General features: G+C 42.9%; 1 protein-coding gene across 2 annotated transcripts; it reads right to left on the bottom strand.

The window, feature by feature from the left end:
• Nucleotides 1-5,151: 5,151 nt before the first annotated feature.
• On the bottom strand, nucleotides 5,152-54,872 carry LOC145507498 (uncharacterized). 2 transcript variants are annotated; one of them, XM_081494066.1, is made up of 10 exons: nucleotides 54,786-54,872; nucleotides 52,274-52,465; nucleotides 50,639-51,016; nucleotides 47,836-48,132; nucleotides 45,847-45,981; nucleotides 45,552-45,643; nucleotides 11,201-11,501; nucleotides 8,869-9,135; nucleotides 6,923-7,045; nucleotides 5,152-6,398 (listed from the first exon to the last, which is right to left on the bottom strand). In XM_081494066.1, the coding sequence occupies exons 3-9, from the start codon at nucleotides 50,940-50,942 to the stop codon at nucleotides 6,963-6,965; spliced, it is 1,479 nt and encodes a 492-aa protein (XP_081350192.1). In that variant the 5' UTR covers nucleotides 50,943-51,016; nucleotides 52,274-52,465; nucleotides 54,786-54,872; the 3' UTR covers nucleotides 5,152-6,398; nucleotides 6,923-6,962. The 2 variants fall into 2 exon arrangements, with proteins under 2 accessions (XP_081350192.1, XP_081350191.1); XM_081494065.1 differs by lacking the exon at nucleotides 52,274-52,465.
• Nucleotides 54,873-72,089: the final 17,217 nt, after the last annotated feature.

Here is a 72,089-nt window from a genome sequence, read left to right on the forward strand (position 1 = left end):
GAGGCAGGTCAGGTGGTCTGGTATGCCCATCTCTTTCAGAATTTTCCACAATTTATTGTGATCCACACAGTCAAAGACTTTGGCATAGTTAATAAAGCAGAAATAGATGTTTTTCTGGAACTCGCTTGCTTTTTTGATGATCCAGCGGATATTGGCAATTTGATCTCTGGTTCCTCCGCCTTTTGTAAAACCAGCTTGAACATCTGGAATTTCACGGTTTACATATTGCTGAAGCCTAGCTTGGAGAATTTTGAGCATTACTTTACTAGCGTGTGAGATGAGTGCAATTGTGCTGTAGTTTGAGCATTCTTTGGCACTGCCTTTCTTTGGGATTGGAATGAAAACTGACCTTTTCCAGTCCTGTGGCCACTGCTGCGTTTTCCAAATCTGCTGACATATTGAGTGCAGCACTTTGACAGCATCTTCTACCAAACAAAAGAAAATTCAGGCCATAAAAATTCACAAAGGTGGACATTCTATAATGATAAAGGGAACAACTTATCAAGAAAACATACAGTTATTACTATATATACACTGAACATAGAAAGACAAAATATATAAAACAATTATTAACAGACCTAAAGGGAGAAATTGACAGCAACACAATAGTAGTAGGGGACTGTAACGACCATTCACATCAAAGGATAAGTCATCAGACAGCTTATTTAACTTACATGCAGAGTACATCATGTGAAATGCCAGGCTGGAAAAACCACAAGCTGGAATCAAGATTGCCAGGAGAAATATCAACAACCTCCAATATGCAGACAATACAATCCTAATGGCAGAAAGTGAAAAGAAAATAAAGAGCCTCTTGATGAAAGTGAAAGAGAAGAGAGGAAAAGCTGGCTTAAAACTCAACATTCAAAAAACTAAGATCATGGCATCCAGTCCCATCACTTCATGGCAATTAGATGGGGTAAAAATGGAAACAGTAACAGACTTTATTTTCTTGGGCTCCAAAATCAAAGTGGACAATGACTGTAGCCATGAAATTATAAGACACTTGCTCTTTGGAAGGAAAGCTGTGACTAACATAGACAGCATATTAAAAAGCAGAGACATTACTTTGCTGACAAAAGTCTATATAGTCAAAGCTACGGTTTTTCCAGTAGTCATGTGTGGATGTGACAGTTGGGCCATAAAGAAGACTGAGAGCCAAAGAATTGATGCTTTCAAGCTGTGGTGTTGAAGAAGAGTCTTGAGAGTCCCATGGACTGCAGCAAAATCAAACCAGTCAATCCTAAAGGAAATCAACCCTGAGTATTCATTAGAAGGGCTGATATTGAAGCTGAAGCTTCAATATTTTGGCCACTGTGGTGTTGGAGAAGACTCTTGAGAGTCCCTTGGACTGCAAGGAGATCCAGCCAGTCCATCCTAAAGGAGATCAGTCCTGGGTGCTCATTGGAAGGACTGATGTTGAAGCTGAAACTCCAATACTTTGGCCACCTGATGCAAAGAGGTGACTCATTGGAAAAGACCCTGATGCTGGGAAAGATTGAGGGCAGGAGGAGAAGGGGACGACAGAAGATGAGATGGCTGGATGGCATCAACAACTCGATGGACATGGGTTTGGGTAGACTCAGGGGGTTGGTGATGGACAGGGAGGCCTGGTGTGCTGCGGTTCATGGGGTCACAAAGAGTCAGACACAACTGAGTGACTGAACTGAACTGAACGGATGCAAACAGCAACTCACTGGAAAAGATCCTGATGCTGGGAAAGATTAAGGGCAGGAGGAGAAGAGGGCAACAGAGGATGAGATGGTTGGATGGCATCACCAACTCAATGGACATAAGTTTGAGCAAACTGCAGGAGATAGCAAAAGACAGGGATGTCTGGCATGCTGCAGTCCATGGGGTCGCAAAGAGTTGGACAGGACTTAGTGACTGAACAATAACAACAAAGGGAGAAACTGGCAGCAACACAATAATAGTAGAGGACTGTAACACTCCATTCACATCAACGGATAGATCATCAGACAGAAAGTCAACAAGGAGCAGCAACCTTAAATGAAACATTAGATCAGATGGACTTCATAGGTTTATATAGAACATTCCATTCAAATACAGCAGGATACACATTCTTTTCAAGTGCAAATTAAACATTCTAAAGGGTAGACCATATTTTGGAACATAAAACAATTCTCAATAAATTTAAGAATATTGAATTCATATCAAACTTCTTTTCTGATCACAATGGTAAGAAACTAGAGGTCAACTATAAGAAGAAAGATGGAAAATCACAAATATGTGAATAAAAACAACATACTACTGAATAACTATTGAATCAAAAAGGAAATAAAAATGAAAATATAATATGCACATGAAATAATGTTGTATTTTCATTTTTAATTTCCTTTTTGATTTCTTTATTGATTCACCAAAATCTGATTTTTGATTCACCAAAATCTGTGTGATTCAGCAAAAAAATAGCACTAAAAGAGAAGTCTATAGCAATACAGACCTACCTCAAGAAAAAGAAGAATCTTAAACAATTTAAACTTACACCTAAAAAGAATTAGAAAAAGAACAAATGAATCCCAAAGTTAATAGAAGGAAGATCAGAGAGGATAAATGAAATAAAGACCAAAAAGACAATAAAAAAAGATCAGTGAAACTAAAAGCTGGTTCTTTGAAAAGATAAACAAAATTTGCAAATTGTTAGCTGACTCACTAAGAAGAATAGAAGGCTCTATTGAATAAAATCAGAATATTGCAATAATCTTGCAATAACTTTATATGATGTCAGATGTTTACTAGACTTATCGGGTGATCAATTTCATAATGTAAAAACACAAAATCACTATGTTGCACACTTGAAATTAATATAAACTTATGTCAACTACATTTCAATTTAAAAATTAAAAGAAAAAATGTATTTTCACAATACTAAAAATTGATTAGTGGTTAATGCAAAGTGAAAATAGTGGTTTAAACAAGGATAGGCCAATTGCTGCTGAGATTCAAGGGCAATAACAACTAAGAATTTGTCATTGGATTTAACAACATGGAGTTCCCTAGTGATGTGGACATGAGCAGTTTCAATGAATGGTGAGGACAATTTATGGTGACAGAGAATTAGAGAAATCCATTAATCCATATAAGATATGTAAATATTCAGTATGCCCATGAAATAATGTTCAACCTCATTACTCATTAGGGAAATGCAACCCAAAACCACAATATAATACAACTCTACAAGTAAAGTACTAGGATGGCTCTAATGAAAAAGTGAACAGTACAAGAGTGGGAGGATGTGGAGGTATATACATTGCTAGGGGGAATGTAACATCAGCTTAGGTGGAGCTGGAAAACAGGAATAAAAATAAATGAGAAAAGGATGGAATACAAGAAGCTTTATGAAGAATAACCCAGTGGACCATGGTAGCTAGTTGGGTGTCTTGCATGAGGGAGAAGAAGGAGTCAAAATGAGTGAAATTATGATCCCTGTAGATCCAAATCATGCTTCTACCACTTGTATTTGGGAGACATTGCATGACATATTTAACATCTCTGAATTTTATGTCTCCACCTGTATAATGTAGATTTCTACCTCAGAGTATTCTTAAAAATCTAAGTGAAAGGCTTCTATAAAGCCTATTAAATAAATTTATGAATAGTAATATAAAGAGGGAACTAATCTGATGGCAGGATGCTGGTACTTACACATTCCTTTCATAAGAGTAATGAACTCAAATAAGACCCAAGAGAGAGAAGCATCTCATCTCTGAATATCTTGTCTGCACCAGAACACAAGGTTCCTCATTCCCCATCTCCTGACCACCAAGCCCCCATTGTCCACTTAAGAGAAAATTCCTCTTTCAACCACCAGATGCTCAAGCTATCATTTTCAGTCAGAGCACCTGAGTCAGAAAACCAGGATCCTTGGCGGAGAAACAAACCAAAGGTTTCTAAATATTCCAGAAATCCAAGGTCTTCAGTGACCATGTGCTGTGATGTGCTCAGTCATGTCCGACTCTTTGTGACCCCGTGGACTGTAGAACACCAGACTTCTCTGTCCATTGAATTTTCCAGGCAAGAACACTGGAGTGGATTGCCATTTTCTGTCTCAGGGTTCTTTCCAGCCCAGGGATCGAACCCACGTCTCCTGCATCTCTTGCATTGGCAGATGGATTCTTTATCACAGAGCCACCTGGGAAGCCCTTTAATGACTATGGTGAAGGGATAAATGTGAATATGGAATTATCCAGTGTTGGATTTAAGGCTTTGCTCTGTCACCAATTAGTTTGGGATGCCAATTACCTGTCCTGCAAAAATGGGGATAATAATACCTACCCTAGAGGATTCATGTAAGAATTAGAAGAAAATATTTTTAAAGTGCCCAGGACAAAACCTGGTCCAATAGGCTTGGAAGCCAAGTTTCCTTCCCTTTTTTTTTTTTTGGTTTTTGGGTTTTGTTTTTTGTTTCCTGCTTCAGGTGAAATGAGGAGAGACACTGGGTGGTAGAATCTTACCCTGCCCCTGGGCTTATGGGCATTGATGTCCAGCCATGACCAATCACCGAGGAAGCCAGTGTGAGGATGACATCTCTTACGCTCTCTGCTTTATGCTCAGCCAGTGGGGGAGGATATCATCCCTCCTGTTCCTCTGTCACCCAACCAGCCACCCAACAGTCTCCTGGCACTGATTCATAATGCTCAATCCTCACAGGGACTCTGTCCAGCCCTTTACTATCTGAGATCAGAAGTAAGGTGGCTTAACTGAGCTGTGAAGGGAACCAAGACCCAGGAAAAAAGCCACAGCACCTCATGTCCACCTCTGACACAAAATCTGAGACCTAAGGCTCGAGGCAGGGGCTTCCAGAAGGTAAGGACCCACAAGGAAGGGAAAAGCTCCCATACACCACAGTGCAGGCTGCCTTAGGACCTCAGACAATGTGAGGCCTCTGAACCAGGCAAGGTCATGGGAGGTCATCTCATCCACCCTTCCTTCTATGTGGACTCACCACCAGAAACCTTCAGCAGCCTCGGTCCTCTGAGTCTTCAGTCTGTTGAACCCCCAAAGGAGTGGGAGGAGAGTGGTTCATATACTGGGTGCTTATCTCCTTGTCCCTGGCTCCCACAGCCCATCCGCCTCCTAAGGGACCCCCAGGTAACTCCAGCAGGAAAGACTCATGACCAAACCAGGGCAGACTGTGGCAGGGGATTTAGTTAGGTCCAAGATGTTTGATAAAGTCAGATGTGGGAGAGACCATTTCCAAACATTTGGGATCCAGACATACTTTGTGAACAAGTAGTAGGATTTCAACAAGCAGGGTTGGAGGCAAGTGACAAGGAGAGGAAGCCATCATTCCAGGCAGAGGGGTGTGAGTGAGTAAAGAGGAGGCTGACCTAGGAACTGGGCCAGCAGGACTGATGGGTCAATGCAAGAGGCAGGTTCAGACCATCCCATAAGCTCCATCTCTCACACCCCTCACACACCCCACAATAGGAGGGTGAGAGGACATCACACTTCATTCTAACCTCCAGTGCTCCTGTCCCAGATGGGAAGGCTAAGGCTTCTTTTCTAAGACAGTTCGCAACTTTGCCCAACCAAGGCCATTCTCTGGCCTGAAGTAATATCAATTCCTCTACCATTCTGCAGGAAGGTGGTTTTGGGGCCCATAGGCTGAGACTAAAGCTGGGGTCCAGGTTATCACAGGTGGCCTGGAATAAAGGCCCCTACCCAGTGTACAATGTGCAATAAACTCTCACACACACAGGCACCCACACATAAACACACAAACACACACACACTCACACACACTGCCCAACACCTGCTAGAAAGCCCTACACAAGGTACAATGGAAGCCTCAGCCTAGTCCTTTACGGGTTCCCACCTACCCATGCTTCCTCCATGGACTCCCAACTCTGCATCCAGGCCCTATCTCCCTTCGCTGGGGTGTAGTCAACACCTCTACACAGTCCCCATACCTGGGCTCGTGTGCTCAGAAAGGCACACATCAGTCACACAGCAGATGCTGTGGGGATTAACACAGTCAGGAAGGTCCCCTTTGGGAAGCTTCAGGAAAAGAAGGGTCAGGAGTTGAGTCAATGGCAGAAGAAGAGTGCTCAGCCCTCAAGTGTGAGGTTCCTGAGTAGGAGGGCAGCATAGGGGAACTTCCTCTGACTCGGCCACGTGTGTCCAGCGAGTTGAGGGCATGTGGGTCAGAGGAACACAGACCAGGGGCAGCTGGAGCTGGACTAGAGCTGGGTGGGGCAGAGCCAGAAGAGCTGGACCAGAGCTGCAGGCGTCAGGAGCAGAAGAGAGATATCCTAGGAGTGCTAACTCTTCTGCTTCTTCCAGTGATGTTATCTTCATGGCCTGCGTGGCTTATGGACCTCACTGTAGATAGGAGTCAGATGCCCCTTTTCTTTCAGATGTTGCTCACTGATACCCTGGGAATGCAAGACAAAGGGTTCGTGGAACAGTTGAGGGACAGAAGGGCCCAGAGGAGCCAGCATAGACCCAGTGCTGCTGAATACAATGCGCTCAGCATTACATTGATCCCAGTTTTAACCTTTCCACTGTATTGTCCAGAAAGAGAGGCAGTGGGGCCGGAGTTTGACAAACCCAAGCCCGGACAGTGAGGGACCCAGGAAACCACAGGCTGGACATGGCTCCCAGCTCTCACCTGTGTGTCCTTTCGAGACTCTGGCTGGCTCGGCCACGCACAGTGGACCCCACAGTCATGGTCCCTGTTGTCCTCCTGCAGCCCTGTTCCTGAGTCATTCACAGAGTGGACCCTGAATCTCAGCCTTGAAAACCTATACCCTCCCCCACTGCTAGGAACTCCAATGATATGATGGCACCTATCACCCCCTCTGCAGAGAAATTCATTGAGCAGCAAAATGCAGAAAGAAGGGAAGGGTTCAGTGGGGAAGGGAAGGGATCTGGGCCATGAGCGAGAAGTGCAACCTACCTCTTCCAGTCTCCATTTTTTCCTTCTTCTCACATGTCTTTCAAACATACAGTCCACTTGTGAGGATAAACAGCATAACCATGACAGCACCTAGGATGCCTCCCACTGGAGTGATGTACGAACCTGTTTCCATCACACAGAGGGAGTGAAGAATGTTAAGGTAAGAGAAAACATGAGATACCAACTGCCAAGGGGAGACAGAGAGCAGGTGGAGGGATCTGCAGGGTCCTAGTTCAAAAACTAAAGAGGAAGAAGCCTAGCAGTATCATTCATTCAACCAGGTCCCAAACTCAAACTCCTGCCTCGTGCAAGGGATACTGAGATGAACAAGACAGGGGGAAGACTAAAAAACACCAAAGTCTGCCAGCCAGAGGGACTACAGTGCAATGGAGGTTTACACCTTGGACACAGGTCTTCATGAAGGACATCCCAGAGGAGGTGATGCACAAACTGAGTCTTGAGGGAGGAGTAGGAGTTTGTTAGTTATTCAGGGTGGGCACAGCATTCCAGGAAGGAGGAGCATCATGTTCTGGAAATGTCTGTCAGATCATCAGCCCTGAGGGGTTGCCATCACCCCACTGCTGCAGGCAAGAGAGGGACAGGGCAGGGAGGAGGCAAGCAAGGAGGGTCAGAAGGAGAAAGAGTCTCTTTCCAGAGGGTCTTGTGGGTCATGCTGAGTTGAACTTTATCTGACTCCAGGAGGGGCTGAGTGTAGGCTAACAGGGTGTTTTACGTGATGCTGACACATCACCTCCCCCTCCCAGCAGCTCATGGAGGATAGGTTAGAGGGGCAAGACTGCACACAGGATACCAGGTCATTCATTCATTCAGTGAAATACTGTGAACCAATTTGTCACATGCTCTTCTTGGGATAGGGATTCAAAAGAAAACTATGCATGGCCTATGCGTAGTTCCAGGCTACGGAGGAGACAAATCTATAAACAGAGCACTGCTACTCAGTGTGGGGTGGCCATGGAACATTCTTTTTAAAAAAGGTAATGCCTGAGAGCAGAGGGGCTTCCCTGGTGGCTTAAACAGTAAAGACTCTGCCCGCAATGCAGGAGACCCAAGTACAATCCCTGGGTCGGGAAGGTGACCAGGAGAAGGGAATGGCAACCCACTCAGTATTCTTGCCTGGAAAATTCTATGGACAGAGGAGCCTGGAGGGCTACAGTCCATGGGGTCGCTAAGAGTCAGACAGGGCTGAGTGACTAATACTTTCACTTTCTGAGAGCAGAATGGTCCCACCACCTGCAGGCTCTTGTGAAAATGAAAATGAGGGGCCTCTGCCTTAAAAATTACTTAAAATTCTATGATGACAACTGCATAGCTTTAAACCAAAGAGGGACCCTTCTAAGTCCAAGATTTAAGGTGACAACACAGGTCACATGCCCAGGAAGTAGCAGTGCCTAAGGAGGATCCTTCAATAGGAATAAGTTAAGAGGTGAAGGACAAGGGTAGAAGAGCTAATGGAAGAGAAGCAGCATGTCCAGAGCTCAGAAGCTTGCAATAGCAGGACACGTTCCAGAACTCCAAGCAAGCCGCTCAGTGTGAAGTGTGTAAGTGAGGCCAGAAACATGGGTAGAGGAGCTTCTGAGCCCTGAATCCTTCAGGCAGGCACTGGGTCAGATCACACAGACAACACAGAACAATGACACAGTCTGATTTCTTTTCCAAAAGATCACTCCAGGCACACAGTAGACGATGCACAGGGGTGAGGAAAAGTACTGGAAGGCTGCTGCCTGGACCAACAGGGGTAAGGGGCAGAGAGCATGGGTGTGAGGGACATTTAAAAGCAGAAGCAAATTGGTTGTGTTTCCCAGGATCCTGTATGGGGTGACCCACTGGAAGTGGTGCTAATAACACAGTGGGGAGAAAAGCACAGAGCCCTCACCCCAGTACACCTGAGTTCTCAGGTGTCCTTCCCCTCTGGGAGGTGCACTCACCATGGGAACAGACTTCCCCCAGGTCTAAGGTGGCAGTTTTCTGGTCCACCTGGTTGCTGACCACACAGGTGAGGCTGGCACCGGGCTGGCTCAGGGACAAGTTCACAGTCAGGGTCCAGGAGTTGGGGGCTGGTCCTGGTGTCCCACTCCACTCCAGCTCCCTGGGAAGACCTTCACTCTCCCAGGTCACCTTCAGGTCCTCTCTGTTCCCTGGGCCCCTGCACTCCAGAGTGACATTGTACCAGCTTGGTGTGATATATGGTGACTCTAGCAGAATGTGGGGAAAGGGCACAGGTTCTGAGACAGGAGGAACGAAACAATGGAGCTCACATGAATGGAAAATATTCCAGCTCTCTCTTTCTCACCCATTATTTCATTGAAACTCTGCAATCGTCCATGCAAAAATGATGAGTGCATTTTCCAGATAAAACACAGTTTGTTCACACCCCAAATATATAGCAATGACCATAGGAAGGGAACCACTGAGGTATGCCCTATGTGACCTCACTGGACTAAAGAAATCTTAAAATTCTTCCATAAGAAAACTAAATGCTGGACCTCACCTTCCAGAACCCGTTATTTATAGAAACTGGGATGTTTCCTAGAAAGGAAAGGTTTGGGACCAAAGGGTCTGTCCTAGTCCAGGACCATCGCCCTGCTTCTCCTGCTCAGATGATGCCTGGGACTGCACAACCCTTGTGGAGGACTGACATCTGTGCTGGGATGCCAGAAGTAGAGACATTTCTGAGAGATGAAGTGGTAGTGACCACGAATGACAACTCCAAATGTGGTCAGAACATGCCATTAAATTTGAGGTCCACACAGGCCTAGAAGTCACTGATTGACAAGTCAGCCTTAGAAATCAAATGAGGGGACCTTCCTGGGGGTCCAGTGGCTAAGTCTCCATGCTCTTAGTGCAAGGGGCCCGGGTTCCATCCCTGGTCAGGAAACTAGACCCCATATGCAGCAACTAAGAGTTCACATACTACAACTAAAGATCTTGCATGCTGCAATGAAGATCAAAGATCCTGCACAAGTATGACCCACCACAGCCAAATAAATAAATATTAAAACAAAAAAAAATTACATGATGAGCTACAGCTGCAAAAGGCACTTTCATAACAGATATTTTCCTATGCAATAGGAACTTTATGGAAAGAAAGTCTTGATCAACTGAATTTAAGTAAACTTAAACAAGCTTTCTCCTCTATCTATTAAGGCTTTTAGAGCTGGATTTGTGATGTCTTTGTGGGTGAAGCTGGCCTCAGGCTGGTGCTCAGTAAGAGAGAGGGCAGGAAGCTCTAGGTACACATGAATTTCCAAACTGTGGTCAACAAAATAGTGTCCTCGCCCTTCCATCATACATCTCAAAATCTGTGAGGATGGCAGAAAGGGAATGAGATAACAGTATTTAGGTTGTTAATCAGCTGACCTTCAAACAGAGATTATTCTGAATTATCTGGATGGGCCCAATGCAATTACAAAAATCCTTAAAAATGGAAGATGGAAAGAGAGTAGTTCAGAGCGATACAATGTGAGAAGAATTGGTCCCACTATTGCCAGCTTTGAAGGTGGAGGAAGGTTTTCTCGAACCAAGGAATGTAGGCAACCACTAGAAAGAGGAAAAAACAGGAAAATATTTCTGCCCTGAAGCCTCCAAGAAGGAACACAGATGTACTAACACCTTGTCTTTAAATCTCTGTGAGACTGTGTCCAACTTCTGACCTACAGCCAGGTAAGATAAAATATTTTTGTTGTTTTATGCCATTGAAACTGTTAGTCTCTCAGTCATGGCCAACTCTTTGAGACCCCATGAGCTGTAGCCTTCCAGGCTCCTCTGTCTATGGGATTTCCCAGGCAAGAATACTGGAGTGGGTTGCCGTTTCCTTCTCCAGGGAATCTTCCCAACCCAGAGATTGAACGGGGTCTCCTCCTTTGCAGACAGATTCTTTACCATTTGAGCCACCAGAAAAGCCCTACATTTGTGTTATTTTATGCCACTAGTTTATAGTAATTTAGCAGCAATAGAGAGCAGCAATAGAAAATTAACATACAAATCAAGTAAACTAAGTCCTAACAAAGAACGATAATTGTTATGAAAAATACATTTCCCCCAAATTTTCATTCTCCTTTCCCAAAACACTGAAGTGATTTTATCGCTGGTATGAATCTCAGCTCTGCTCACCATTTGTGGTGAACCTACTTACCCTAATTCTGAAGAGAAAATAGGATATGAAAGCTGGTGACTGGAAGGGAATCTGAAAAATAGGGCCTATGTGACCCTCCTAGGACAAAAGAAGGAGGGAAGCCATGGTGAGGAGGTGTCACTTACCATAGACAGTGAGGTGGAAAACCTGGGCAAGTTCTAATCCTCCAGTGAAGCTGGCTCGAGCCTGGTAGTGCCCACTGTCTTCAGAGGTCAGGTTCTCAATCCTCAGGGACATTACACTGGGCACATGGACCCTCTGCTGGTACTTGTCCCAGAGGCTGACCCAGGTGGGAGTGTCTGCCCCACGGTGGACTCGCAGCAGGACACTGTAGTTTGACTCAGGACCAAAGCCCCATGTGACCTCCTCTGGGTCAGCTTCTTGCTTCTTGGTCACATGAATCAACACAGAACCTCCTTGGATCCCCTGCAGGGGAACAAATCCAGAATCCTGAACTCCAGAACCACATGATCCAGAACTCTTTGCCACAGTGCTGAAGACACCTAGGGCATTTGGAACAGGAAACATGAGTATTTTCAAATCAAGAACAAATGAGAAAGCCATAGAAAGCCATCTTCTAATGAAATCTACCAAATATTCTCTCTTGACTCTTGGAAATCAATTAGTAAAATGAATTTAAAGCAATTCTGGAATCAAGTCCTGATTCTAGAGAATTGTAACAATGAACATGTTACTTAAACTTACTAACCTTCTGTTTCCTTATCTGCCTCATCATAATGGTATGAATTAAATAACAGATCAAATATCACGCAGCACATTTCCAAGCTCATACAGTGTATAACCATAAGAGGCAGCTTCTAAAGTTCCTCCTTCCTCGTGTGTACATCCTTGTGTAACCCCCTCCCCTGGACTGCGGGCTGCACCTAGTGACTGGCTTCTAAGGAATAGAACTCAGCAGATGTGATGATGTCACTGAGTGATACTACTGCTGCTGCTGCTGCTGCTGCTAAGTCGCTTCAGTTGTGTCCGACTCTGTGCAACCCCATAGATGGCAGCCTACCGGGCTCCGCCGTCCCTGGGATTCTCCAGGCAAGAACACTGGAGTGGGTTGCCATTTCCTTCTCCAATGCATGCAAGTGAAAAGTGAAAGTGAAATCATTCAGTCGTGTCCGACTCTTCGCGACCCCATGGACTGCAGCCCACCAGGCTCCTCCATCCATAGGTTGTATAAAACTGTGACTTCCATCGCAAGAGTGATAGTATCCGTGAAGAGTTGGTCTTGAGGGTGGCAGTCGAAGTTGTAGAGAAGAAGTCATCCTTAGAAAAACCAAAGTGACTATAGAAGAAACCCCCCTTTCTCTTCACACCTGGCCTCTTCCTTGGGCATCACATCACAGACCCTGAACCTTGGACCAGCCCATCTTCCTCAACAACAAACTCCTAAACTGCTCCCCAAGGCTCAGCACAGGCATCATCCACAGTTGTACTCACCAAGAAGGCACACTTCTGTGTCTCTACACACTAAAAATCTGTTTCTCTTTCTTCTCCTAAAAAATGGAAACTACTCACACAACATCTTTGTGACTAAGGGAGAACTCACAAGGAAATCTTTTTTTTGATGACCTCTTTCACAGGTGATTCACAGTGATTTGTGCTAGTTTATTTAAAGATATATCTGAAAACATTTATTAATTTAAAAAGAAGAAGAAAACACAAATGTTGTATTAATTTAAAAAGAAGAAGAAAGCACAAATGTTGTCTCTAGCAGGGCACCCTAGCTATAAGGGGGTGAGTTTACAGACATATTAACTAGAATCTAGTGTCCCTCAGTCAGGAGGGCAACGTTCATGGGACAAATGGGAGAAACTTTTATGCATCGAATTCTGTCCCTCAGAAATGATATATTTAGGTCCTAACCTCCAGAACCACAGAATGTGATCTTATTTAGAAATAGGGTATTTGTACATAAGGGCTTCCCCGGTGGCTCAGTGATAAAGAATCCATCTGCTATGCAGAAGATGTGGGTTCATCTCTAGGGTCAGGAAGATCCCCTGGAAGGAAATGGCAACCCATTCCAGTATTCTTGCCTGGGAAATCCCATGGACAGAGGAGTCTGGCAGGCTATAGTCCATAGGGTCACAAAAGGGTCAGACATGATTTACCAATTAAATAACAACAACAACCTGTACATGTACTCAAGTTCAGATGAAGTCATTACTGTGGGCCCTTATCTAATATAACTGGCGTCCTTATTTTAAAAAAAAGAAAAAGAAAAAAGGAAATCTGGACGCAGATACAGTTTTAGAAGGAAGACAATGTGAAGAGACTTGGGGGAAATGCCACGTGAAGATGGACAATTGCTGTGATGTGTCTACAAACCAAGGAATGTCCAAGATTGCCAGCAAACACTAGAAGCTAGAGGCAGCCAAAAAAAACAGTTCCCTTTGTTATGAACTAAATGTTTGTGTGCCCTCCAAATTCATATGTTGAAGCCCTAACCACCAGTGTAGCTGTATTTGGAGCTGGAACCTCTGAGGAAGTAATTAAGGTTAAATTTGGTCGTAAGAGTGGGGCCCGGATCTGATAGGAAAAGTGCATTTATCTGAAGAGACACCAAAGGGCTGTCTCCCTCTCTCTCTCTCTCTCTCTCTCTCTCTCTCTGTATGTATGTGTGTGTGTGTGTGTCATTACAGTTTGTGTGTATGTGCGTGTGTGTATGTGTGTGTGTCTCTCCACTCTAAGCAAAGGTCACGTCAGCACATAGCAAAAAGGCATCTATCTTCAAGCTGAAAAGATAGCTCTCATCATAAATCAAACTGGCCAAAAACTTGCTCAAGGACATCTTAGCCTTCAGAACTGTGAGAAAATATGTTTCTGTTGTTTGTCACCCAGTGTTTGATATTTTGTTATTGCAGCCCCCCTGGAAAGGTGGCACCCAGGAACTACATGTTGACACTATGAGGGCTTCCTGGGAGCCAGGGCTGGGCTCTTGACCAGCAAATCAGAAGTGAAACAGGCCTGGGTTCAAGTCCCAGACCCACCCATTACTGCTGAGTGATTTTGGCAATTTCCTAAACTATCTAAGCCTTGAGTTCCTACCTCTGAACGGTGGGGTGAGAATCAGTATTCTTGGAGTTCCTGGGAGGTTAAATAAGATGGTACATAAAAAATACCCAGGAGTAAGTATTTAGTTGTTACCTCTGAACGGTGGGGTGAGAATCAGTATTCTTGGAGTTCCTGGGAGGTTAAATAAGATGGTACATAAAAAATACCCAGGAGTAAGTATTTAGTTGTTGTTATCATTACATCAGGATTACTGTTAGATGGATTTTGATGCTTTCACTGCTTGCAACAGAAGGTAGCCCATTCCCGCATGAACATGATTCCAGTCCCTACATTTCAGGAGCCCTGTCAGGTACTAAGTATCTAGTTATCCACAAGACAACCGTCAAAACTGGCAGTTACAGATGATTATTCCCATTTGAAGGATACGGAAATTTCATTTCAGATACACTGAGTGGTTCTTTAATTTTCTTTTATTTTAAACAGATCATAACGTCATATGTTTAGAAAAGGAGAAGATGTAGAAATTAAAAATGAAGTTTCTCCCCCATCTCTGATTCTTACTACCCCGTTCTCTTTCCCATAGTTTGGCACTATTGCCTATTTTTTGTGTACCATCCAAAGACAGTCTATGCATTTACAAACACATATGTGTATCTGCACATACATGAACACACTCAGCACATGCTGTTCTGCTCCACACCTTTTCTCATAATAGCACGTGCAAGAGCCCACTCTGGGCCTCTACACTTAGAAGCAACTCATATAATGGCTGCAGATGTTCTGGACTGCTTCTCATGGATAAAGTTGTTTCTTTCCACTACAAACAGTGCTGCAGTGAACAGCCTCATCTTTGAGGCTTTGCACACATGGTGTATGTTATTTTGGTGTTACTAATCTTTGAGTTGTTACTAAAAGGTTTTGGTGTTACTGATAGGTTGAAGCACGTACATCTGAACTGTTGGTGGATACTGTTAAATCACCCTCCAAAGAGTGTTCCTACCTACACTTCTACCAATAATGTTTAGGTTTCCCACCAACAGACAACATATAATGATGAAACATGTTGCTATTTGCCATTAATAGGGAAAGTTATATGTCATTACAGTTTTAATGAGCATTTCTTATATAAATGGTATAGTTCATTATTTCAGATGTTTAAGTCATTTTATGCCCTTTTCTGTGAACTGTAAACAGTCTGCTAATGTCCTTTAACCACACTTATTTTTCTATTAGTTTGTAGAAATCAGATATATTTTAAGAAAATTAGTTCATTGCTAACATAAATGGCACAATCTTTTTTTCCAGTTTGTTTTTCAGCTTTTCTAAGGCTATTTGTCATGTGAATTGTTATTTTCATAAAATCAAATATATCAATCTTTTATGGCTTATTGTTTTAATATCTTGCATAAAAGCATTGCAAAAATTTGTTCTTAATTCTCTCTTCTTTTCTTCTAGTACTTTTATGATTCTATATTTATGTTTACATCTTTGATCCACTGGAAATTTACGTGGGTGTAAGACTAGGTGACTAGGATATCAGAGCAGCCAAAACTTGGACATTAAAGTCATCAAGGCTTGAGTCAAGACCATCCTGTGAGGACTTGAACAGAAATATAACCTATCTGCCTTCAGCTTTCTCATCTCTCAAATGGGAATAGTAAGAGCACTTCCATCACAGAATTATTATTAGAATTTAAAAGAGGAAAGTTTTTTAATTATGGTTTTGTCCAAGATACATGAACCCCTATATTCATAATAGCACTATTCACAATAGCCAAAACCTGGAAACCACCCAAATGTCCATCAATAGAGGAATGGATAGAGAATCTGTGGTACATATATAAAATGGAATACTACTCAGCCATAAAAAGAATGAAATAATGCCATTTGCAGCTACATAGATGGACATAGAGATTATGTTACTAATTACTTAATTACTAATTAATTAAGTTAGAAAGAGAAAGACGAATACCATATGATATCACTTTTAAGTGGAATCTAAAATATGACACAAGTGAACTTATCTACAAACAGAAACAGACACACAGAGAACAGACCTGTGGTTGCTCAGGGGGAGAATGAGGAGAGACAAAGTGGGAGTTTGGCATTAGCAGATGCAAGCTATTATACTGAATGGATATATATACAGAATTGATGTCTATAGAATGGATAAACAGCAAGGTCCTATTGTGTAACACAGGGAACCATATTCAATATCCTGTGATAAACCATAATGGAAAAATATACAAAAAAGAATGTATATGTGTGTATATATATGTATGTGAAGTGAAAGTCGCTCAGTCATGTCCAACTCTTTGAGACCCCATGGAATTCTCCAGGCCATAATCCTGGAGTGGTAGCCTTTTCCTTGTCCAGGGGATCTTCCCAACCCAGGGATGGAAACCAGGTCTCCTGCATTGCAGGCGGATTCTTTACCAGCTGAGCCACAAGGGATAAGTATTTATAAAACTTAATCACTTTGCTGTACACCAGAAATTAACACAATGTAAATCAACTGTACTTCAATTTAAAAAGAAAAGAAAAAACACAAGGAAAGCTAACACCATAGTGTTTGATAATTGCTCCGTACATGTGAGCTGCTCCCATTATTCTGACGAAGACTCCTGAGCAAGCACACCTGGGGTCAGAACCAGAGGTTCCCACTTCCCAGGGTGAAGCCCTTCCCTCTACACCAGCTGACCCTCTCAGGGGTCTCCTCCTGGGTACAAGGATGGGCTCCACAGAGTCAGACACCCATGGGTGAGTCCCATTGGAAGCCATAGGGAGACAGAGTCCAGCCAGGGACTCCTTCTTTACCAAAGCCCAGAGACTGAAAGGAAATTCATTCTGAGTCCACAGCAGCTGGAATCCACAGTCGCTGTCAACTCCCATGTCACCAAGTACCTCAGTATATCCACTGCCAGGGACAGTGGGAAAGAAGGAGGGAAGGACAGGCTACATGCACTCCAAGCTTGGGCTGAAAATTTTTATATTATTGACTCTATTTGGTTTGGGCATTATCCCTTCCTTTCCTTTGCAAATATAAAAACTTCATGTGTTCATAAAAACCTATTACATGGAACATGGAGTTGAGTAAAAGTTCTAAGTGTGCCTCTTTCCAAAAGTAAGCACTGTTAATGATATGTATCCTTCCAGCCCTTTATGTTGCCATGAATACTGTAAACCTGTGTGAACACAGGATATCTGTTTTTAAATTTATTTCAGCATTCCTGATGTGACTTTTGATTCTACTCTTCTTTAATAAGAGAAATAGAAGTATTCTTTAATAACACAATCAGTCAGACATTTAGAATTAATCTCCCATTTAAAGTACACAATTTTGGTACAACAATCGGCTCTAACCATAAATATTCATTTAATCTGGAGCCCAAAGAAACAGTCCTTGTTCCATAAGCATATGTGCATTAGGACTTGGATATAGCATTTCTGTCTCCAGTGTGCCTCCTTCCTAAGGGATTTTCACCAGTATTCTCACCAAGCAATGTTTGTCTTACTTCCCCTCAAGCATTAGTAAGTGGGAGTCAGCACCAGGGAAACAAGGAGAAAAAGTTGGTATTTTCTGCTGAACAGACGGGAACGGAAACAGTCTGACCAAGGCTGTTGATTAGCGGTTTCTAAACAGCACAGCTGTAGCTTGTTTCCCTGAGGGTGGTTTGTAGAGGAAGTTTTCACACACTGTCAAGAAGGAGATGATGTCCTTCAGCAGGTGGTCTGAGCGCACTGCGTCCTGAGACACCTGCCAGGAGCAGAGGCAGAGAAAACAGAGGGCCAGGCTGGATTCCCCAGAGGGGCTTGAAGAGGAGCACCCCTCACTCCTTGAAAGGCTGAGAAGTGACCACAGGACAGCTGGGGGTCTTCTCTTTGAAGGTGCCCTAAACAGGTTCACCAGTTCTCAGTCCCTGTCAGGACACAGGAATAGGACAGGACAGGGTGAAGAGACAGAGCAGAGGCCTTGAATTCCCCACAGGAGAGGCCTGTCGAGGGGAGGCACTGAATCCCAGAACATCACCGTTAGAGGGAACTTAGAAAGGATTTGTCCAGGCCCCTCCTGTCACAGAGCAGGAGACTCCCCAGGAGGTGAGCCTGTCCTGGGTCACACAGGGCAGAGCCACACCTGGCATGAGGGCTCCCCTCTCCCAGCCCAGTGCTTCTCCCCTGCAGGAGCTCCCACCAGCTCCCCACCCTGTCCCTGTCCTCCCCATGGGCTCCCCTCCTGGCACTGCTGTCTCATCACCAGGATCTGAGCAGCTCCTGGAGGCTCATCCTCCAACTTTCCTTTCCTGAGAAAGGGGAAGCAAGAACTTAGAAGCGGTTAGCAGAGCAGGGACTTCTGGCCAGTGGAAGATTAAACAGCAGTCCAGCCAGAAAAGAAGGGAACCAGGGAAAGAGGAGGCTCAGCCCTCAGGCTACAGAAAGGAGCCACCTAGAAGCTGATTCTGAGCACCCGTTGTGGTAAAGATGGAAGAAGACTTAGAAAGAGAAGGAAGGCAGCAAGATCTCTGTCATTTACAAAAGATCTAATCCTGCAGAAGGAAATAAAGCCAGAGAGGGTGTGCTTGTAAGTAAGGTGAGTTTAAAAATATACTTCAATAATATAAAATTTAAAACTCAACAATCAACATAAAATTGTGTACATTTTCTGACTCTTCCCTCATCATGACACTAAGAAACAAACAATGGTTCCCTCTCAACTAGTGATCAAATCCAACTGCATTTCTGTACCGTCTACTCTGTCTCCGTGTCTCTGTCTAGAGCACATGATGGCACGGGCCATTTGTTCTCCAGGTCCTGTCAGCAGACACAGGAACGCATTGAGTAAATGCTCCAATTGCTATGATGAGCAGGTCCTGTACCACAAGGACTGTCCTAAGCAGGAGCTTCAGTATCTCTGGGAAATTACAGTGTGAATTGAACCCACATTCAAGCTTCCTTTCCCATTTCTCCTCCCAAACCTCTGCCCAGGAAAGGGTTACAGATTTTAAGAATGATAAAGACAAATACTTCACCCACAGAATCACTCCCTCCCCACCCATCCCAACTGGTGTAGAAATGGAACAGAACCCTATGGTCCTTGACCCCCTGCCCCCACCATGTCCTCTGCCTGCCTTTTGTCTGTGGGTAACTTTAGCCAAAGAAAGTTTAATCAGAGAAATGAGAAATGCAGAAACAAAGGGAAAAAGTCAAACGAGACCAAGTAATAATAATGTAGTCATTAAGCATAGTCAAGGATCTTTAGTTCCTTCTCAAGGACTATAAATAATATTTTAAGCCATATCCTGTGAGCGGTCTTATAGATACTGAAACCCCAGGTGGAGAATTAACTACATGATGATCAGACTGTACCCATGGCATGAGCTGCCACAGTTCGGAGAACTGGCCTCAAAGAAATGTAAACAAACCAACCCGGAAACTGAAGATTAACTGTACCTAAAACCACCGAGATGATGGCTGGTCAGACCACTGATGACTGATTTGAAGACAACTGTCAGACCTCACTGTGCTGTTTCTGCATGTAGCTCCCTCCTTCTGTCTATAAAAGCTCTTGCCCCACTGGTTGCCAGGCAGGGTGGGGAGTCAGCCTTTGGACAGATGTCCGCCCCCACCCCAGTTGCCGGTATCTGAAGTAAAGCAAACCTTCCTTTCCACCAACCTGGTCTGTTTTGTTGGCTTTGGGGCAGCAAGTGAGCCACCAATCCCCACACACCTTTTGGTAATAATGTGTAAAGCAATTCAGCAAGGACATTCCTTCCAGTGATGCCTCTTCCAGTCCACCCAGGCTGCCCAACCTCCAGTGGGAAGTGTCCATCTCACTAGGTACCAAGAAGCCTGGGGCTAAGATGGCAATGAATTCTACTCCTTCCCAGATCCTGTGTGACCTTGAGAAAGTCACTTTCCTTCTCTGGGTGCAAATAGTCTCATCTCTAATATGAGAAATTAAAACTGTTTCTCTCTCTCTCCCTCTCTCTTTCTCTCCCTTTGTCTCACTTTCTGTTTCCCTCTCTTTCTAATTTGTGAATCTTCCAGGGCCTATGGAGAAAACTGTAATATCGAATATAAATATTTCTCCAGTTAAATAGCACTGGAGAAGAAAGCGACATTTTATTCGTTAAAAGGAATCTAGTCTTCACTACAAGTCTCAGTGTTGAATTAAATAGTTACAAATACTCTCTAATCCATGAAATTTCATTTAATTTCCTGATAGCTTGTTTAATGGCAAGAATTAATGAAACAAAGAATTATAACAATAAAAGCTTTCAAAACTTTCATCCGAATTCTTAATTTACTATGTGTGTGTGTTAGTCGCTCAGTCGTGTCTGACTCTTTGCGACCCCATGGACTGTAGCCCGCCAGGCTCCTCTGTCCATGGGATTCTCCAGGCAAGAATACTGGAGTGGGTTGCCATAACCTTCTCCAGAGGATCTTCCCGACTCAGGGATCGAACCTTGGTCTCCTGCATTGCAGGCAGATTCTTTACCGTTTGAGCTACAGGCAAGTCCTTTAATTTACTATACCTCCTCACTTCCTTAGTTAATTTTTGCTTAATTTCTTTATCTGTTACAAACATATAACTTTTCATAAATTCACAGGCATTTACACGTTCTTTTGGGGGACATTCTTTGTTTTTGTTTCAGTTCCCTGTTCGCTTAATTCCTCATCGTCTCTAATTTCTATCCTCCACCTCCAATCTTTTTCTCCATTTTAACCCCCCTTAGCAATCTACGATGTTTCCTTCTGCATTTTTTTCACACTCTTATAAACATGTGGGTATATAGACACTCTTAAATATTGAGAACTGCTGTTTCCTTTACAAGATTAGAATTTTATTAAATACAGCTTTCTGTATCTTACTGATGTAGATATGTGCATCTGACCTTATGGAAATTGGAAATACCTTCCAACCAATTGGTACATGCATTTTTTAAGGTTTTCTAATGCTCCATGGTACAGATACTGTCCATCTTGTTCAGTCATTTCTGAATAATAGGCATGCCCTTTATTTTCAGAGTTTTGTCCTAAAACAGTGTTTTACATCTATAGAGAGCATCTTCCTAGAGTATTTGTTTTTCCTAAAGGTAATATTGTTTTTAATTTTCATGAAAGCTGACACTGAGGTGGAAGGCAAATTTCATAAGTTCTTTTGAGATAAAAGAGAGACCTTCAAGGACCCTCTACTTTGTGAAGATCTGCTAAGAGATGAGCCCTTAACCTGGGTGGGGAGTGTGTGGTCACCCTCCTTTCTTAATGGAAAATCCCAAGAAACTTGGACTAGAATTGCTTCCTCCAGCTCAGACTGGGGGCTCTAGTCAGCCCCCTCCTCCATAGGACAGCTGCACAAGCTGTCAGTTCCCCTCAGTCCAGACCAGGAAGAGCTTTTTCCCTTGCCCTCTGCCCCCAGGAGTCATGCTCTTTATCTCCCTCCCTCTCCCCAGGACCCCAGGGAAGCTCTCCTGGCTTCCAGGTTACTGCAGCAGGAAGAGTCTCACCTCCCTGGAAATGGTTCCCTGATGCAGTCAAGGCTGCTTGAGCTCAGAGGTCCCAGGCTCACCAGTCTCACCTGAGACTCTAAACCAAATGCACTGCATTTGCTAAATAATTACAGAGCTCTTTTGTCTTTATGTTCACCTAAGACAAGATATATGCAAAGGAGACCTTGCCTCATGCTCCACCCAGAGGCCCTCCCTTCCCAGAGCCCCGACCACTCACTGAGGAGGAGGCTGGTGAATCCCAGGAGCCTGGAGGCCCAGCATAGGTGGGTGTCTTCTGAGCAGGGCTCCATCACAAGCTGCCTGCCAGCCTGTGCAGTTGCAGAGTAAACCTCTAGAAGGAGCAGAAAGAGAAGAAAAGCCCTAGGAGCCCTTTATACAACTCTTCTCACCCCAGGGTAGGGCTTCCAAAGTATTTCCTCCTTGACCACTGCTTAGCAGGTTAGTTCTGGGAAGACAGGCCTGTTGGTCTAGAGAGAACCCTTATATCTTATCCCCAGCACAAACAGTTACACAGTCAATAAATAATTGTACGATGGATGTATAAACCTGTGCCTGACAAGGTGCTGTGCAGACCCCACTCCATGGAGTCACAGTCAGTTTGGAGTTCTCACATACCCTTCCTTGCTTCCCTGGAGTAACAACTCAGCCCAGACAGTCCTGCTCATCAGTGTCAGCCTATGGTCAAACACAGAAGTCACCCAGTGACAGCCAGGGTGGGCTAGGCCTCTCCTGCTTTGGGCACCCCTCTGTCTACACGGTTTAATGAGTCAAATTTCCTTTTGGATTTTCCATAAACTTCAACTCTCAGTGGTATATGAAAGAAGCTCTGAACAAAAGAGCAAAGCTCTTTGGGAGAAGTGCCAACTCTCTACATCCCCAGTGCAAATATAGGCATTTACCTATTGCTTGCACCCTTATGGCTTTCCTGCTGTCACTAGTGCTAGGTATGCTCCCTACACACAAGACAAAGCCAGACCCCACAGGATCTCCTGGGCTCTTGTCTGCATCACACCCACCGTTTCCCCTTAAGCCTCTGCCTGCCCTGCTTCTGCTATCACAGAGAGACAGGGAGAGATGTCTACATTCCCCTCCTGGGTACAACCTCAGCTGCCTCAGACTCACTCCCACTTACTGAGGCTCAGGCTCTGGTCTTTCCTTCCCAGACTGAATACCCCACAACATCTGAGAACTATCACACCCCACACCCTAGCTGAACGGTAGCCCACCAGGCTCCTCTGTCCATGGGATTCTCCAGGAAAGAATACTGGAGTGGGTTGCCATTCCCTTCTCAGGGGATCTTCCCAACCCAGGGATCGAACCCCAGTCTCCCACATTGCAGACAGACTCTTTACCATCTGAGCCACCAGGAAAGCCCTAGAGAAGCAGCACCACCTATCTAACTTTCAGACAGTGTCTTCTTCTTCTCCCTATTGACGCTTCCCCCTTAGCTATTCTGACCCAAAAGCTGGATCGGCAGTACTGACTCCAAGACCATATGCTCAATGCAGTCAGGACACTGCCTATAAAATGCATTTTTCAGATGTGAAGCCTGAATCTAGAGTCATTAAGTGACCTATAAAGGTCACACCACCAGCCAAGGTCCAGAGTCTGAATTCCTGACAATGAGCTCTGAAAAAATCTCCCAACACCATGGCCCCTCTCCCAGCCCACCACATAGCTTCAAGCAAGGCATCTGGACCGCAGTCTGTGCTCCCTCAGAGCAGAAGCAGCACATGCAGAGTGACAGTCTGCTGGCCCTCACTACCCATTCTCTCCTCCATCCCTCCTCCTCTACAACCAAACAACTATTCGCTTTTTTTAAAGTTATATTTGTTTGACAGAAAACAACAAAATTCTGTAAAGCAATTGTCTTTCAATTAAAAAATAAATGTTTTTTTAATTTTTTAAAGTTATATTTACTTTTTATCAAAGCAGATAGAGCTAAAGCTTTAGAAAATAATAACAGAATGCAGGGTGGTTTCAGGGGGTCATTCAAGAAGAAGTACACAAATATTTTAAAACTTTAGCTGTAATTAGGAAATAATCAACAATTCAACATGTACAATTTGTTCAGCTACTATAGAAAACAGTATGAAAGCACCTCAAAAAAGTTTTTTAATTAAAAATTCAGCAACTATATACTACTACTACTGCTACTAGTATAAGGTCCAGTAATCCTATTTGCTATCCAAAGGAAAGGAAAATCAGATACCAAAAAGGTACCTGTACTCCCATGTGTATTGCAGCACTGTTCACAGTACCAAAGTATGGAAACAACTTCAGTATCCATGAATAGATGAATAAGTGAAGAAGATGTGACTATATATACACGTGAAATATTACTCAGCCATGAGAAAAAGAAAACTTTTTCTGCCCTTTGTGATATGGATGGACCTTGAGAACATTATACTTAGTAAAATATGCCCACAGAGAAAGGTGAATATTGTATGATATCATTTATATCATTTATTGTATGATATCATTTATATCATTTATATGTGGAATCTAAAAAAGTCAAACTCATAGAGACAGATAGTGGAATGGTGATTATCAGAGGCTGGGGTGAGGGTTGGGGGGAGATATTGTTAATGAGTATGAAATTGCAACTGGAAGATGAATAAATTCTAGAGATCTAATGCACAGCATAGTGATTTTAGTCAGTAATGCTGCATTATATACTTCAAAAATGCTAAGAGACTAGATCTTGCATATTCTCACCATATAAAAGAAATGACTCAAACTCAACATTCAGAAAACTAAGATATGGCATCTGGTCCCATCTCTTCATGACAAATAAATGGGGAAACAATGGAAACAATGAGAGACTTTATTTTTCTGGGCTCCAAACTCACTGCAGATGGTGACTGCAGCCATGAAATTAAAAGACGCCTGCTCCTTAGAAGAAAAGCTATGACCAACCTAGACAGCATATTAAAAAGCAGAGCCATTACTTTGCCAACAAAAGTCCATCCTGTCAAAGCTATGGGGAAAAAAGTAGTCATGTACGGATGTGAGAGTTGAACTATAAAGAAGGCTGAACTCTGAAGAACTGATGCTTTTGAACTGTGGTGTTGAAGAAGACTCTTGAGAGTCCCTTGGACTGCAAGGAGATCCAACCAGTCCACCCTAAAGGAAATCAGTCTTGAATATTCATTGGAACAACTGATGCTGAAGCTGAAACTCAAATACTTTGGCCACCTGATGCAAAGAACTGACTCATTGAAAAAGACTCTGATGCTGGGAAAGATTGAAGGCCAAAGGATAAGGGGACAACAGAGGATGAGATGGTTGGATGGCATCACCGACTCAATTGACATGAATTTGAGTAAGTTCCGGGAGTTGCTGATGGACAGGGAAGCCTGGCTTGCTGCAGTCGATGGGGTCGCAAAGAGTCGGGCACGACTGAGTAACTGAACTTTGTTCACTTGAGTTCAGTCGCTCTGTCGTGTCCGACTCTTTGTGACCCCATGAACTGCAGCACGGCAGGCCTCCCTGTCCATCACCAACTCCCGGAGTCCACCCAAACCCATGTCCATCGAGTCGATGATACCATCCAACCAACTCATCCTCTGTCATCCCCTTCTCCTCCTGCCCTCAGTCTTTCCCTGCATCAGGGTCTTTTCAAATGAGTCAGCTCTTCGCATGAGGTGGCCAAAGTATTGGGGTTTCAGCTTCAGAATCAGTCCTTCCAATGAACACCCAGGACTGATCCCCTTCTGGATGGACTGGTTGGATCTCCCTGCTGTCCAAGGGACTCTCAAGAGTCTTCTCCAATACCACAGTTCAAAAGCATCAATTCGTCAGCGCTGAGCTCTCTTTCTTTATAGTCCAACTCTCATATCCATACACGACTACTGGAAAAACCATAGCCTTGACGAGATGGACCTTTCTTGGCAAAGTAATATCTCTGCTTTTTAATAGGCTGTCTAGGTTGGCCATAACTTTCCTTCCAAGGAGTAAACGTCTTTTAATTTCATGGCTGCAATCACCATCAGCAGTGATTTTGGAGCCCAGAAAAATAAAGTCAGCCACTGTTTCCACTGTTTGCCCATCTATTTGCCATGAAGTGATGGGACCAGATGCCATGATCTTAGTTTTATGACTGTTGAGCTTTAAGCCAACTTTTTCACTCTCCTCTTTCACCTTCATCAAGAGGCTTTTTAGTTCTTCTTCACTTGCTGCCATAAGGGTGGTGTCATCTGCATATCTGAGGTTATTGATATTTCTCCCGGCAATCTTGACTCCAGCTGTGTTTCATCCAGCCCAGCGTTTCTCATGATGTACTCTGCATAGAAGCTAAATAAGCAGGGTGACAATATACAGCCTTGACGTACTCCTTTTCCTATTTGGAACCAGTCTGTTGTTCCATGTCCAGTTCTCACTGTTGCTTCCTGACCTGCATACAGGTTTCTCAACAGGCAGGTCAGGTGGTCTGGTATTCCCATCTCCTTAAGAATTTTCCACAGTTTTTTGTGATCCACACAGTCAAAGGCTTTGGTATAGTCAATAAAGCAGAGGTAGATGTTTTTCTGGAACTCTCTTGCTTTTTTGATGATCCAACGGATATTAGCAATTTGATCTCTGGTTCCTCTGCCTTTTATAAAACCAGATTGAACATCTGGAAGTTCATGGTTCATGTATTGCTGAAGCCTGGCTTGGAGAATCTTAAGCATTACTTTACTAGCGTGTGAGATGAGTGCAACTGAGCTGTAGTTTGAGCATTCTTTGGCATTGCCTTTCTTTGGGATTGGAATGAAAAATGACCTTTTCCAGTCCTGTGGCCACTGCTGAGTTTTCCATATTTGCTGGCAAATTGAGTACAGAACTTTCACAGCATCATCTTTCAGGATTTGAAATAGCTCAACTGGAATTCCATCACCTCCACTAGCTTTGTTCATAGTGATGCTTCCTAAGGCCCACTTGACTTCACATTCCAGGATGTTTGGCTCTAGGTGAGTGATCACACCATCGTGATTATCTGGGTCGTGAAGATCTTTTTTGTACAGTTCTTCTGTGTATTCTTGCCACCTCTTCTTACTATCTTCTGCTTCTGTTAGGTCCATACCATTTCTGTCCTTTATTGAGGCCATCTTTGCATGAAGTGTTCCCTTGGTATCTCTAATTTTCTTGAAGAGATTTCTAGTCTTTCCCATTGCATTGTTTTCCTCTATTTCGTTGCATTGATCACTGAGGAAGGCTTTCTTATCTCTCCTTACTGTTTTTTGGAACTCTGCATTCAATGGATATATTTTTCCTTTTCGCCTTTGCCTTTCTCTTCCTGTCCTTTCACAGCTATTTGTAAGGCCTCCTCAGACAGCCATTTTGCTTTTTTGCATTTCTTTTTCTTGGGAATGGTCTTAATTGCTATCTTCTATACAATGTCACAAAACTCCATCCATAGTTCATCAGACATTCTGTCTATCAGATCTAGTCCCTTAAATCTATTTCTCAGGGGGCTAAGATGGCAGAGGAATAGGACGGGGAGACCACTCTCTCCCCCACAAATTTATTGAAAGAACATCTGAACGCTGAGCAAACTTCACAAAACAACTTCTGAACACTGGCAGAGGACATCAAGCATCCAAAAAAAAAGCCCATTATCTTCAAAAGGGGGTAGGACAAAAGATAAAAAGAGAGACAAAAGAGTTAGGGACGGAGACCCGTCCCGGGGAGGGAGTCGTAAAAGAGAAGTTTCCAAACACCAGGAAACCCTCTCACTGGCAGGTTTGGGGGAAGATTTCAAATCTGGGAGGGCAACATAACCGGGAGAAAAAATAAATAAAACCCACAGATTACGTGCCTAAAGGCAACTCCCAGCAAAGAACCCCAGACGATCACATCCGCCACCAGCAAGTGGGGGCTGAACGGGGAGGAGCGGGCGGCACTGCTTAGGGTAAGGACTGGGCCCAAGTGCCCTGAGCGCAATCTGAGGGAGCTAATGCGAGATAGCAACCTAAACTGTGGGACAGCCAGAGAGAGAGAACTATCCCGCGAAAAGCCCAAATCTAAGGCACTGCCGGCCCACTCACAGAACAAAGGACTGAGCGATACAAGAGGAGAGCTACCGGCTGCGGACCGCCCCATCCCCCGCCGGACACAGCGGGCAGGCGGGGCCAGCCAGAGCCAGAAAGGGGCAAACTCGGCCCCAGAGAGGGCACCCCCTACCAAACTGCAAACAGGCTCCCAGTTTCTAAGCAAAGACTGCCTGAGATCCCGGAGGGTCGACAGCCGCCGAGAGGGTCGCAGCCAGAGACAAGCTCCCCAGAACTGACACAAAGCACACCGGAGCCGGGCACGCCCATAAACCGAGGCGGGGACCAGGGAGGTGATAAGCCGCACCGCCCCAACAGGGGAGAGTGCGCTGGCCAAACTCCTGACTGCCTGAGCTGCTCCGACCGGGGATCGGCACAAAACGCGGGCCCAACTGAGTCTGCGCCTTTGTGGAGTACCCGGGAACCTGAACCTGAACGGCTTAGACCTGGGAAGTGCACGCATCTCAGGGCCCACTCCCCGGCCAAGTAACCTGAAGCCTGAGCAGGGCAGACTGGGAAAGCACACACGCCGTGAGCGGGGGCAAACCCAGTGCGGCCGAGACACTGCGAGCTCTCCACACACACGCCAGTGATATTGGTTTGCAGTGTTCCTCCCTCCTCACAGCACGACTGAACAAGTGAACCTAAAGAGACCACCTCCGCCCCTTTGTGGCAGGGCGGATATTAGACACAGAAGAGACCTACAAACAGAAGCCAAATAAACAGAGGGAAGCGCTTTGGAAGTGACAGGCCAACAGATTAAAATCCCTGTAGTTAATACCGACTGCATTGAAAAGGACCTATACATCTTGAAAAGTATAAGCAGGAACAAGGATCTATCTGAAACTGAACAGACCCCACACTGCTCACAACAGCTCCAGAGAAAGTCCTGGATATATTTTTACTATTGTAATTCTTTTTTCAATTAAAAAAATTTTTTTTTCTTTCCTTCTTTTTTCTGTAAGTCCTCTATTACACCTTTAATTTTCATTTTCATAACCCACTATTACCTGGCAAAAAAAAACCCCTACTTTTAAACCAAACTGCATGCATATATCTTATACTGTTTGTGTTTTCTTTTACTGTTTTTTTTTCTGTTTTACTTTTTTTACTGTTTCTTTTTTTACTGTTTTACTGTTTCTTTTTTTTTTTACTGTTTTACTGTTTTTTTCTTTTTTTGTTGTTTTTTTTCTTTTTATACTGTTTTCTTTTTTTATATTGTATTTTTTATAAGAGTCTAACCTCTACTCTAGATTTTTAATCTTTGTTTTACATATTTGATATCAATTTTGTACATTTAAGAGCCCAATCTTTAGGACCCATTTTTACTCAGGAGTGTGATTACTGGCTTGATTACTCTCTCCCACTATTGAGGCTCTTCTTCTCTTCCAGGGAACCTCTATCTCCCACCCTCCTCCTTCTCTTCTCAACCCAATTCTGTGAATCTCTGAGGGTGTTCTGGGCACTGGAGAACACTTCAGGAACAGAATACTGCCCAGATCTCTCTCTCCCCTCTTGATTCCTCCCTTTCTACTCATGTTCACCTCTATTACCCTCCTCCCCCCTCTCTATGTATCTCTGTGAACCTCTCTGAGGGTTCCAGACTATGGAGAGCACAGAGGGAAGTGCTTACTGGCTAGACTGCTCTCCCCACGTTTGAGTCCCCCTCTTCTCCTCCTGGTCACCTCAACCCCCCCCTTCACCTCTCCATGTAACTCAGTGAACCTCTCTGGGTATCCCTCACTGTGGAGAATCTTTTCACCATTAACCTAAAAGTTTTATTATCGAAGCTGTATGGATGGAGAAGTCTTGAGGCTACTGCAAGAATAAGACTGAAAGCCAGGGGAAACATTAATTAATAAGAGATCATCCAAAAGCCTCCACATATGCACTGAAACCAAGCTCCACCCAAGAGCCAATAAGTTCCAGAGCAAGACATACCACACAAATTCTCCAGCAACGCAGGAACATAGCTCTGAGCATCAATGTACAGGCTTCCCAGAGGCACATCAAATCCATAGACATCTCAAAACTCAATACTGGACACTCCATTGCACTCTAGAGAGAAGAAATCCAGCTCCACCCACCAGAACACCGACACAAGCTCTCTCAACCAGGAAACCTTGACAAGCCACCCGTCCAACCCCACCCACAGTGAGCAACCTCCACAATAAAGAGGAACTTCAAACTACCAGAATACAGAAAGGCCACGCCAAACACTGCAATCTAAACAAGATGAAAAGGCAGAGAAATACTCAGCAAGTAAAGGAAAATGAGAAATGCCCACAAAACCAAACAAAAGAGGAGCAGATAGGGAATCTATCTGAAAAAGAATCTAGAATACTGATAATAAAAATGATCCAAAATCTTGAAAACAAAATGGAATTACAGATAAATAGCCTGGAGACAAGGATTGAGAAGATGCAAGAAATGTTTATCAAGGACTTAGAAGAAATAAAAAGGAGTCAATATAGAATGAATAATGAAATAAAGGAGATAAAAGACACTCTGGAGGGAACCAACAGTAGAATAACGGAGGCAGAAGATAGGATAAGTGAGGTAGAAGATAGAATGGTGGAAATAAACGAAGCAGAGAGGAAAAAAGAAAAAAGAATCAAAAGAAATGAGAAAAACCTCAGGGACCTCTGGGACAATATGAAACGCCCCAACATTCGAATCATAGGAGTCCCAGAAGAAGAAGATAAAAGGAAAGGCCATGAAAAAATACTCGAGGAGATAATAGTTGAAAATTTCCCTAAAATGAGGAAAGAAATAGTCACAGAAGTCCAAGAAACCCAGAGAGTTCCAAACAGGATAAACCCAAGGCGAAACACCCCATGACACATATTAATCAAATTAACAAAGATCAAACACAAAGAACAAATATTAAAAGCAGCAAGGGAAAAGCAACAAATAACACACAAGGGGATCCCCATAAGGATAACAGCTGATCTTTCAATAGAAACCCTTCAGGCTAGAAGGGAATGGCAGGACATACTTAAAGTAATGAAAGAGAATAATCTACAACCCAGATTACTGTACCCAGCAAGGATCTCATTCAGATATGAAGGAGAATTCAAAAGCTTTACAGACAAGCAAGAGCTGAGGGAATTCAGCACCACCAAACCAGCTCTCCAACAAATGCTAAAGGATCTTCTCTAAAGAGGAAACACAGAAAGGATGTTTCAACACGAACTCAAAACAACAAAGTAAATGGCAATGGGATCATACTTATCAATAATTACCTTAAATGTAAATGGGTTGAATGCCCCAACCAAAAGACAAAGGCTTGCTGAATGGATACAAAAACAAGACCCCTATATATGCTGTCTACAAGAGACCCACCTCAAAACTAGGGACACACACAGGCTGAAAGTGAAGGGATTGAAAAACATATTCCATGCAAACGGAGACCAAAAGAAAGCAGGAGTCGCAATACTCATTTCAGATAAAATAGACTTTAAAATAAAGGATGTGAAAAGGGACAAAGAAGGACACTACATAAAGATCAAAGGATCAATCCAAGAAGGAGACGTAACAGTCATAAATATATATGCACCCAACGTAGGAGCACCACAATATACATGGCAAATACTAACAAGTATGAAAGGGGAAATTAACAATAACACAATAATAGTGGGAGACTTTAATACTCCACTCACGCATATGGATAGATCAACTAAACAGAAAATTAACAAGGAAACACAAACTTTAAATGATACAATAGACAAATTAGATTTAATTGATATTTACAGGACTTTCCACCCCAAAACAATCAATTTTACCTTTTTCTCAAGTGCACATGCAACTTTCTCCAGGATAGATCACATCCTGGGCCATAAATCTAGCCTTGGTAAATTCAAAAAAATTGAAATCATCCCAGCCATCTTCTCTGACCACAATGCAGTAAGATTAGACCTCAATTACAGGAAAAAAACTATTAAAAATTCCAACATATGGAGGCTAAATAACATGCTTCTGAATAACCAACAAATCACAGAAGAAATCAAAAAAGAAATCAAATTATGCATAGAAACGAATGAAAATGAAAACACGACAACCCAAAACCTATGGGATACTGTAAAAGCAATACTAAGGGGAAGGTTCATAGCAATACAGGCGTACCTCAAGAAACAAGAAAAAAATCAAATAAATCATCTAACTCTACACCTAAAGCAACTAGAGAAGGAAGAAATGAAGAACCCCAGGGTCAGTAGAAGGAAAGAAATCTTAAAAATTAGGGCAGAAATAAATGCAAAAGAAACAAAAGAGACCATAGCAAAAATCAACAAAACTAAAAGCTGGTTTTTCGAGAAGATAAACAAAATTGACAAGCCATTAGCCAGACTCATCAAGAAACAAAGGGAGAAGAATCAGATCAACAAAATTAGAAATGAAAATGGAGAGATCACAACAGACTCCACAGAAATACAAAGGATCATAAGAGACTACTACCAACAGCTATATGCCAATAAAATGGACAACTTGGAAGAAATGGACAAATTCTTAGAAAAGTATAACTTTCCCAAACTGAACCAGGAAGAAATAGAAGATCTTAACAGACCCATCACAAGCACGGAAATCGAAACTGTAATCAGAAATCTTCCAGCAAACAAAAGCCCAGGACCAGACGGCTTCACAGCAGAATTCTACCAAAAATTTAGAGAAGAGCTAACACCTATCCTACTCAAACTCTTCCAGAAAATTGCAGAAGATGGTAAACTTCCAAACTCATTCTATGAGGCCACCATCACCCTAATTCCAAAACCAGACAAAGATGTCACAAAAAAGGAAAACTACAGGCCAATATCACTGATGAACATAGATGCAAAAATCCTTAATAAAATTCTAGCAAACAGAATCCAACATCATATTAAAAAGATCATACATCATGACCAAGTGGGCTTTATCCCAGGAATGCAAGGTTTTTTTTTGTTTTTGTTTTTGTTGTTGTTTTTTTTTTATAAATTTATTTATTTTAGTTGGGGGCTAATTACTTTACAATATTGTAATAGTTTTTGCCATACATTGACATGAATCAGCCATGGGTTTACATGTGTTCCCCTTCCCAGACCCCCCACCCACCTCCCTCCCCATCCCATCCTTCTGGATCATCCCATTGCCCCGGCCCTGAGCCCTTGTCACATGCATCGAACATGGAATGGTGCTCTGTTTCACATATGACAATACACATGTCTCAATGCCATTCTCCCAGAACGTCCCACCCTCACCTTCTCCCTCAGAGTCCATAAAATTGTTCCATGCGTCTGTGTCTCTTATTCTGTCTCGCATATAGGGTTATCGTTACCATCTTTCAAATTCCATATATATGCATTAGTATACTGTATTGTTGTTTTTCTTTCTGGCTTACTTCACTCTGTATAATGGGCTCCAGTTTCATCCATCTCAGTAGAACCGATTCAAATGTATTTTTTTTAATGGCTGAGTAATATTCCATTGTGTATATGTACCACAGCTTCCTTATCCATTCGTCTGCTGATGGACATCTAGGTTGTTTCCATGTCCTGGCTATTGTAAACAGTGCTGCGATGAACATTGGGGTACACGTGTCTCTTTCAATTCTGGTTTCCTCGGTGTATATGCCCAGCAGTGGGATTGCTGGGTCATATGGCAGTTCTATTCCCAGTTTTTTAAGGAATCTCCACACTGTTCTCCATAGTGGCTGTACTAGTTTGCATTCCCACCAACAGTGTAAGAGGGTTCCCTTTTCTCCACACCTTCTCCAGCATTTATTGCTTGTAGACTTTTGGGTAGCAGCCATTCTGACTGGTGTGAAATGATACCTCATTGTGGTTTTCATTTGCATTTCTCTAATAATGAGTGATGTTCAGCATCTTTTCATGTGTTTGTTAGCCATCTGTACGTCTTCTTTGGAGAAATGTCTGTTTAGTTCTTTGGCCCATTTTTTGATTGGGTCGTTTATTTTTCGGGAATTCAGCTGCAGAAGTTGCTTGTATATTTTTGAGATTAATTGTTTGTCTGTTGCTTCATTTGCTATTATTTTCTCCCATTCTGAAGGCTGTCTTTTCACCTTGTTTATAGTTTCCTTTGTTGTGCAAAAGCTTTTAATTTTAATTAGGTCCCATTTGTTTATTTTTGCTTTTATTTCCAATATTCTGGGAGGTGGGTCATGGAGGATCCTGCTGTGATTTATGTCGGAGAGTGTTTTGCCTATGTTTTCCTCTAGGAGTTTTATTGTTTCTGGTCTTACGTTTAGATCTTTAATCCATTTTGAGTTTATTTTTGTGTACGGTGTTAGGAAGTGTTCTAGTTTCATTCTTTTACAAGTGGTTGACCAGTTTTCCCAGCACCACTTGTTAAAGAGATTGTCTTTTCTCCATTGTATATTCTTGCCTCCTTTGTCGAAGATAAGGTGTCCATATGTGCGTGGGTTTATCTCTGGGCTTTCTATTTTGTTCCATTGATCTATATTTCTATCTTTGTGCCAATACCATAGTGTCTTGATGACTGTGGCTTTGTAGTAGAGCCTGAAGTCAGGCAGGTTGATTCCTCCAGTTCCATTCTTCTTCCTCAAGATTGCTTTGGCTATTCGAGGTTTCTTATATTTCCATACAAATTGTGAGATGATTTGTTCTAGTTCTGTGAAAAATACCATTGGTAGCTTGATAGGGATTGCATTGAATCTGTAGATTGCTTTGGGTAGAATACTCATTTTCACTATATTAATTCTTCCAATCCATGAACACGGTATATTTCTCCATCTGCTTGTGTCCTCTTTGATTTCTTTCATCAGTGTTTTATAGTTTTCTATATATAAGTCTTTTGTTTCTTTAGGTAGATATATTCCTAAGTATTTTATTCTTTTTGATGCAATGGTGAATGGTATTGTTTCCTTAATTTCTCTTTCTGTTTTCTCATTATTGGAGTATAGGAATGCAAGGGATTTCTGTGTGTTAATTTTATATCCTGCAACTTTACTATATTCATTGATCAACTCTAGTAATTTTCTAGTAGAGTCTTTAGGGTTTTCTATGTAGAGGATCATGTCATCTGCAAACAGTGAGAGTTTTACTTCTTCTTTTCCTATCTGTATTCCTTTTATTTCTTTTTCAGCTCTGATTGCTGTGGCCAAAACTTCCAAAACTATGTTGAATAGTAGTGGTGAAAGTGGGCATCCTTGCCTTGTTCCTGACTTTAGGGGAAGTGAAAAATTGAAAGCAAGGTTTTTTTATCATCCGCAAATCAATCAATGTAATACACCACATTAACAAATTGAAAGAAAAAAACCATATGCTTATCTCAATAGATGCAGAAAAAGCCTTTGACAAAATTCAGCATCCATTTATGATAAAAACCCTCCAGAAAGCAGGAATAGAAGGAACATACCTCAACATAATAAAAGCTATATATGACAAACCCACAGCAAACATTATCCTCAATGGTGAAAAATTGAAAGCATTTCCCCTAAAGTCAGGAACAAGGCAAGAATGCCCACTTTCACCACTACTATTCAACATAGTTTTGGAAGTTTTGGCCACAGCAATCAGAGCTGAAAAAGAAATAAAAGGAATACAGATAGGAAAAGAAGAAGTAAAACTCTCACTGTTTGCAGATGACATGATCCTCTACATAGAAAACCCTAAAGACTCTACTAGAAAATTACTAGAGTTAATCAATGAATATAGTAAAGTTGCAGGATATAAAATTAACACACAGAAATCCCTTGCATTCCTATACTCCAATAATGAGAAAACAGAAAGAGAAATTAAGGAAACAATACCATTCACCATTGCAACAAAAAGAATAAAATACTTAGGAATATATCTACCTAAAGAAACAAAAGACTTATATATAGAAAACTATAAAACACTGATGAAAGAAAACACTGATGAAAGAAATCAAAGAGGACACAAACAGATGGAGAAATATACCGTGTTCATGGATTGGAAGAATTAATATAGTGAAAATGAGTATACTACCCAAAGCAATCTATAGATTCAATGCAATCCCTATCAAGCTACCAATGGTATTTTTCACAGAACTAGAACAAATCATCTCACAATTTGTATGGAAATATAAGAAACCTCGAATAGCCAAAGCAATCTTGAGGAAGAAGAATGGAACTGGAGGAATCAACCTGCCTGACTTCAGGCTCTACTACAAAGCCACAGTCATCAAGACACTATGGTACTGGCACAAAGATAGAAATATAGATCAATGGAACAAAATAGAAAGCCCAGAGATAAACCCACGCACCTATGGACACCTTATCTTCGACAAAGGAGGCAAGAATATACAATGGAGAAAAGACAATCTCTTTAATAAGTGGTGCTGGGAAAACTGGTCAACCACCTGTAAAAGAATGAAACTAGAACACTTCCTAACACCGTACACAAAAATAAACTCAAAATGGATTAAAGATCTAAACGTAAGACCAGAAACTATAAAACTCCTAGAGGAAAACATAGGCAAAACACTCTCCGACATAAATCACAGCAGGATCCTCCATGACCCACCTCCCAGAATATTGGAAATAAAAGCAAAAATAAACAAATGGGACCTAATTAAAATTAAAAGCTTTTGTACAACAAAGGAAACCATCAGCAAGGTGAAAAGACAGCCTTCAGAATGGGAGAAAATAATAGCAAACGAAGCAACAGACAAACAATCAATCTCAAAAATATACAAGTAACTTCTGCAGCTGAATTCCAGAGAAATAAACGACCCAATCAAAAAATGGGCCAAAGAACTAAACAGACATTTCTCCAAAGAAGACATACAGATGGCTAACAAACACATGAAAAGATGCTCAACATCGCTCATTATTAGAGAAATGCAAATCAAAACCACAATGAGGTATCGTTTCACACCAGTCAGAATGGCTGCTATCCAAAAGTCTACAAGCAATAAATGCTGGAGAGGGTGTGGAGAAAAGGGAACCCTCTTACACTGTTGGTGGGAATGCAAACTAGTACAGCCACTATGGAGAACAGTGTGGAGATTCCTTAAAAAACTGGGAATAGAACTGCCATATGACCCAGCAATCCCCCTGCTGGGCATATATACCGAGGAAACCAGAATTGAAAGAGACGCGTGTACCCCAATGTTCATCGCAGCACTGTTTACAATAGCCAGGACATGGAAGCAACCTAGATGTCCATCAGCAGAAGAATGGATAAGGAAGCTGTGGTACATATACACAATGGAATATTACTCAGCCATTAAAAAAAATACATATGAACCGGTTCTACTGAGATGGATGAAACTGGAGCCCATTATACAGAGTGAAGTAAGCCAGAAAGAAAAACAACAATACAGTATACTAATGCATATATATGGAATCTTAAAGATGGTAACGATAACCCTATATGCGGGACAGAATGAGAGACACAGATGCATGGAACAATTTTATGGACTCTGAGGGAGAAGGTGAGGGTGGGACGTTCTGGGAGAATGGCATTGAGACATGTGTATTGTCATATGTGAAACAGAGCACCATTCCATGTTCGATGCATGTGACAAGGGCTCGGGGCCGGGGCAGTGGGATGATCCAGAGGGATGGGAGGGGGAGGGAGGTGGGTGGGGGGTTCGGGAAGGGGAACACATGTAAACCCATGGCTGATTCTTGTCAATGTATGGCAAAAACTATTACAATATTGTAAAGTAATTAGCCCCCAAGTAAAATAAATAAATTTATAAAAAAAAAATTCTACAAATGAAAAAAGTACATGCCTAAGAAGTTTCATTACACTGTCCAAGTGCTAGAGAGATTGTGAAGGTTCTTTTATTTGTTAATATAAATGTATTTTCCCCATTGGTTGGATAGCATCACCAATTCAATGGACATGAACTTGGGCAAACTCCAGGAGATGGTGGGGGACAGGGAAGCCTGGCAGACTGTAGTCAGTCCATGGGGTCGCGAAGAATCAGACATGACTTGGTGACTGAACAACAACAACAAATTTCCCCATATGTTATTTTATTAATTTTTAAAAAATATTTACTTATTTGGCTATGCCAGGTCCTGCTTACAGCATGCGGGCTCTTTAGTTGCAGCGTGCGGGATCCAGTTCCCTGAGCAGGGTCAAACCTAGACCCCTTGCATTGGGAGTGCGGAGTCTAAGCAACTAGACCACCAGGGAATTCCCATGAAGTTTCTGAAAATGCATGTGGAGGGCAAACAGATGTGATTTCAGCTGCGTGTGGTGACAGTTGGGGAGCACCACAGATGAAAAAGAGTTGACAGACTGGCTGTCCACCCGTCTCTAAACTGAGATTTGGTACTGCTTTCTCATTAGATAATTTTGAAAACGATTTCACTTCTCTAGGCCTCAGTTTCTTTAGCTGTGAAATGCCCCATCTTCCCAGTTGACTGCTCAGAATGGCATGATATTGAGTGAGTAACAGTGTCTCCAAATATAATAATAAGCTTTTGTGCCCTCTTGCCCCTTTCCCAGATCCTGGCTGAGTAACAATCCATCACACCAGGCTGGTGCAATGTCACCCTGGACCACAGGGCCACAAAGGACCTGAAGATGACTTGGATAATTAAGGGCCCCCCAGGGAGCTGGAGCAGAAGAAACCTGGGACCAAGCTCTGAGTCTGCCCCTGAGCCAGCCCAACTCCAGTCTCACCTGTGTGGTCAACAACCATGTGGACCAGAAAACTGCCACCATAGACCTTGGGGAGCTCTATCTGGGATCAAGAGCATGCCCAGCAAAGTGAGTGTGTCCACACGTAGATTAATTTTATCAATTCATATTTTTCTAGAAATCATGCATTTAATGAAGATTTAAAATTGAATAGACATTAATTAAGAACTACATTCTCTTAAGAGTTTCTCTAGTTATTATTGTTGCTTTGCTGTTTTAAATGTGAGAAGATCTTGCTGAAAGGGTAAGTGATAAATTAGGTGACACTTCCAGCCCTGAGAGCCACAGGATCCCATTAACCAGTATGTAGCTTTTCCTCTCTGGGTGAAAAGCAAAAGCAATTTGGTGGCCCAGCTGGTGACAAATGGTGTATTGAGGGAGTATCTTCACCCTCCACATCCTCAACTAAAATTTGGAAATGAGAGAAATAGGATGGATATTTTAGAGGGATTATTTTTTACTTTTAGAGATTAAATAAAACACTATATCTCTGGATCACAGGACAGATATAGCAATTCCCACTGATATCAAGGCAAGTCTTATTCTTACATATGCCGATATCCAAAAGGATGTCAATAAGGATGGTTAATAAGAAATGGGGCATAAAGAGAGATGAATGACAGAGGCAAACAAAATGCTCCACCAGGCTGGCAGGAGAATTCCATGCCCTGGGCAGTTAAGTCCTACCATGAAGATGAAGAGCTCAGATGAGAAGGACTTTGGAATCCACACCAGCAGCATCTGCTGACTTGCCCTAATTCAGTGCTCCCCAAGTAGTCCAGTGGTACCTTGGCTTCCAGTGTGGCCTATCTTTGGGAAGAGGTTGACTTGGTCAGGCTAACAGGAATATCCATCCGAGTTAGCAAGTATACTTCCCACTGTAAATTAGTAAATAAACATTCTTGTTTTGTTTACCAGGATCATTTCACATTTCTTATCAAGATTTTGCACCCCCAAGGCAAAAGGGTGAAAAGGAGATTCTGGGTTTTGGCTCAGGACCTACATGTCGGACTCTGAACCTTGGTGAACACATTGAAGTACAGTTGCTTCTTGATCGGATGGGTTTGAACTGCTAGGTCCATATGTACACGGTGATTTTCTTCAATAAATGTGTGCAACAGTACACATGATCTGTGGTTGCTTGAACCAGTGGATGTGGAACTGTGAATACAGAGGGGTGACTATAAAGTTATATGGTGAATTTTTGACTGTTCAGGGAGTGGGAGCCCCCTATGTTGCTCAAGAGTCAATTGTAATGACAAACTGTAGGCTTTTGTCATTCATTCATTCCTTAACTCAATCTATTAGAAACAAACGACACATTGAGAAACAACTTGGAAAACACATTCACAGACTTTCTTTGCCATGGACATTCCCATCTGAATTTCATGAAGACTTCATGTAGGCCCAAGGTTTCAGTTCTCAAGCCTGATCAAACATCTCATGAGTATTTTAAAATATAAGTGGTGCCCAGTTTCAGGATACAGTCCAAGCATCTGTTCATAAAAGTTCTCTAGTTGATCTAATGAACAGCCTGGGTTGTGAGCAATACATGGGGAGTGTTCATTTGTATAAAATTCGGACCAAAATTTTTGCTTTGCCTGAACTATATAGACTGATGTGACCCGTTAGGGGTTATTTCAATAAAGATCCTGAAGCCAAAAATCAATAAAATAGAAAGTAGAAATAAGCATAAGTTCATTAGCTGGTTTAAATGATAAAGTTCTTGTTGGCGTATATGTGGCTTTATCTATCTGAAGCACAGTTCTTGTCACTTCACTGTTCAAAAATTTTAATAGATAAGTTTTTTAGTTATTGCTGTAAAGAAACTAATGATACAGAAAAGGAGATAGACCATGGAAGTTAGCTACTGTTAAATTCTTGACCTACTAACTGTGGAATATTTCATGCCCATATAAACATATTTATATATATTGACAATATAGGCTAAAACTATGCATATTCCATAACTAATTTAATATTTCATGGGAAACTTTCCATTCAAATATATAAGGATATAATTAACTCTTCTTAGTACACAAATAGTATTTCATCATATGGAGAAAATATACTTTATTTCACCAGTGTATAGTGGTCAAGAGCTTCAGAATCCAATTCCAAGATTTCAGTTCCAGCTCTGCCACCTATTAGTTATGTGACTTGAGTAAATTCGTTGATTTACCAATGTAGCCATTTCCTGGGAATAATAATGGTATTTGCATTACAGGATGGAAGTTGATACTTTGAGGCCTCAATACGTACTGTCTACAGCACAGAATAACTAACTATACCCTGTCATACTAGCTATGGAGAAAAATAGCACATGGAGGAGGGAGGAGGCCACCAGAAAGAGTATGCAGTTTTATATAGGGAGGTCAGTGTAGGTCTTACTGAGAAGTTCACATCTATAAAAAGACTTGAAGGAGGTCAGAGAAAGATACATGGATACCTAGAAGGAGAGAATTCTAGAGAGGAAGGAGCGTGCATGGACTACTGAAGGACTGGCAGGAAGCCCAGTGTCCTATTGTGGATTAAGGACAGAGGGGTGTATGGGAGGCCAACTGATACAGAATCCTCCAGATAAGTGGAAGTTTTGAGCAACAAGGAATGTGTTGGGGTAGTTTTGAGCAACAAGGAATGTGATGCAACTTAGGTTTTGAAAAGATTCATCTGGGTGATAGTATGAAAATAGACATTAAAGGATTAAGGATAAAAGTGGTAGACTCTGAGGCAACTGGAATAATCCAAGTGAGAAATGATGATGAAATTGGACCAGGGAGGTGGTAAGAGGCATTTTGTTATAAACATATTTTTTCATATAGATATACAAAAATAAGTATTCAACTTTATATAGAATGTTGAGCTATCAGTATCTTCTAATAGAGAGTGAAAATGAAGAAAAAAGAAGGAAGTCAAGGATGGCACCAAGGTTTTATGACCAGAAAAAAGGGAAGGATTGAGGTGACATTTGGAGGGATAGGAAACTGTATAGGAATCATTTTGGGGGAATCTGAGTTTAAACATGTCAAGATAGAGATGTCTGTTATACATGCAAGTGGAAATGTCAAGTAAACAGTTGGATAATCACACTGTGGAGTTCAGGGGAAAGATCACATCTTTAAGTCCTTTTTACCACATGAGGTCATATAGTCACAAGATTACTGCATGGTCATGAGACAAATGCTCAGGACTGGGGCAGTGGGATGGCCCAGAGGGATGGGATGGGGAGGGAGGTGGGAAGGGGGTTCGGGATGGGGAACACATGTAAACCCATGGCTGGTTCATGTTAGAGTACGGCAAAAACCACTACAATATTGTAAAGTAATTAGCCCCCAACTAAAATGAATAAATTTATTTAAAAAAAAAAAAGATTACTGCATGGCTGGAGCATCAAACAGAAATGAGTGTAGACAGTGAAGCAAGGTGGTCTGGGTGGTCTGGGTATGAACCTTGGTTATTCCAAAATTTAGAGGTTGGAAAGGTATTGATAATGGAAACTACAGAGCAACCACCTAGTAGGTAGAAACTAGCAAAGTGAAAACAATGTTTCCAGGAAATATATATCCACTGTGGCTGAGAAATTATGGGAAATGAGGATTGAGAATTGACTACTAAATTTAGCAATGCGGAGTTCCCTGGTGACTGGGAAAAAAGCAGACTCATTGGAGACATAGGGACAATGCATAGCAAGAAAGAATTCAAGAGAGAAAGAAATTTCTTCAAGTAAGGTCAATATGCTCACGAAAACATGTTCAGCACGAATCATTTGAGAAATGCAATTCAGAACCACAATGAGATACCACTTCATCAGCAATAGGATGGATACAATCCAAAAATAATAAGAGTTGGAGGTAATGTGGAGAAATTCTCACACATTGCCGGTAGAACTGAAAAAATGTTGGTGGAAGATGGGAATGAAAGAAGTGGAGGAGAATGGAGTACAGGAAGATTTATGAAGGATAGCTCAGTGGAAGTTGGTAACTGATTGGGTGTCCAGAATGACAGAGAAAGGAATCAAAATGAGTGAAATTATTATCTCCTGTGATCATGCCTATATAACTTACACTCATGAGAACTTCTGTAGAATACTTAATATCTCTGGATTTTAGTTTTTCATTCATACACTGGGGGTTTCAGCATCACATAATTCTTGAATGAAATTATGAATAATAATGAAAGAGAAGATGACTTGAGAATAGGGATGCTGAAATCCACAACACACCTTGTATAAGAAGAAGGAACTCCCATAAGACCCAAGACGAAGCATCTCTGCTTCAAATGTCTCCTCTGAACCAGAGCATAGGACCTGTCATTGCATGTCTCCCACCCACGTCTCCCACTCCATTGTCCTCTTAAGGAACAATGTTCCTCTTAAGGAACAATTCCCCTTTCAGCCACCAACTGCTCCATTCATCATCAGGATGAATTCATTCAAGTTGAGGCACTTGAGTAAGAACCAGGAACCTTGGAAGAGGAACAAATGGAAGATACTCTTTTCTGAATACTCCAGGATTCCAAGAACTTCATTGACCATATGGCAAAGGAAAAAAAATATGAATACTGGAGTTACCTAGCTTTGAATTTAACAGTTTGCTCTGCCACCAACGATTTTGGGATATTAGTTGCTTGTCCTACAAAAATAGGAATAGTAATTGCGACCCCATGGACTGTAGCCTACCAGGCTCCTCCGTCCGTGGTATTTTCCAGGCTAGAATGCTGGAGTGCGTTGCCATTTACTTCTCCAGAGGATCTTCCCGACCCAGGGATTGAACCCAGATCTCCTGCATTGTAGGCAGACTCTTTACCGTCTGAGCCACCAGGGAAGTTCAGGAATAGTAATACCTACTCTAAAAGAGTTCTTATAAGAATAAGAAGAAATAATATTTATAGGATTCATGGTACAAAAGCTGGTTCAATATTGGCTTGGAAAGTTGAGTTCCCTTCTTTTTTCTTTTTTGTCTTATGCTTTGGGAATTGAGGTGGCTGGGAGGGGGTCAATGGGTCGTCACATCTCACACTGCTTCTGGACTGATGGCAGTGATACGAGCCATGACCGATCAGTCACCTAGGATGCCAGTGAGAGAGGTCATCTTCTTCGCTCTCAGCCTTCTGTTCAGCCTGACAATAAACAGGCTAGAAACGGCCTTATTAAGGAAACTCTGCTTCTCCCTTATCCAGCCGGATCCTAGCATTTCTTCTTACTGCTCAATATTTTAGTTTAGAACTTCTCTTTCTGAGGTCAGAAATGAAGAAGCTGAGATTGCTGAGCTGGGTGGAAAACCAAGAGATTCAAGAATGCAGGCCAGCAGACAAAAGAACACAGATCATAGTACCAGAGTGAGTTCATCTCCAACTCAAGAGCTGGGACTGAAGGCAGGAGACAGAGGCTTTGAGGAGAGGAAGACCCCCAGGAAGAGGAGCAGATCACACACAATACAGTGCAGATGACATCAGGTCCTCAAGCAATGTGAGGGTGGAGGTAGGGTGGGGAATCAGGCAGGACTGTTGGGGTTCTCATGTCCATCTTTGCTTCCTTGTGGACTTACTACCAGAAACACCTTCGGTAGATGCTGTGCTCTGAGATCGATCTGCTGAGTTTCTGTGGGAGTTGAGAGGAAGAATAGCTCAGACAATTCACAAAGAGAGGTGCTTGTCTTTTTGGCACTGGCCTCCTAAAGCCATGACACCCTCCTGAGGGAGCTCCAGATGATGCAGGCAGGGAAAACTGATGACCAACCCAAGTCAAACTATGGCAGCCAAATTGGTTATGTCAGTTGTGTCCAAAAAAGTTAGATGTGGGAGAGGCCATTTCCAAATCTTTGGATACATGTAGACCATGTGACCTGGAAGGGGGTCTAGGATTGGGTGGAATGCTAGGATTCCAACAGACAGGGACAGGAGTAAGGGGCAGGGAGGGAGCCATCATTTCAGGCAGAAGTATATGAGTGAGCAAACAGGAGGCTGACTCGGATCTGAGGCCAGCAGGTTTTGGGGGATGAGGGTCAGTAGAAGAGGCAGGAGAGGGCTGGTTCACACCTTCCCACAAGCTTCACTTCTCACAGCAGCTTCATTAGAGTGTGTGTGGGGAGGCGGGGGTAGCACTCTGCACTTCCATTCTAATGACCTCCCACCCCAGACAGAAATGCCCTGAAGCTGCTTTTCTAAGAATACAAATCCCAACGTGGGTCCTTCTGAGACACAGAAGGTTTTGAAGGGCCAGAAACAGTACAAATTCCTCTACCTACTCCACAGGAGGTGGATTTGAGGTCCAGGAGCTGAAGCTGAGGTTAATTAGTGTTAGTGATCAGGAACAAGGGCTGGACCACTGTAAAATGTGCACTGGCTATTCCCCCAGCACACATACTGACAAATAGACATACACACACAAACACACTGCCCGACATACAACTTTTGCCCTACATAAGGGGCAAAAGAAACCTCAGGCCAGTCTTTTATGAGCTCCCACCTACCCATTCTGCCTCCACAGACATCCAACTCAGCACCCAGCACCAAAGCCTAACCTTGTCCTCTGTAGTCTGTTCAACACCTTTACACTGTCTCCATACCTGGGCTTGAGTGCTCAGAAAGATATACACCAGTCACACAGCAGAGGCTGTGGGGATTATCATGTGTAGGAAGGGCCTCTTTGGGAAGTTTCAGAAGAGGGGCTAGGCACTGGGTCAATGATGGAAGAAGAGCTCTCGTCTTGCAGGGTGAGTATCTTGAGTGGGAAGACAGCTGGGGAAGTTGACAGAGGTTGTGAGAAGGCCACATGTGCACAGGGACTTGAGGGCAGGAGGGTCACAGGGGCAGCTGGAACTGGACCAGAGCTGGGAGATGCAGGTGTCTGCAGGAATAAAGCTCCGAGTGCAGGTGTCCTAGTAGTTCTGATTCTTCTGTTTCCTCCAATTAAATTATCTTCATGGCCTCCCTTTCTGGCTTGTGGACCTCACTGTAGAGAGTACTAGACTCCTTTTCTTCTAAATGTTGTTTACCAACACCCTAGGAGTTAAAGTCAGAGAGATTCTAAAAAAGCTGAGAGAGGCCCTAGAATGACCCAGAAGGAAGCAGTGCTGCTGACAAGAAATGCATGTGAATTCCCCCAAAGTGACCAGCACTACATTGGCCCCAAGTTTTAAATTTTCTTAGTAAATACCACTGACCACCTGGAGAGAGTCAAAGAGACAGCAGGGCCAGAAACAGCAGATGACTGGGTTGACAGACCCAGGAGATAGACCCACGAGATCCCAGACTGGGCTCAGCTCCCATTCTCACCTTGAGTGTGACCTCTCCAGACCCCTGCTGGCTCAGCTCCGCATACTGGATGTCACCATCATTGTCCCTCTGATTCTCCTGAGATTCTACACCTGTGTCATATACAGAGTGGAGCTTGAACCTCAGCCTTGAAAGCATATATCTTCCGCCATGGCAATGAACCCAAGGCCAAGCCCACACCCACCTTCCCCTTCTGCACTGATATTCCTTGAGCAGCAAAATGCAGGAGGAAGACAGCCAAGGATTCAGTGGGGGAGGGGTGGGACCTGGGGCAAGAAGCAGAAATGCAACCTGCCTCTTCCAGTCTCTATCTTCTTCTTCTTCCCATAGGTCTTCCAAAGGAACAGTCCAATTACGAGGATCAACAGCATAATCATAACAGCCCCTATGATGCCTGGCAGGGTCTTAGCACTGTCGTTTCTAGGTGAATCTGTTTTCCTCACACAGAAAGAATAAAGAAAGTTAAGGCAAACAGAACTTGAGACACTCATTGCTGAGGAAAGATAACAGAAGAGCAAGTGGAGAGGTCTTGCCAGGAGCCAGCTCGCAAGATCCCACCCATAACAGAGTCATGAGGAAGAGGACTGATCGAGCACTGCTTCTCAGGCCTCAGGGATTCTCGGAAGGCTGCCTCAGCACTCACCTTAAAGATGTCTTTCTGATGTTTGCTACAATAAACCTCTTCTTATTTTCTGTGACTTAGAAAAAAGGCTTTTCCTGATTCTCTTCTAAAATAGATCAATCTGAAAACTCAATCGACAGGGCCCTCGGACGGTGGCACCCTATAAGATTGTCTAGGCTATAGGTATTTGAATCTAAACTCCTCTTGCTAGCATATTAGTTTGTTTAATAAATAAGCCGGTGCCTTTGGAGCTAATGTGTATGACTGCTCCTTAATAATAAAACAGCATTGAGAGCCTCCGCACAGAAAGCCCCTATGGGCACAAAACCCTTCGCAGGAAAAAAGACTTGTTAGGAAATATAAGAAATATTGTTTTCTCAAACTGTTACTTAGTCTATATTTACTCACTATGTTTTTACTCTTAACGTATTTAGCCTATATAATGAAAGCATAATAGTTAAAATTTTATATAAATAAAAGTTTAGCTTTAATACAAATAATAAGACAATTGTTGATTTAACTGATGATTCTTACTTAGAGCTGACCTTCAGCTTGCTGTTCTATGACTTTATGGGACCACATTCTTTTCTGTTAAGCTCAAGGCATAGAGTAAATTACCGAAAACAGGTTTTACCTTAAAACTTTCTATTGACAAATTCTTTCCTGCTGTGCCTGATACAAAAGTGTTCTGACTGATCAACCCTTATCAATGGAGAGTCACAAGATGTTAGCAGGCCCCCAGGCCAGAAGATGATGTAAACAAAATGAGGCTTTTTGTAACTAAAGACATGCAAACGGCTTCGATGAGGGTCGAAACTGCTGGCCCATTGAGCTAACTTGATAGGCCCATTAAGATATACCCATTAAGCTGAATTGGTATGTCCCTTAAGCTGAATTGGTATGACTCTATATGTTACATTTGTTTCTATATACCACTAAAAATATAAAAGCTGTCTTGAAAAACAATAAAGTGGGAGACACTTGGAAACACCGAGACTCGCTGTGTCTTCTCATTCGCATCGCCGACACCGTCCATCCTGAGGGAACCCCTGGACCTGCTGGAGCTAGACTCCGGGACCTGGGTCAGACTCCAACAGATGATACAGACCAATTACAAAATCCACTTGCTTTTCAAAAGACTAAAGTGGATGATGCACTATGGATAATGGATGAGGTAGAAGTGCTGGGAAACTATTGCCCTGGACCAGCTCTGACACTGCCCTGCAGCAGCTGGGAGGGAAGGAACAACCAGAGGGTAACAGGCAGGCAGGTGCATGCAGCAGGGAGCCTGGGTCAGGGGAGGTGTGAGCCCTCAGAGAAATACATTTCTAGGAAATGCTTTTGCTGCTGCAGCCCCAGTTCTCTTCACCTCCCCCACACCACAGCTGCTCTGCCTCCAGGGCCAGCTAAGACTGACAGTTTCTCATCTGAAGGTGAACCGACTTGACTTGCATCAAAAACAAATTCCTTTTTTCTTGAGGGGTGGGGGTGGAAAGGGGTGGAGAGGCAGGCATGGACTTGGGAGACAGTTAATGCAGACATAGCTCCCAGGCTCCTGAAAGGGGTGACCTGGTGGGAAGGTGGTGCTAATAACATGGTGGGGAGAAAAGCCCAGAGCCCCTAGCTCTCAGAGTGCCCCTCCCCTCTGGCAGGTGCACTCACCAGAGACACAGACTTTCCCAAGGTCTAAGGTGGCAGTTTTCTGGTCCACCTGGTTGCTGACCACACAGGTCAAGCTGGCACTGGCCTGGCTCAGGGGCAGGCTCAGAGTCAGGTTCCAGGAGTTGGAGGGTAGTTCTGATGTCACTCTCTGCTCCGGCTCCCTGGGAAGGCCCTTACTCTCCCAGGTCACCTTCAGGTCCTCTGTAGCCCCTGGGGTTGTGCACTCCAGGGTGGCATTGCACCAGCCTGGTGTGATGGATGCTGACTTGACAAGGATCTGAGGAAGGGGTACAGGTCCTGGGAGAGGAGGGACAAAAGAATGGAGCACACACGATTGGAGAAAATTCCAGTCTGTACATTCTCATCCATTATCTCACTGAAACCCTGGCATTCTCCCTTTAATGATAGTGAATGCGTTATATAGATAAACAGAATTTGCCCAGTACTTAACACATAGCAAGTGACAATGAAGAGGGGAGCCACTGAATTAAGCCATATGTGATTTCACTAGATTGTGTGCATGTTGAGGAAACGTTAAACATCTCCAACAAGAAAATAAAGCCTGATCCCACCTCCCCAAGACCAATTATTTCTAAGAAAATGGGGCTCCTCCTAGACGTGGAGGAAGTCTCAGACGTAAGGCCTAATCACAGATCAGAAACTTGGCCTCTTCTTCTGCTCAGATAATGCCTGGAATTTTATAGCCTGTAGAGAAGAAGGATGCCTGGTCAGAGCTGGGAGCCCAGAGAAAGGTTCTGTGCTCCCAATAGTGGAGATGTGTGGGAGATGCAGTGGCAGTGTCAACTACAGATTGGCACTTGCCATCTCCCTCTACAAGGGTCAAATCATGTGCTGCTGTAGCTGCTGACCTTCACACCCCGCTGAAGGAGTTCAGGGTGGAGAGAAAAGATGAGGCACTCTGTGCTGGTGCGGGAGAGGGGGGACTGGCAGGACAGGTCTTCAGATAGCTAGATATTTTCAGAAGCCTATTTTATTAGCCCAATTCTGGTATCTCATCATATCTAGAAAAGCACTAAAATCCTTCATGGTGATGACTGTTCCTGGTGACTAGAAAAAGCTTCTGGAGACTAGAAGAAAACTTCTGGGAAAAAATGTTCTTATGGCTTGTATTCCTCCTTCACCAAAGTCACATATGCACTCACATTTCCCTCTCACTGGAGCAGTTTCTCAGAGCTATCTGGGGTACTGTCTCCTAGGCTGCCATCCTCATTTTGCCCCAAATAAAAAACTTAATTCATAACTCAAACATTTCTTTAAATCGATAGTAGCAACTAGGAATGATAAGTCTGAGTCTGGTTAGAACATGCCACTGAACTTGAGAGGTGACATAGTGATAAGTTGGTCATAGAAATCACAGGGAAGGTGGTAACGATAACCCTATATGCGAGACAGAATAAGAGACACAGATGCATACAACAGTCTTATGGACTCTGAGGGAGAAGGTGAGGGTGGGACGTTCTGGGAGAATAGCACTGAAACATGTATATTATCATATGTGAAACAGAACACCATTCCAGGTTCGATGCATGAGACAAATGCTCAGGGCTGGGACAATGGGATGACTCAGAGGGATGGGATGGGGATGGAGGTGGGAGGGGGGTTCAGGATGGGGAACACATGTAAACCCATGGCTGATTCATGTCAATGTATGGCAAAAACCACTACAATATTGTAAAGTAATTAGCCCCCAATTAAAATAAATAAATTTATTTTTAAAAAAACTGAAAAAATAAGTAAATAAAAAGGAAAAAAAAAAATCACAGGGAGACCTAAAGCAGCAACAGTCACTCTCTCACAGCAGATATTTTCCTATGCAGGCAGGGACTTCGGGAAAGAAAGTGTTGGCTAAGTGATGCTCTCTGGAAATACTACCGTGTAGCCATTTTCCTACATCTACCTGCATCTAGAGCTGGATTGCTGGAGTCTTTGTGAGTGAGGCTGGCCTTGGACTGGCACTGAGTAAAAAGAGAAGAGGCACTGACTACACATGGATTTCTGAATTATGGTAGGTGAATAATGGGCCCCAAATACTTCCATGTCCAATCCTCAGAACCTGTGACTATGATAGGTTACAGGGCAAGGTGGAATTAAGGTAAAAAAATTAAGGTGCTAATCAGCTGACTTCAAAATAAAGAGATTGTTCTGATTACCTGGATGGGGCCAATGCAATCACAGAGGTCCTTAGAAATGGAAGAAAGAAGAAGAGGAAGGGGGTCAGAGGGATTAGAATATGAGAAGAATTGGTCCCACTATTATCAGCTTTGAAGGTAGAGGAAGGTGGTCATAGCCAAGTGACGTAAGCAATCACTAGAAGTGGAAAATACAAGTAAATGAATTTCCTTCTGGAACCTCTATAGAGGAACACAGTCCTGCCAACAACTCGACTTTGGCCCAATGAGACCTATGTCTGACTTCTGACCTAGAGCCTAGTAAGATAAAAAATTTGTGCTGTGCTCAGCCTTCAAATTAAAGCAGCATTATAGCAGCAACAGATAAACAATACACACATTAAGTAAACCTAGACATATAAAGAATAATAATTGCTATGGCAATATCACTTCCCCAAATTTCCATTCTCCTCTCTCAAAATTCTAAAGTGGTTTTATCCCTGGAATGAATCTCAACTCCTCTCACCATTTGCAGTAAAACCACTTACCCTAATTCAAGAGAGAATGCTGGTATCTGAACGCTGGGGTCTGGAAGAGATTCTGAAAAATGGGGCCTACCTGACACTCCTAGTTCAAAAAAAGGAGGGAAGTCATGGTGAGGAGGTGTCACTTACCATAGACAGTGAGGTAGAAAACCTGGGTAAGTTCTATTGCTCCAGTGAAGCTGGCTCGAGCCCGGTACTGCCCACTGTCCTCTGGGGTCAGGTTCTCAATCCTCAGGGACATCACATTGGGGACATGGACCCTGTGCTGGTACTTGTCCTGGAGGCTGACCCAGCTGGGAGTGTCTGCCCCATGATGGACTCGCAGCATGACTCTGTAGCTTGACTCAGGACCAAAGCCCCATGAGACCTCCTCTGGTTCACCTTGATTCTTGGTCAGATGAAACAACACAGAACCTCCTTGGATCCCCTGCATGGGAACATGGGATCCAGAATCCTGACCTCCAGGACCGTGTGCTCCAGAACTCTTGACCCCAGTGCTGCAGACACCTAGGGCATGGGACACAGGAACCATGTTTTTTTTTCAGTAACAATAAAGGAGAAAACTACATAACCTATATTTTAAATGAAATTCATCCAATAAACACTCCCTTGATTCTTAGGAGGCAGCCTAGTAAAATGAATTGAAGCAATTTTAGAATTAAATCCTGGTTCTAGTGAATTGTTACCTTGAGGAGGTAACTTGAATTTTCTAATCTGGAGTTTCCCTCCCTACTTCATAAATTGAATGGGATCCTGGGGTTTCCCTGATAGCTCAGTTGGTAAAGAATCTGCCTGAAATGCAAGAGACCTGGGTTCAATCCCTGGGTTGGGAAGACCCCCTGGAGAAGGGAAAGGCTCTCCATTCCAGTATTCTGGTCTGGAGAATTCCATAGACTGTATAGTCCATGGGGTCGCAAAGAGTCGGACACAACTGAACGACTTTCACTTTCACTTTCACGTATCAAAAGCACCTAGCAGATTTTCTGTCAATACCAAATGCATAACTGTAGGATTAGCTTCTTAACTGTTGTCCCCTTGTGTTCACATCCTTTTGTAATGTCCTCCCTGGTGAGTGGGCTACATCTAGTGACTGGCTTCCAAAGAATAGACTAGAGAAGATATGATGGATGTCACTCAGTGATACTAGGTTATACAAGACTGTGACTTCCCTCTTGCTTACACACACATACTCTCTTTCACTCTCTCTCTCTTGCTCACTCTGAGGAATCCAGCTGTCATGTTGTCAGCTGCCTAATGAGGGGCCCAAATGACAAGAAACTGAGGGAGTCTCTGGCCAACATCTAGAGAGGAACTGGGACCTTCAGCCCAACAGCCACAGGAACTGCCTCCCAGCAGCAATCTCTCGAGAGATCTTGGAATCATAGCTTCCCCAGTGGACCATAGGCTGATGCAGCCCCAGCCCCAGCTAAGACTCTAACTTCAGTTTGGGAGACCTTGAGTCAGAGGACCTAGCTGATCCAATCCTAAGCCCTGACCCACAGAAACTGTGAGACTCAGACTATACCCGGTGGTGTTTAAGGTACTATGTTTTGTGGTGACTCGTTACACAGCAATAGATACCTAACACAAATATGAAGGCTGCTACCCTTCCTGCTCTTTCTAGGCAGTGCAGTAGTCAGGAAACTACAGGCTGTGCTGTGTAACAAACATAACTGTTACAATACCTCAGGGTCTTAGAATAAGGGGAGTCCATAGTCCCCACCACAGGTCCCATGAGAGAGTGAGGGAGAGGCCCTGTCATACCTGGAGGAAACTCCACCTCCTTGTAGCTGCACCCATGGAACTCACAGCGTCCTCACAGGCTCCCAGCCCCACAGCAGGAGGGAAGAGAGGAGAATCACACAGGGTTTTCACTGCAACTTCCGCAAATAGTGTGCTCTCTGCTCATGTTTTTCGACCAGCACTTGTGACAAGGCCCTGGCTAACTGCCAAGGACTAGAATATGAGAGGGAGAGCAAGTGATCATTTAATGAGCTCTACTGTCCCTGCCACCAAGACAACACTTCCCAGTCAGTCCCTGTCAGGTCACAGTGGGCCTTCCTCAGACTCTTTTCTGGAGAGCTGTGACCAGTGGGCACATTTGCTGCAGGGCCACCACCTCCTGAGCCCAGCATCCCTCTTCAGACATAGGCCCAAGGGACCTGATACCCTTTCTGGGGACCAAGTAGGACAGAACAGGATGAGGGAAAGTCCCTTATCCTGAAAGGATGATCAATCTGCTTCTTCCAGCAGGCCAGGCTGCACCTGCAGGGGTTGGTCTCAGCCTTCCACAGCCCAAATCCTCTTTCCAATTCAATAAATTCTCACCATTTCAGACCTGTCTCCCTCCTGCTGTACTTATTCTCATTCCCGGCTCTCACTGGAAGCAGAGAATAGCTCATGCCAGTGTTCATATGCCTAAGGATTTCAGATATTTCTTTGTATTCATTTAATCACTAACTCATTTAATCAGTCATCTCCTCCAGGTCAGGCTTTAGGGGGCATCTATCCAGGTCCCTCCTGTCACAGAGCAGGAGACTCCCCAGGGGGTGAACCTGTCCTGGGTCACACAGGGAAGAGCCACTCCTGGCATGAGGGCTCCTCTCTTCCAGCCCAGTGCTTCTCCCCTGCAGGAGCTCCCACCAGCTCCCCACCCTGTCCCTGTCCTCCCCAGGGCCTCCCTTCCCAGCACTGCTCTTTCATCACCAGGATCTGAGCAGCTCCTGGAGGCTCATCCTCCAACTTTCCTCTCCTGAGAAAGGGGAAGTAAGCACTTAGAGGGGTTTAGTAGAGCAAGGACTTCTGGCCAGCTGAGGGTTAACCAGCAGCTGTCCAGACTCCATACTTGCTGGAAAAACAGGAACCAGAGAGAGGAAGCTCAGCCCTGAGAGTGCAGGGAGAACCCACCCAGGATGTATGGTGAGCTGAGCTATGAGGAAGGTAGAAGAAGACTTGGAAAGAGAAGGAAGAGAGTGAGAGATGTGATCTACAAAAGATCTAATCCTGAAGAAGAAAATAAAGCCAGGGAGAGTGTGGTTACAAACAAGATAGAGTTTATTTAAATAATATAAAATTTAATAGTTGCAAATCAATTTATAATTTTGTCCATTTTCCCTCTCTTTCTTTTATGTAATCTTCCAACCCCAGTGCCTGTGGAGAAAACTCTAAATAACAGAACTTATTTTCAAGTTACATAATATTGAAGAGAAGAGAAGCTCTATATTTTACTGTTACCTTATAGAGTTACATTACTGAAAAGGAGGTAAGGTTTTACAAAGCTCATTCTTAGTTCAAGACATCTGTTTATAAACAGTCTATAACTCATTAAATTTCATATAGTTCCTGAAAGTTTATTTAGTGGCTGGAATACTGAAAAAATAATTAAAATTTTAAAATTTTAATTAAAAATAAAAGCTTAAACAATAAAAGCCTTCCAACTTTCTCCAGAATTCATAATTCCTTGGGTATTAGTGTTTACTCATTAGTTTTTACTTTTCTCATACATAATTGGATAGTCTCCAGGAAGTCATGTATATAATTTGGGTTTTGTCCAGTCTTTAGCTCACTTTTTACTTAACTCCCCATAGTTTTCTACATCTCTTTCCCTTCTTTCCTCCTCTAGTTCACCCACTTCAAGAGCTCAAAATACCGGTCTACACTTTTGCTCTTAGTTTCTCCATATTCTTACAACAGGTGGTATACAGAAACCCTTAAATTTAAAAAGAAAACTCAAAGGCTGCTGTTCCTCTTACAAAAGCAGAATTTCATTTAATTGTATTTAACATCCTGCATCTTGCCCAAGAAATCAAGGCTACAATTGTTTCCTCCATCTCAGACACAAGGTTCTAGTCAACCTTCTTCTCTATGAGACAGCTGCACAGACTGTCACATTCCCTCTAGTTGAGACCAGGGAGCCTTGTGTCCCCAGCCCGCCCAAGTCAAGAAGCCAGCTTCTTAGTCTCTCCCCCTCTCTGCAGGCAGCTTCCCGCTCACCCAGCTTCACATTTCCGCTACAGAGACAGACTTAACTTCCTGGAAATATTTTCCTTAATGTAGTGAAAGCTACCTGAGCTCAGGGGTTTCAGACTCACCACAACAAGAAGATCATTTTGTTCTTTTTTTCACCTGAGGTCTCTAAACCAAAGGCTCTGCATTTGCTAAATAATTGCAGAGCTGTTTTGTCTTTTTGTTCACCAAGGACATAGGACATAGAAAGGGCACCCTGCCTCCCTGCTCCACCCAGAGGCCCTCCCTCCCAGGATCTTGGGTCACTCACTGAGGAGGAGGCTGGTGAATTTCAGGAGCCTGGAGACCCAGCAGAGGTGGGGGGCTTCTGAGCAGGGCCCCATCACAGGCTGCCTGTGAGGCCACAGAGGAAGCATCTAAGAGGAGCAGAAAGAGAGGAGGGAGCGTCACTCAAAGGTGACTCATGTTACTCTCCACCCTTAGGGCGGAACTAACATATTCTAGATGGATAGCCCCCCAGTCTGTACTAAACCAGTCCAGTAAACTAAGTCCTAACAAAGAACAATAATTGTTATGAAAAATACATTTCCCCCAAATTTTCATTCTCCTTTCCCAAGACACTGAAGTGATTTTATCGCTGGTATGAATCTCAGCTCTGTTTACCATTTGTGGTGAACCTACTTACCCTAATTCTGAAGAGAAAATAGGACATGAAAGCTGGTGTCTGGAAGGGATCTGAAAAATGGGGCTTATGTGACCCTCCTAGGACAAAAGAAGGAGGGAAGCCATGGTGAGGAGGTGTCACTTACCATAGACAGTGAGGTGGAAAACCTGGGTAAGTTCTAATCCTCCAGTGAAGCTGACTTGAGCCTGGTAGTCTCCACTGTCCTCAGAGGTCAGGTTTTCAATCCTCAGGGACGTTTCATTGGGCACATGGACCCTCTGCTGGTACTTGTCCCGGAGGCTGACCCAGGTGGGAGTGTCTGCCCCACGGCGGACTCATAGCAGGACTCTGTAGTTTGACTGAGGACCAAAGCCCCACGCGACCTCCTCTGGTTCGGCTTCTTGCTTCTTGGTCGCATGAATCAACACAGAACCTCCTCGGATCCCCTGCAGGGGAACGTGGGCTCCAGAATCCTGAACTCCAGAACCACGTGATCCAGAAATCTTGGCCCCACTGCTGAAGACACCTAGGGCATTTGGAACAGGAAACATGAGTATTTTCAAATCAAGGACAAATAAGAAAGCCACAGAAAGCCATCTTTCTAATGAAATCTACCCAATATTCTCTCTTGACTCTTGGAAATCAATTAGTAAAATGAATTTAAAGCAATTCTGGAATCAAGTCCTGATTCTAGAGAATTGTAACATTCAACATGTTACTTAAACTCACTAAGCTTCTGTTTCCTTATCTGCCTCATCATAATGGTATGAATTAAATAACAGATAAAATATCACTCAGGACATTTCCAAGCACATACAGTGTATAACCATAAGAGGCAGCTTCTAAAGTCCCTCCTTCCTCGAATGTACACCCTTGTGTAACTCCCTCCCCTGGACTGCGGGCTGCACCTAGTGACTGGCTTCTAAGGAATAGAATGCAGCAGATGTGATGATGTCACTGAGTGATACTACTGCTGCTGCTGCTGCTGCTAAGTCGCTTCAGTCGTGTCCGACTCTATGCGACCCCATAGACGGCAGCCTACCAGGATCCGCCGTCCCTGGGATGCTCCAGGCAAGAACACTGGAGTGGGTTGCCATTTCCTTCTCCAATGCATGCAAGTGAAAAGTGAAAAGTGAAAGTGAAGTCACTCAGTCGTGTCCGACTCTTCGCGACCCCATGGACTGCAGCCCACCAGGCTCCTCCATCCATAGGTTGTATAAAACTGTGACTTCCATCGCAAGAGTGATAGTATCCGTGAAGAGTTAATCCTGAGGGTGGCAGTCGAGGTTGTAGAGAAGAAGTCATCCTTAGCAAAACCAAAGTGACTATAGGAGAAACCCGCCCTTTCTCTTCACACCTGGCCTCTTCCTTGGGCATCACATCACAGACCCTGAACTTTAGACCAGCCCATCTTCCTCAACAACAAACTCCTAAACTGCTCCCCAAGGCTCAGCACAGGCATCATCCACAGTTGTACTCACCAAGAAGGCACACTTCTGTGTCTCAAAACACTAAAAATCTGTTTCTCTTTCTTCTCCTAAAAAATGGAAACTACTCACACAACATCTTTGTAACTAAGGGAGAACTCACAAGGAAATCTTTTTTTTGATGACCTCTTTCACAGGTGATTCACCGTGATTTGTGCTAGTTTATTTAAAGATGTATCTGAAAACATTTATTAATTTAAAAAGAAGAAGAAAACACAAATGTTGTCTCTAGCAGGCACCCTAGCTACAAGGGGGTGAGTTTACAGACATATTAACTAGAATCTAGTGTCCCTCAGTCAGGAGGGCAACTTTTCATGGGACAAATGAGGGAAACTTTTATACATTGAATTTTGTCCCCCAGAAATGATATATTTAGGTCCTAACCTCCAGAACCTCAGAATGTGATCTTATTTAGAAATAGGTACTTGTACATAAGGGCTTCCCCAGTGGCTCAGTGACAAAGAATCCATCTGCTATGCAAATGATGTGGGTACGACTCTAGGGTCAGGAAGATCCCCTGGAAGGAAATAGCAACCCATTCCAGTATTCTTGCCTGGGAAATCCCATGGACAGAGGAGTCTGGCAGGCTATAGTCCATAGGGTCGCAAAAGGGTCAGACATGATTTACCAATTAAATAACAACAACAACCTGTACATGTAGTCAAATTCAGATGAAGTCATTACAGTGGGCCCTTATCTAATATAACTGGCGTCCTTATTGAAAAAAAAAAAGAAAAAAGGAAATCTGGACGCAGATACAAACAGTTTTAGAAGGAAGACAATGTGAAGAGACTTGGGGGAAATGCCACGTGAAAATGGACAATTGCTGTGATGTGTCTGCAAACCAAGGAATGTCCAAGATTGCCAGCAGACACTAGAAGCTAGAGGCAGCCAAAAAAACAGTTCCCTTTGTTATGAACTAAATGTTTGCGTGCCCTCCAAATTCATATGTTGAAGCCCTAACCACCAGTGTAGCTGTATTTGGAGCTGGAACCTCTGAGGAAGTAATTAAGGTTAAATTTGGTCATAAGAGTGGGGCCCGGATCTGATAGGAAAAGTGCATTTATCTGAAGAGACACCAAAGGTCTGTCTCCCTCTGTGTGTGTGTGTGTGTGTGTGTGTGTGTGTGTGTGTGTGTGTCCACACTAAGCAAAGATCACGTCAGCACATAGCAAAAAGGCGTCTATCTTCAAGCTGAAAAGATAGCTCTCATCATAAATCAAACTGGCCAAAACTTGCTCAAGGACATCTTAGTCTCCAGAACTGTGAGAAAATATGTTTCTGTTGTTTGTCACCCAGTGTTTGATATTTTATTATTGCAGCCCCCCTGGAAAGGTGGCACCCAGGAACTACATGTTGACACTATGAGGGCTTCCCGGGAGCCAGGGCTGGGCTCTTGACCAGCAAATCAGGAGTGAAACAGACCTGGGTTCAAGTCCCAGACCCACCCATTACTGCTGAGTGATTTTGGCAATTTCTTAAACTATCTAAGCCTTGAGTTCCTATATCTGAACAGTGGGGTGAGAATCAGGAGTATTCTTGGAGCTCCTGGGAGGTTAAATAAGATGATACATAAAAAGCACGCAGGAGTAAGTATTTAGTTGTTGTTATCATTTCATCAGGATTACTGTTAGATGGATTTTGATGCTTTCACTGCTTGCAACAGTGCCGGAGTCCTGCTGCAACTGGTCCAGGGGTTCCCTCAGGATGGAGGGCGTCGGTGATGTGAATGAGAAGACACAGCGAGTCTCGAGTCTCGGTGTTTCCAAGTGTCTCCTGCCTTTATTGTTTTTTAAGACAGCTTTTACATTTTTAGTGGTACATAGAAACAAATGTATAGAGTCATATCAAATCAGCTTAATGGGTCAACAGTGTTGACCTTTACCGACATCGTTTGCATATCTTAGTTCATTTTGTTTACATCATCTTCTGGCCTGGGGGCCTGCTAACATCTTGTGACCCTCCTATTGATAAGGGTTGATCAGTCAGAACACTTTTGTATCAGGCACAGCAGGAAAGAATTCGTCAATAGAAAGTTTCAAGGTAAAACCTGTTTTCGGTAATTTACTCTACGCCTTGAGCTTAACAGAAAAGAATGTGGTCCCATAAAGTCATAGAAGAGCAAGCTGAAGGTCAGCTCTAAGTAAGAATCATCAGTTAAATCTATAATTGTCTTATTATTTGTATTAAAGCTAAACTTTTATTTATATAAATTTTTAACTATTATGCTTTCATTATATAGGCTAAATACGTTAAGAGTAAAAACATAGTGAGTAAATATAGACTAAGTAACAGTTTCATAAAGCAATATTTCTTATATTTCCTAACAAGCCTTTTTTCCTGCGAAGGGTTTTGTGCCCATAGGGGCTTTCTGTGCGGAGGCTCTCAATGTTATTTTTTTTTTTAATAAATTTATTTATTTTAGTTGGGGGCTAATTACTTTACAATATTGTAAATTTTTGCCATACATTGACATGAATCAGCCATGAGTTTACATGTGTTCCCCTTCCTGGACCCCTCACCCACCTCCCTCCCCATCCCATCCCTCTGGGTCATCCCATTGCCCCGGCCCTGAGCCTTTGTCTCATGCATCGAACATGGAATGGTGTTCTGTTTCACATATGATAATATACATGTTTCAATGCTATTCTCCCAGAACGTCCCACCCTCACCTTCTCCCTCAGAGTCCATAAAATTGTTCTATGCATCTGTGTCTCTTATTCTGTCTCGCATATAGGGTTATCGTTACCATCTTTCAAATTCCATATATATGCATTAGTATATTGTATTGTTGTTTTTCTTTCTGGCTTACTTCACTCTGTATAATGGGCTCCAGTTTCATCCATCTCAGTAGAACCGATTAAAATGTATTTTTTTTAATGGCTGAGTAATATTCCATTGTGTATATGTACCACAGCTTCCTTATCCATTCGTCTGCTGATGGACATCTATGTTGCTTCCATGTCCTGGCTATTGTAAACAGTGCTGCAATGAACATTGGGGTACACACGTCTCTTTCAATTCTGGTTTCTTCGGTGTGTATGCCCAGCAGTGGGATTGCTGGATCATATGGCAGCTCAATGTTATTTTATCATTAAGGAACAGTTATGCATATTAGCTCTAAAGGCACAGGCTTATTTATTAAACAAACTAATATGTTAGCAAAAGGAATTTAGATCAGCATACTCTATATCCCAGAGGGTACTACCGTTCAGGGGCCTTGTTGATTTGAGGTTTCAGAATGATCTATTTTAGAAGGAAATCGGGAAAGGCCTTTTGCTTAAGTCATAGAAAATAAGAAGAGGTTTTTTATAGTAAACATCAGAAAGACAGATATCTTTAAGGTGAGCGCTGAGGCAGCCTTCTGAGAATCCCTGAGGCCTGAGAAGCTGTGCTCAATCATTCCTCTTTCCCATGACTCTGTCATGGGTGGGATCTCGTCGGCTGGCTCCCGGCACAATAGGAGATAGCCCATTGCCGCATGAACATGATTCCAGTCCCTACATTTCAGGAGCCCCGTCAGGTACTAAGTATCTAGTTATCCACAAGACAACCATCAAAACTAGCAGTTACAGATGATTACCCCCATTTGAAGGATAAGGAAATTTCATTTCAGATACACTGAGTGGTTTTTTAATTTTATTTTAAACAGATCATAACTTCACATGGTTAGAAAAGGAGATGTAGAGATTAAAAACGAAGTTTCTCCCCCATCTCTGATTCTTACTGCCCAGTTCTCTTTCCCACAGTTTGGCACTATTGCCTATTTTTTCTGTACCATTCAAAGACAGTCTATGCATTTACAAACACATATGTGTATCTGCATATACTTGAACACACTCAACACATGCTGTTCTGCTCCTCACCTTTTCTCATAATAGCACGTGCAAGAGCCCACTCTGGGCCTCTACACTTAGAAGCGACTCATTTAATGGGTGCAGATGTTCTGGACTGCTTCTCATGGATAAAGTTGTTTCTTTCCACTACAAACAGTGCTGCAGTGAACATCCTTGTCTTTGAGTCTTTGCACACATGTTGTGTGTTATTTTGGTGTTCCTAACCTTTTAGTTGTTACTAAAAGATTTTGGTGTGACTAATAGTTCGAAGCATGTACATCTGAACTTTTGATGTATACTGTTAAATCACCCTCCAAAGAGTGTTCCTATCTACACTTCTGCCAATAATGTTTAGGTTTCCCACCAACAGACAACGTATAATGCTGAAACATGTTGCCATTTGCCATTAATAGGGAAAGTTATATGTCATTACAGTTTTAATGAGCATTTCTTATATAAATGGTATAGTTCATTATTTCAGATGTTTAAGTCATTTTATACCCTTTTCTGTGAACTGTAAACAGTCTGCTAATGTCCTTTAACCACACTTATTTTTCTTCTATTAGTTTGTAGAAGTCAGATATATTTTAAGAAAATTAGTTCATTGCTAACATAAATAGCACAATTTTTTTTCCAGTTTGTTTTTCAGCTTTTTCTATGGCTATTTGTCATATGAATTGTTATTTTCATAAAATCAAATATATCAATCTTTTATGGCTTATTGTTTTAATATCTTGCATAAAAATATTGCAAAAATTGGTTCTTAATTTTCTCTTTTCTTCTAGTACTTTTATGATTCAATATTTACGTTTACATCTTTGATCCACTGGAAATTTACTTGGGTATAAGACTAGGTGACTAGGATATCAGAGCAGCCAAAGCTTGGATATTAAAGTCATCAAGACTTGAGTCAAGACCATCCTGTGAGAAATATAACCTATCTGCCTTCAGCTTTCTCATCTGTGAAATGGGAATAGTAGCAGCACTTCCGTCATAGAATTATTATTAGAATTTAAAAGAGGAAAGTTTTTAAATTAAACTTTTGTCCAAGATACATGCACCCGTATATTCATAACAGCACTGGTCACAATAGCCAAAACATGGAAACAACCTAAATGTCCATCAGTAGAGGAATGGATAGAGAATCTGTGGTACAAATATACAATGGAATACTGCTGCTGCTGCTGCTGCTAAGTCGCTTCAGTCGTGTCCGACTCTGTGCGACCCCATAGACGGCAGCCCACCAAGCTCCGCCATCCCTGGGATTCTCCAGGCAAGAATACTGGAGTGGGTTGCCATTTCCTTCTCCACTGCATGAACAGGAAAAGTGAAAGTGTAGTCGCTCAGTCATGTCTGACTCTTAGTGACCCCATGGACTACAGCCTACCAGGCTCCTCCGTCCATGGGATTTTCCAGGCAAAAGTACTGGAGTGGGGTGCCATTGCCTTCTCTGACAATGGAATACTACTCAGCCATAAAAAGAATGAAATAATGCCATTTGCAGCTACATAGATGGACATAGAGATTATGTTACTAATTACTTAATTACTAATTAATTACTTAACTACTAATTAATTAAGTTAGAAAGAGAAAGACGAATACCATATGATATCACTTTTAAGTGGAATCTAAAATATGACACAAGTGAACTTATCTACAAACAGAAACAGACACACAGAGAACAGACCTGTGGTTGCTCAGGGGGAGAATGAGGAGAGACAAAGTGGGAGTTTGGCATTAGCAGATGCAAGCTATTATACTGAATGGATATATATACAGAATTGATGTCTATAGAATGGATAAACAGCAAGGTCCTATTGTGTAACACAGGGAACCATATTCAATATCCTGTGATAAACCATAATGGAAAAATATACAAAAAAGAATGTATATGTGTGTATATATATGTATGTGAAGTGAAAGTCGCTCAGTCATGTCCAACTCTTTGAGACCCCATGGAATTCTCCAGGCCATAATCCTGGAGTGGGTAGCCTTTTCCTTGTCCAGGGGATCTTCCCAACCCAGGGATGGAAACCAGGTCTCCTGCATTGCAGGCGGATTCTTTACCAGCTGAGCCACAAGGGATAAGTATTTATAAAACTTAATCACTTTGCTGTACACCAGAAATTAACACAATGTAAATCAACTGTACTTCAATTTAAAAAGAAAAGAAAAAACACAAGGAAAGCTAACACCATAGTGTTTGATAATTGCTCCGTACATGTGAGCTGCTCCCATTATTCTGACGAAGACTCCTGAGCAAGCACACCTGGGGTCAGAACCAGAGGTTCCCACTTCCCAGGGTGAAGCCCTTCCCTCTACACCAGCTGACCCTCTCAGGGGTCTCCTCCTGGGTACAAGGATGGGCTCCACAGAGTCAGACACCCATGGGTGAGTCCCATTGGAAGCCATAGGGAGACAGAGTCCAGCCAGGGACTCCTTCTTTACCAAAGCCCAGAGACTGAAAGGAAATTCATTCTGAGTCCACAGCAGCTGGAATCCACAGTCGCTGTCAACTCCCATGTCACCAAGTACCTCAGTATATCCACTGCCAGGGACAGTGGGAAAGAAGGAGGGAAGGACAGGCTACATGCACTCCAAGCTTGGGCTGAAAATTTTTATATTATTGACTCTATTTGGTTTGGGCATTATCCCTTCCTTTCCTTTGCAAATATAAAAACTTCATGTGTTCATAAAAACCTATTACATGGAACATGGAGTTGAGTAAAAGTTCTAAGTGTGCCTCTTTCCAAAAGTAAGCACTGTTAATGATATGTATCCTTCCAGCCCTTTATGTTGCCATGAATACTGTAAACCTGTGTGAACACAGGATATCTGTTTTTAAATTTATTTCAGCATTCCTGATGTGACTTTTGATTCTACTCTTCTTTAATAAGAGAAATAGAAGTATTCTTTAATAACACAATCAGTCAGACATTTAGAATTAATCTCCCATTTAAAGTACACAATTTTGGTACAACAATTGGCTCTAACCATAAATATTCATTTAATCTGGAGCCCAAAGAAACAGTCCTTGTTCCATAAGCATACTTGCATTAGGACTTGGATATAGCATTTCTGTCTCCAGTGTGCCTCCTTCCTAAGGGATTTTCACCAGTATTCTCACCAAGCAATGTTTGTCTTACTTCCCCTCAAGCATTAGTAAGTGGGAGTCAGCACCAGGGAAACAAGGAGAAAGAAGTTGGTATTTTCTGCTGAACAGATGGGAACGGAAAGGGTCTGGCCAAGGCTGTTGATTAGCGGTTTCTAAACAACACAGCTGTAGCTTGTTTCCCTGAGGGTGGTTTGTAGAGGAAGTTTTCACACACTGTCAAGAAGGAGATGATGTCCTTCAGCAGGTGGTCTGAGTGCACTGCGTCCTGAGACACCTGCCAGGAGCAGCGGCAGAGAAAACAGAGGGCCAGGCTGGATTCCCCAGAGGGGCTTGAAGAGGAGCACCCCTCACTCCTTGAAAGGCTGAGAAGTGACCACAGGACAGCTGGGGGTCTTCTCTTTGAAGGTGCCCTAAACAGGTTCACCAGTTCTCAGTCCCTGTCAGGACACAGGAATAGGACAGGACAGGGTGAAGAGACAGAGCAGAGGCCTTGAATTCCCCACAGGAGGGGCCTGTCGAGGGGAGGCACTGAATCCCAGAACATCACCGTTAGAGGGAACCTAGAAAGGATTTGTCCAGGCCCCTCCTGTCACAGAGCAGGAGACTCCCCAGGAGGTGAGCCTGTCCTGGGTCACACAGGGCAGAGCCACACCTGGCATGAGGGCTCCCCTCTCCCAGCCCAGTGCTTCTCCCCTGCAGATGCTCCCACCAGCTCCCCACCCTGTCCCTGTCCTCCCCATGGGCTCCCCTCCTGGCACTGCTGTCTCATCACCAGGATCTGAGCAGCTCCTAGAGGCTCATCCTCCAACTTTCCTTTCCTGAGAAAGGGGAAGCAAGAACTTAGAAGCGGTTAGCAGAACAGGGACTTCTGGCCAGTGGAAGATTAAACAGCAGTCCAGCCAGAAAAGAAGGGAACCAGGGAAAGAGGAGGCTCAGCCCTCAGGCTACAGAAAGGAGCCACCTAGAAGCTGATTCTGAGCACCCGTTGTGGTAAAGATGGAAGAAGACTTAGAAAGAGAAGGAAGGCAGCAAGATCTCTGTCATTTACAAAAGATCTAATCCTGCAGAAGGAAATAAAGCCAGAGAGGGTGTGCTTGTAAGTAAGGTGAGTTTAAAAATATACTTCAATAATATAAAATTTAAAACTCAACAATCAACATAAAATTGTGTACATTTTCTGACTCTTCCCTCATCATGACACTAAGAAACAAACAATGGTTCCCTCTCAACTAGTGATCAAATCCAACTGCATTTCTGTACCGTCTACTCTGTCTCCGTGTCTCTGTCTAGAGCACATGATGGCACGGGCCATTTGTTCTCCAGGTCCTGTCAGCAGACACAGGAACGCATTGAGTAAATGCTCCAATTGCTATGATGAGCAGGTCCCGTACCACAAGGACTGTCCTAAGCAGGAGCTTCAGTATCTCTGGGAAATTACAGTGTGAATTGAACCCACATTCAAGCTTCCTTTCCCATTTCTCCTTCCAAACCTCTGCCCAGGAAAGGGTTACAGATTTTAAGAATGATAAAGACAAATACTTCACCCACAGAATCACTCCTTCCCAACCCACCCCAACTGGTGTAGAAATGGAACAGAACCCTATGGTCCTTGACCCCCTGCCCCCACCATGTCCTCTGCCTGCCTTTTGTCTGTGGGAAACTTTAGCCAAAGAAAGTTTAATCAGAGAAATGAGAAATGCAGAAACAAAGGAAAACAGTCAAAGGAGACCAAGTAATAATAATGTAGTCATTAAGCATAGTCAAGGATCTTTAGTTCCTTCTCAAGGACTATAAATAATATTTTAAGCCATATCCTGTGAGCGGTCTTATAGATACTGAAACCCCAGGTGGAGAAGTTAACTACATGATGACCAGACTATACCCATGGCATGAGCTGCCACAGTTCTGAGAACTGGCCTCAAAGAAATGGAAACAAACCAACCCTGAAACTGAAGATTAACTGTACCTAAAACCACCGAGATGATGGCTGGTCAGACCACTGATGACTGATTTGAAGACAACTGCCAGACCTCACTGTGCTGTTTCTGCATGTAGCCCCCTCCTTCTGTCTATAAAAGCTCTTGCCCCACTGGTTGCCAGGCAGGGTGGGGAGTCAGCCTTTGGACAGATGTCCGCCCCCACCCCAGTTGCCGGTATCTGAAGTAAAGCAAACCTTCCTTTCCACCAACCTGGTCTGTTTTGTTGGCTTTGGGGCAGCAAGTGAGCCGCCAATCCCCACACACCTTTTGGTAATAATGTGTAAAGCAATTCAGCAAGGACATTCCTTCCAGTGATGCCTCTTCCAGTCCACCCAGGCTGCCCAACCTCCAGTGGGAGGTGTCCATCTCACTAGGTACCAAGAAGCCTGGGGCTAAGGTGGCAATGAATTCTACTCCTTCCCAGATCCTGTGTGACCTTGAGAAAGTCACTTTCCTTCTCTGGGTGCAAATAGTCTCATCTCTAAAATGAGAAATTAAAACTGTTTCTCTCTCTCTCCCTCTCTCTTTCTCTCCCTTTGTCTCACTTTCTGTTTCCCTCTCTTTCTAATTTGTGAATCTTCCAGGGCCTATGGAGAAAACTGTAATATTGAATATAAATATTTCTCCAGTTAAATAGCACTGGAGAAGAAAGTGACATTTTATTCGTTAAAAGGAATCTAGTCTTCACTACAAGTCTCAGTGTTGAATTAAATAGTTACAAATACTCTCTAATCCATGAAATTTCATTTAATTTCCTGATAGCTTGTTTAATGGCAAGAATTAATGAAACAAAGAATTATAACAATAAAAGCTTTCAAAACTTTCATCCGAATTCTTAACTTACTATGTGTGTGTGTTAGTCGCTCAGTCGTGTCTGACTCTTTGCGACCCCACGGACTGTAGCCCGCCAGGCTCCTCTGTCCATGCGATTCTCCAGGCAAGAATACTGGAGTGGGTTGCCATAACCTTCTCCAGAGGATCTACCCGACTCAGGGATCGAACCTTGGTCTCCTGCATTGCAGGCAGATTCTTTACCGTTTGAGCTACAGGCAAGTCCCTTAATTTACTATACCTCCTCACTTTCTTAGTTAATTTTTGCTTAATTTCTTTATCTGTTACAAACATATAACTTTTCATAAATTCACAGGCATTTACACGTTCTTTTGGGGGACATTCTTTGTTTTTGTTTCAGTTCCCTGTTCGCTTAATTCCTCATCGTCTCTAATTTCTATCCTCCACCTCCAATCTTTTTCTCCATTTTAACCCCCCTTAGCAATCTACGATGTTTCCTTCTGCATTTTCTTCACACTCTTATAAACATGTGGGTATATAGACACTCTTAAATATTGAGGACTGCTGTTTCCTTTGCAGATTAGGATTTTATTAAATACAGCTCTCTGTATCTTACTGATGTAGATATGTGCATCTGACCTTATGGAAATTGGAAATACCTTCCAACCAATTGGTACATGCATTTTTTAAGGTTTTCTAATGCTCCATGGTACAGATACTGTCCATCTTGTTCAGTCATTTCTGAATAATAGGCATGCCCTTTATTTTCAGAGTTTTGTCCTAAAACAGTGTTTTACATCTATAGAGGGCATCTTCCTAGAGTATTTGTTTTTCCTAAAGGTAATATTGTTTTTAATTTTCATGAAAGCTGACACTGTGGTGGAAGGCAAATTTCATAAGCTCTTTTAAGATAAAAGAGAGACCTTCAAGGACACTCTACTTTGTGAAGATCTGCTAAGAGATGAGCCCTTAACCTGGGTGGGGAGTGTGTGGTCACCCTCCTTTCTTAATGGAAAATCCCAAGAAACTTGGACTAGAATTGCTTCCTCCAGCTCAGACTGGGGGCTCTAGTCAGCCCCCTCCTCCATAGGACAGCTGCACAAGCTGTCAGTTCCCCTCAGTCCAGACCAGGAAGAGCTTTTTCCCTTGCCCTCTGCCCCAAGGAGTCATGCTCTTTATCTCCCTCCCTCTCCCCAGGACCCCAAAGAAGCTCTCCTGGCTTCCGGGTTACTGCAGCAGGAAGAGTCTCACCTCCCTGGAAATGGTTCCCTGATGCAGTCAAGGCTGCTTGAGCTCAGGGGTCCCAGGCTCACCAGTCTCACCTGAGACTCTAAACCAAATGCACTGCATTTGCTAAATAATTACAGAGCTCTTTTGTCTTTATGTTCACCTAAGACAAGATATATGCAAAGGAGACCTTGCCTCATGCTCCACCCAGAGGCCCTCCCTTCCCAGAGCCCCGACCACTCACTGAGGAGGAGGCTGGTGAATCCCAGGAGCCTGGAGGCCCAGCATAGGTGGGTGTCTTCTGAGCAGGGCTCCATCACAAGCTGCCTGCCAGCCTGTGCAGTTGCAGAGTAAACCTCTAGAAGGAGCAGAAAGAGAAGAAAAGCCCTAGGAGCCCTTTATACAACTCTTCTCACCCCAGGGTAGGGCTTCCAAAGTATTTCCTCCTTGACCACTGCTTAGCAGGTTAGTTCTGGGAAGACAGGCCTGTTGGTCTAGAGAGAACCCTTATATCTTATCCCCAGCACAAACAGTTACACAGTCAATAAATAATTTTACGATGGATGTATAAACCTGTGCCTGACAAGGTGCTGTGCAGACCCCACTCCATGGAGTCACAGTCAGTTTGGAGTTCTCACATACCCTTCCTTGCTTCCCTGGAGTAACAACTCAGCCCAGACAGTCCTGCTCATCAGTGTCAGCCTATGGTCAAACACAGAAGTCACCCAGTGACAGCCAGGGTGGGCTAGGCCTCTCCTGCTTTGGGCACCCCTCTGTCTACACGGTTTAATGAGTCAAATTTCCTTTTGGATTTTCCATAAACTTCAACTCTCAGTGGTATATGAAAGAAGCTCTGAACAAAAGAGCAAAGCTCTTTGGGAGAAGTGCCAACTCTCTACATCCCCAATGCAAATATAGGCATTTACCTATTGCTTGCACCCTTATGGCTTTCCTGCTGTCACTAGTGCTAGGCATGCTCCCTACACACAAGACAAAGCCAGACCCCACAGGATCTCCTGGGCTCTTGTCTGCATCACACCCACCATTTCCCCTTAAGCCTCTGCCTGCCCTGCTTCTGCTATCACAGAGAGACAGGGAGAGATGTCTACATTCCCCTCCTGGGTACAACCTCAGCTGCCTCAGACTCACTCCCACTTACTGAGGCTCAGGCTCTGGTCTTTCCTTCCCAGACTGAATACCCCACAACATCTGAGAACTATCACATCCCACACCCTAGCTGAACGGTAGCGCACCAGGCTCCTCTGTCCATGGGATTCTCCAGGAAAGAATACTGGAGTGGGTTGCCATTCCCTTCTCAGGGGATCTTCCCAACCCAGGGATCGAACCCCAGTCTCCCACATTGCAGACAGACTCTTTACCATCTGAGCCACCAGGAAAGCCCTAGGGGAGCAGCACCATCTATCTAACTTTCAGACAGTGTCTTCTTCTTCTCCCTATTGACGCTTCCCCCTTAGCTATTCTGACCCAAAAGCTGGATCGGCAGGACTGACTCCAAGACCATACGCTCAATGTAGTCAGGACACTGTTTATAAAATGCATTTTTCAGATGTGAAGCCTGAATCTAGAGTCATTAAGTGTCCTATAAAGGTCACGCAGCCAACCAAGGTCCAGAGTCTGAATTCCTGACAATGAGCTCTGAAAAAACCTCCCAACACCATGGCCCCTCTCCCAGCCCACCACATAGCTTCAAGGAAGGCATCTGGACCGCAGTCTGTGCTCCCTCAGAGCAGAAGCAGCACATGCAGAGTGACAGTCTGCTGGCCCTCACTACCCGTTCTCTCGTCCATCCCTCCTCCTCTACAACCAAACAACTATTCGCTTTTTTTAAAGTTATACTTGTTTGACAGAAAACAACAAAATTCTGTAAAGCAATTGTCTTTCAATTAAAAAACAAATGTTTTTTTAATTTTTTAAAGTTATATTTACTTTTTATCAAAGCAGATAGAGCTAAAGCTTTAGAAAATAATAACAGAATGCAGGGTGGTTTCGGGGGTCATTCAAGAAGAAGTACAGAAATATTTTAAAACTTTAGCTGTAATTAGGAAATAATTAATAATTCAACATGTACAATTTGTTCACCCACTATAGAAAACAGTATGAAGGCACCTTAAAAAAGTTTTTTAATTAAAAATTCAGCAACTCTATACTACTACTACTACTACATGCCCCATTAATCCTATTTGCTATCCAAAGGAAAGGAAAATCAGATACCAAAAAGGTACCTGTACTCCCATGTGTATTGCAACACTATTCACAGTACCAAGATATGGAAAAAACTTCAGTGTCCATGAATAGATGAATAAAGGAAGAAGATGTGACTATATATACACAGTGAAATATTACTCAGCCATGAGAAAAAGAAAATTTTTTCTGCCTTTTGTGATATGGATGGACCTTGCGGACATTATACTTAGTAAAATATGCCCACAGAGAAAGACGAATATTGTATGATATCATTTATATGTGGAATCTAAAAAAGTCAAACTCATAGAAACAGATAGTGGAATGGTGATTATCAGAGGCTGGGGTGGGGGTTGGGGAGAGGTATTGTTAATAAGTATGAAATTGCAACTGGAAGATGAATAAATTCTGGAGATTTAATGCACAGCATAGTGATTATAGTCAGTAATGCAACATTATATACTTCAAAAATGCTAAGAGACTAGATGTTGCATAGTCTCACCATATAAAAGAAATGATTAAAACTCAACATTCAGAATAACGGAGGCAGAAGATAGGATAAGTGAGGTAGAAGATAGAATGATGGAAATAAACGAAGCAGAGAGGAAAAAAGAAAAAAGAATCAAAAGAAATGAGGAAAACCTCCGGGACCTCTGGGACAATATGAAACGCCCCAACATTCGAATCATAGGAGTCCCAGAAGAAGAAGATAAAAGGAAAGGCCATGAAAAAATACTCGAGGAGATAATAGTTGAAAATTTCCCTAAAATGAGGAAAGAAATAGTCACAGAAGTCCAAGAAACCCAGAGAGTTCCAAACAGGATAAACCCAAGGCGAAACACCCCAAGACACATATTAATCAAATTAACAAAGATCAAACACAAAGAACAAATATTAAAAGCAGCAAGGGAAAAACAACAAATAACACACAAGGGGATCCCCATAAGGATAACAGCTGATCTTTCAATAGAAACCCTTCAGGCTAGAAGGGAATGGCAGGACATACTTAAAGTAATGAAAGAGAATAATCTACAACCCAGATTACTGTACCCAGCAAGGATCTCATTCAGATATGAAGGAGAATTCAAAAGCTTTACAGACAAGCAAGAGCTGAGGGAATTCAGCACCACCAAACCAGCTCTCCAACAAATGCTAAAGGATCTTCTCTAAACAGGAAACACAGAAAGGATGTTTCAACACGAACTCAAAACAACAAAGTAAATGGCAATGGGATCATACTTATCAATAATTACCTTAAATGTAAATGGGTTGAATGCCCCAACCAAAAGACAAAGGCTTGCTGAATGGATACAGAAGCAAGACCCCTATATATGCTGTCTACAAGAGACCCACCTCAAAACTAGGGACACACACAGGCTGAAAGTGAAGGGATGGAAAAACATATTTCATGCAAACGGAGACCAAAAGAAAGCAGGAGTTGCAATACTCATTTCAGATAAAATAGACTTTAAAATAAAGGATGTGAAAAGGGACAAAGAAGGACACTACATAAAGATCAAAGGTTCAATCCAAGAAGAAGACGTAACAATCATAAATATATATTCACCCAACATAGGAGCACCACAATATATAAGGCAAATACTAACAAGTATGAAAGGGGAAATTAACAATAACACAATAATAGTGGGAGACTTTAATACTCCACTCACGCATATGGATAGATCAACTAAACAGAAAATTAACAAGGAAACACAAACTTTAAATGATACAATAGACAAATTAGATTTAATTGATATTTACAGGACTTTCCACCCCAAAACAATCCATTTTACCTTTTTCTCAAGTGCACATGGAACTTTCTCCAGGATAGATCACATCCTGGGCCATAAATCTAGCCTTGGTAAATTCAAAAAAATTGAAATCATCCCAGCCATCTTCTCTGACCCCAACGCAGTAAGATTAGAACTCAATTACAGGAAAAAAACTATTAAAAATTCCAACATATGGAGGCTAAACAACACGCTTCTGAATAACCAACAAATCACAGAAGAAATCAAAAAAGAAATCAACTTATGCATAGAAACGAATGAAAATGAAAACACAACAGCCCAAAACCTGTGGGACACTGTAAAAGCAATACTAAGGGGAAGGGTCATAGCAATACAGGCGTACCTCAAGAAACAAGAAAAAAATCAAATAAATCAACTAACTCTACACCTAAAGCAACTAGAGAAGGAAGAAATGAAAAGCCCCAGGGTCAGTAGAAGGAAAGAAATCTTAAAAATTAGGGCAGAAATAAATGCAAAAGAAACAAAAGAGACCACAGCAAAAATCAACAAAACTAAAAGCTG

This window comes from Giraffa tippelskirchi, chromosome 5, assembly GCF_054371585.1.
Source record: "Giraffa tippelskirchi isolate mGirTip1 chromosome 5, T2T-mGirTip1v1.2.pri, whole genome shotgun sequence".
NCBI lineage: Eukaryota > Metazoa > Chordata > Mammalia > Artiodactyla > Giraffidae > Giraffa > Giraffa tippelskirchi.

Coding starts and splice junctions, on each gene's coding strand:
- LOC145507498 (XM_081494065.1), bottom strand. CDS start 54,858: ATGGGGCCCTGCTCAGAAGCCCCCCACCTCTGCTGGGTCTCCAGGCTC. Junction 48,133..50,638: donor TTTCTACCTCACTGTCTATG/GTAAGTGACACC, acceptor CTCCTCTCCCAG/GACCTGTACCCCTTCCTCAG. Junction 45,644..45,846: donor GAAGATAGAGACTGGAAGAG/GCAGGTTGCATT, acceptor TATATGACACAG/GTGTAGAATCTCAGGAGAAT.